The following is a 72,089-nucleotide window of genomic DNA, read 5'->3' as shown; positions in this document are numbered from 1 at the left end:
CTGAAAGGCCTGTTTCCACACTTTAAGGATTCTATGAAATTTCTATGATTCTAATAATCTGGGCAGCAAGGGAAACTGAACAATTTCTCTCACTGTTATATCATCTGTGACCTGGTTTGAAGTTTAGGCAAGTAAGATAAAGGACTAGATCTGAAGTGAGATTCTTCAGCTTCAAACCAGTTCTGAGCAGGTCTGAGCCCTCAGTGCAAAGCTGTGGATAATTGGTTGTCTCATATAACAGCTGCTGTGGGAACTGAATATGTCTTGCTGGGACAGTAGGTTGTTTTATGATGAGACTGGGAGCTAAGCAACATTGCTAGGGCAGAATAGAGTTGCATTATCCATGGATACATACAATGTGGATTTGAAATTGGAAATGCTTCCCAAAATGAACATCCACCCAAAACAATTGAGAGAGAGGGGTTGAAATTCTTTAACTCACAAAGATAATGATTAAATGTTTTATTAAAACTCTGCAACCTTAAAAATCATTGGAGTGAAATTTATATTGTGCAAAATGGACAATAACATAGTTAGCAGCCCATTAATTATGTTTACACTGAATTTCATGGAAAATGAAATCATCAGTGTGTAATAGTTGTGATAACACTCATTTGGTCTCTTCTAACCTCAGTACATGTTGCTACATTTTTGTTCTTATTTGTTCTTGGAATGTAGATTCATCAGCTGAGGGAGCGAGGTTTGTGGTAATTAGCAGAGGTTTTCCTGAACTATGATTGACTTTCTGTGTGGAGTTTGTACATTTTCCCCGTGTCTGCGTGGGTTTCCTCTCGGCTCCAGTTTCCTCCCACAATCCAAAAATGTGCCTTTTAGGTGAATTGGCTATGCTATATTGCCCATACAGGAATTGTAGGTTAGGTGCATTAGTCAGGGGCAAATGCTGAGTAGTAGGGGAATGGATCTCAGTGGGTCACTCTTTGGAGATTGGTGTGGACATATTGGGCTGAAGGGTCTGTTTCCATACTATACGATTTCTAATAGACTCTGAACCCAAGAGGTCAGCAGCGTTCAGGACTTCCAAAGTCACTCCTAGCCCACTGTACTGTCACCTCTGGTGGGCCTATTTCCTGTGGCATAGGAATAACCAAAGTGGGTGGTAGATGAGTATAGGGTATTGATTCTAAGGTGTGATTTACTGAGGATGACTATGACAAGCTGTTGCTTGATGAATCTGTGAGATAACCCACAACTCATTTCTATGTTTACAGATATTTGTTACAGATATTTGTTAAGATATTTGTAAGATTGGCTGAGCAGGCTGCATCTATGAGACTTCTAGTGCCCAGATCAATGTCAGGCAGTCTGTCTACTTTGATACTTCTTTTTTGAGCAGTCATATAAAAAACCACAAAAAAAGTTTTCGAGATGTGGGTTTAGACAGCACAGGAGCAACAATAAATGGTAAACGTTGATGATTAGGCTAAAACCAAGTACAGGTATTCAGTATGGTTAGGAGAAAGAACATTAAAATTATGAAAAGCATAGAGCATAGTATAACTGGGATGATAGCAAATGTAAAAAAGAAAAAAATGAAAAAGTTTTTTTTTAAATTGAAAAGATGATCATTATGATTTGCTAACTTTGACATGATGGAAGAATGTAAAAACAGTTGAAATGTACGTAAATTGTGACTTTAAAGTATCAACTTAAATTTTGAAGAAGGAAAAATGCTACATGGAGTAAAATTTGGTGCAATCTCTCTTTTCAGATGCCGTATTTTAAAACATTGTAAAAATGCAATTATTTACTCCCTATTCCTCTGGCTCTCCCATATCTGCTCCCAGGAGTAGCAATTTTACTCCAGGACTTCCCAGAAGTCCTCCTATTTCCAGGACCACAATTTCCTCTCCCATATGATCAACAATGCCCTCCATCACATCTCCTCCACTTCCTACACTTCTGTCTTCGAACCCCACCCCTCCCCTCCAATTGCAACAAGGATGACACCCCCTAGTCCTCACCTTCCACTCTATGGATCTCCAGATACAGTGCATTATTCTTCCCCATTTTCACCACTTACAGTCAGAACCCACCAACAGAGATATATTTCCCTCCCAACCACTATGTACATTTCACAGAGACCATTCCCTCTGCAACTCCCTCGTTATGTCCATGCTCCCCATCAATTACTCTTTATACCCGGCACCTTTCCTTACTGCTACTTACACTTCCGTCCAAGGCCCTAAAGGATAATTTCAAATCCAGCAGAAATTTTCCTGCACATCCGCCCACCTCATTTACTGTGTCCATTGCTCCTGATGTGGTGTCCCCTACTTTGGTGAGGCAAGACGCAAACTCACGGAGTGGTTCAGGGAACACTTCCAGTCCGCACACACCAAACAATGCCACTGCACTGTGAGCAGCCATTTCAACTCCCCTCACACTCCCACAAAGACATGCAAAGCCTGGGCCTTCTCCAACGCCAAACCAAGCCGCCTGCCAACTGCAGGAAGAACTTGTCATCTTCTGCCTTGAGACCCTGCACCCACACGGCATCAACACCGACTTCACCAGTTTCCAAATCTCCCCACTCCCCCACTTCATCCCAGATCCAACCCTCCAACTCAGCTCTGCCTTCTTGAACTATCCCACCTGTCCATCTTCTTTCCCTCTTATCTGCCCCTGTCCAACTTATCACAATTACCCCCCCACTTGCATCCAGCTATCACCATTCCCCCAGCCCCATCCTGAACTCCCTTATTTATTTTTCAGCACCCTTCCCCCCAACACCCATTCCTGATGAAGGGCTTATGCTGGAAATGTTGATTCTCCTGCTCCTCGGATGCTGCCTGACCTACTGTGCTTTTCCAGCACCACACCTTTTGACCCTGACTCTCCAATATCTGAATCCTCACTTTCTCCATACTTTTAAACATCAGCAAACATGGCACTCAAATTTTCACAACCATTTATAACAGTCAACATCACAATGTGGTTCTCAGATCTTGTGCCCGTTCTGCTTCTAACAGTGGTTAGCACTGCTGCCTCACAGCACCAGGGACCCAGGTTCAATTCCCGCCTCGGGCAATTGTCTGTGTGGAGTTTGCACATTCTCCCCGTGTCTGCATAGGTTTCCTCTGGATGCTCCGGTTTCCTCCCACAGTCCAAGGATGTGCAGGTCAGGTGAATTGGCCTTGCTAAATTGCCCATAGTGTGAGTGCATTAGTCAGGGGTGAATGTAGGGGAATGGGTCTGGGTAGGTTGCTCTTCGGAGGGTCGGTGTGGACTTGTTGGGCTGAAGGGCCTGTTTCCACACTGTAGGGAATCCAATCTAATCTAATCTATGTCTCCCTGTTGCTCTGCTACCTTCAATTTTACCAATAAATTTCTAGTTTCTCTTTCCAAGTATGTTCCTCAGGAATTGTAATCGTCTTTCACCCGATATCTTATTTTGATTTGAAGTACTGCTTTTCAAAATCAATTGCTCAGCATCTTTATTTTCAATGAAGAAAGCACTAGTAATAATATCAGTTTGCACATGCTGAAATCTCTGCTGGAACCAGTCCACACTGATTTCAGATACTGCAGCTAATGCAGAAATTTGAGTTGCTTTAAATCCGAATAACCCGACAACAGGGTCATTGCCTGAAGGAAAGATAGAAGTATTTTTAACTGAAAGATTTGAAAATTACTTGAACACATGCTAAACTTTAATTGACAGTCTTGATAAGAAGTGATTTATTTGACAAAGACTTGTGGTATCTTCTTTTTAATCATTCTTGGGTTGTGACACCTCAAGAGCAGCATATATTGCCCATCCCTAAGAGCACTTGAGAAGATAATTCTTGAATACAACTAATTGGCTTGCTAGCCCATTTCAAAGGCTACTAAAATTCAACCACATTGCTGTGTAGTCATAGAGACATAGTCATACAACACAGAAACACACCCATCAGTCCAACCATAACCATGCTGTCCATAACCCCAAACTAAATGAGTCCTACCTGCCTATGCTTGTCCCATATTCCTCCCAATATATTTTGTTCATGTACTTATCCAAATGTCCATTAAACATTCTAACTGAACCAGCAGCCACCACTTCCTCTCCAAGTTCATTCTACAATATATAGGACTGACCACAATCAGACAACCAATTTCTTTCTCCAAGTGAATTAGTCATTTAATCATTATATTTAAAAATTGGGAATTTTATGGTGACCATTACTAACTCTGGATTTTTAACCCAAACTTATTTATTTATTTGATTGCATCTGACCCTCTTGACACTGTGGTATGATTTTAATTCATGTCATCAGAATCATCAACCTAGTAACATAACCATCATAATACCTTGACAGGGAAGGTTACTGGAATTAAGAATGAACACAGAATTCAGCAAAACTGGCTATGGTTCTGGAGAAAGAAAAACAAAGATGGATAAGGTGAGAAGATAGGTATGTGGGGATTTCAGCTAAAACGGTAGGCATATTGAGCCTAAAGTCTTTTCCTGTTCTTAACACTTTTTTAAAAAAAGTACTTTTCTTCAGATTTATCAGCATATTACACAAATTAATTTGAATCTAACATTAATGTGTCTTAATACCTTACAATTTAGATGCAAGTTCAGGCCAACATCAGTGTGTTTGACACTTAACTGCTCTCTGCTCAATTCTGGATGATGGGTAAGAAATCCTGGTCATTCATGCCCACATCCTGTGATAGAATAATAAAAAGATAACTTGAAGGGTAATGGAAATGGATGAGGTCATTCAGATACAGAAACCATGGGCATGAAAACAAGAGTGAGAATAACAAAGTTAACATTTTGTTTAACCGTCTGCTGATGTAGGTTAGCAAACGCAGTGTTGATAGGGAAATGGGACATTCTGCAAATTCAGACCAATGTAATAGAGTTTTGGATGACCTCAAGTTTAGGTAAAGTAGAAATGTGGACAATCGATCAGTGCACTGGGATAGTCAAGTTAAGAATAATATGAGTGAGGGTTTCAATAGCAGATGAGCCGGAGTGAGCTTGAAATCAGGCCATGTTACTGAGATTGTGGTGCTGGAAAAGCACAGCAGTTCAAGCAGCATCCAAGGAGTAGGAGAATCGATGTTTTGGGCATAAGCCCTTCATTCCTGATGAAGGGCTTATGCCTGAAACGTCGATTCTTCTATTCCTCGGATGCTGCCTGACCTGCTGTGCTTTTCCAGCACCACACTCTCGACTCTGATCACCAGCACCTGCAGTCCTCACTTTCTCCATGTTATCGAGATGGAAATTGGCAGTCATAATGTTGGTAAATGTGTGCAATTGGAGGCTCATCTTAAAATAAGCCATACCTCAGTCATTGGTAGGATTTTGGAGTCCATTGTGAAGGATGAGATTTCTGAATACTTGGAAGTGCATGATAAAATAGGGTAAAGTCAGCATGGTTTCATCAAAGGGAAGTCATGTCTGATAAATCTGTTAGAATTCTTTGAGGAGGTGATGAACAGATTAGACAAAGGAGAGCCAATTGACGTTATCTACTTGCAATTTGAGAAGGCCTTTGACAAGGTGCCACACAGGAGGCTACTGAGTCAGATAAAATCCCATGGTGTTAGAGGTAAGGTACTAGTTTGGATAGAAGATTGGCTGTCTGACAGAAAGTAGAGAGTGGGGATAAAAAGATACTTCTCAGGATGGCAACCGGTGACTAGTGGCATTCCACAAGGGTCAGAATTGGGACCACAACGTTTCACTTTATACATTAACGATCTAGATGAAGGAACTGAAGGCAATCTGACTAAGTTTGCAGATGACACAAAGATATGTGGGAGGGACAGGTAGTATTGAGGAGGCAAGGAGGCTGCAGAAGAACTTAGACAGGTTAGGAGAGTGGGCAAAGAAGTAGCGAATGGAATACAACATGGGAAAATGTAAGGTCATGCAATTTGGTAGGAAGAACAGAGGCATAGAATATTTTCTAATTGAGGAGAAAATTCAGAAATCTGAAGTGCAAAGACACTTGGGAGTTCTAGTCCAGGATTCTCTTAATGTAAACTTGCAGGTTGAATCAGTAGTTAGGATGGCAAATGTAATGTTGGCATTTATTTCAAGAGGACTAGAATATAAATGCAGGGATGTACTTCTAGGACTTTATGAGACTCTGCTCAGACCACATTTATAGCATTGTGAGCAAATTTGGGCACCATGTCTCAGGAAGAATGGACTGGCCTTGGAGCAGGTCCAGAGGAGGTTCACAACAATGATCCCAGGAATGAAATGCTGGAAGTATGAGGAATGTTTGAGGACTCTTTACTCGCTGAGAGTTTAGAAAGATGAGGGGAGAATCTAATTGAAACTTATAGAATACTTAAAGGCCTGGTTAGAGTGGATGTCGAGAAGATGTTTCTCTTGTAAGGAGAGACTAGGATCGGAGGGCACAGCCTTAGAGTAAAGGGAAGACCCTTTAGAACAGAGATAAGGAGAAACTTCTCCAATTCTAAATTGCTCATGGTGTCCTGAGGTGTGCAGGCCAGGTGGATTAGCCATGGTAAATGCAGGATTAGGAGGACAGGGTAGGAGGGTGGGCCTGAGTGGCAGGCTCTTCGGAAGGTCAGTGAGGACTCGGTGGGCTAAATGACCTGCTTCCACACTGTAGAGATTCTAAATGTCCAAAAAAACAGTCAAACAACAACACACCAATGGAAGAGTCAACAGAAGTGATGATCAATTAAAGAAAGTGATGGCAATGTAGGAAATGTTTTACTTTAAAGTGCTCTGATTAAACAAAATAATTGTGCATAATTCTTTCATAGCTCCCATAAATCCAAGTCACTAAACATCCAGGGGTAGAGCATTTTGGATTCAGAAGCATCGGGTTTGATCTCAGCAATTGACTGGTCAGAATGAAATGAAAAATTACACTGGCATCTGTTTCATAGCAATCACCTGAAGAACTTTACTTAACATTTGGATCTGGGTCATGTCACTGTGTTGCTGTCTGACCAAGAAAACAAGCAGAATTCCTGCACTGCAGTGGGTTTTTGAAGGATCTCTTCACTGACAAATTACTGTTTTCAGAGCAGCATCTGCCAAATATTAAATGTATACCATGGGAAATCACCAGTTTGTGCTTCACTTGTGGGATATTTCTTTTTGTGACCTAGAATTATTTAATTCAATCAGGTTTTGAGAGTTTCATTTGAACAATGTGTCTGCAAGGAGGGAGCAATAAGATTTACACGGATTTGTTACTCCCCTGACATAGTCAGAAACAAAGACAAGAAAAGCAAAGTCTGTGAAAGGCTTTCAATGAGGCTCCATACTATTGCTGAAATTTTTCTACATGATATTTCAGACAAACGATTTCTGATTTTTATCTTGTAAAGAATTAATTTGTATTTGCTTTGGCATAGCCATACACACAAACTGGATATGGCAGTTGCTCATCAAAATGAGACATTACATCGACTCTACCCAACTGAATTGTTAACTGAAACTATTTCACGTCTTGGTCATACTGCAAAAGGACATAAAGACACCTCAAAAAAACATGTGGATAGCTTAAGTGAGCAGATGAAGATGTGGCAAGTGGAGAATAGTGTGGGAAAATCTGCAATGTTTCCATTTTGATTGGAACAACAAAAAGGAATATTATTTAATATTCTAAGAGAGTTCTGAGACATCGAGGGATCTAGGTGTTCTCATACTTGAATCACAAAAGGTTATCACGTAGGTAGGACAAGTAATAAAGAAAGGTAATAAAATGTTGTAATTTGTTACAAGGGGATTTAATAATAAGGACTTCTTCCATCACTCCAATCCCCGCAGTGCCCTCAAAGGGAGTATTAGATAATCACGTGGAGGTTTTATAGTATATGAAGTGAGTAGGTCCTGCATCCTTAGTAAAGGCTATAGAATCTTGGAAGGTGATTGCCACTTTGGCAACCAGGGCAAATCTTTCCAGGCTGCAAACTATTGCTGCGTGTCATATCCAATTAGTAGGATTGATTTGTAATGCTGGAACCTTCCCTGATGGATACAGGCTCAGAAACTGCAATCACTTCCGTGTCTACTGCACCAAACACTGCGACACAAATGGATGAGAAACAGATGCATTTGCAAAGGTCAGTAAGGAGCATGGTGATTACGGGGGAGACCTTGTCTGACTGAGACAAAGGTCTAGTGAGCAGATGAAGGATGGATCTTCAGTTGGAATCTGTGGTTAGAAAGACAGAGCTGGAGACAGTCACTTAAGAAAGAGCTATGACTGTGAAGATGAGCTTTGGCACATACTTTTAACAAACACCAGGAGGGAGATAGAAAGATTAAAATAGAAATCCTGTCAGAAGAGCAGAACTTTTTCAGGGAGGGCATACCTGGAAGAGAAGTCAAAGTAAATTAAACATAAAAATAAAAAGCAAAAAATACAGGAGGGAGATAGAAAGATTAAAATAGAAATCCTGTCAGAGAGAAGAGCAGAACTTTTTCAGGGAGGGCATACCTGGAAGAGAAGTCAAAGTAAATTAAACATAAAAATAAAAAGCAAAAAATAATGTGGAAACTATAAACTGAAATAAAAGCAGAAAATCTCGGCAAGTCTGAAAGCATCTGTGAAAGGAAAACAGAGTTCATGTCTTGAATCTAAAGTGACTCTTTTTCAGAACTTCTGTAAAATACATAAAATTCACTTAAAACATTGCATTGTAATATTTTCTAAGCCAAGCATGTGTATAATACATACTCTTTCCAGAGTTAAAAGCAGCAAAAATCAAAGGTGTGGCAATTTTGAAAGAAGGGATCAGACTAAGAAACAATTTAAATCTCTCAGAAGACAAAAGAATCCTGGAATTTTAATTGATCTTCAGAACAGCATCTCAACCCTTTGATTTTGCCTGAGGCAAGTTGGCAAGGAACAAAGAGAACTTTGCTGATCTTTATTACCTTATGGCATGCAAAGTAAGTAAAAAGCCATTTATTCAACTAAATTAATCAATCAATCAAAATAAATTGACAGAATATTTGTCCTTTATGATGCAGGGGACAATATGATGGTCTGTGGGGAAATTCAAGTAGCTCCTAAATATGGATAATGCACCTTTTCATATATGCATTAATCTCAGATCAGATGAGGTGAAATTTTCCAGACCCCCTTTCCCCAGCACACCATGAGCTTACCTCACCATTTTATAAACACATAACTCACAATAACGGAAGCAAAGGATATTTTGTCAGCCCAGGAGAGCAGGCATGCATTTCCAGGCTGTATGAAGATATGAACACAAAACAAGATTAACACTATGAATGCTGGAATTCTGAAATAATGGGCCAGATTTTTCCAGGAAGTGACAATCTCTCACAGTTTGCCACTCTGCTCCTTTTTTTAAATAGTATGAAAGAGCTTTCTACTTCTGACAGAAAATACCAATCAGTGCTCCTTCCGAAATGAGGAGAGGTACTTCTATTCTGACAGTCCTTTAGTGGCATAGAACTGTTGGGCGAAGGCAACACATCTGTGTATGTTTACAACAACTTACCAACCTCAGACCTGATGTGCTGCTGCCTGGACGCCAGTATTGATGTGACAGATGTGGAATTTGTGATTAGGGTGTTTTCTATGAACAGCCAATGCAGTTAACCCAAATCTGCTCTGTCTTTACAATCTACCATAGATAGACAAGGAGGAACTTTTTTTTATCTTCAGCAGGTATTCATATCTTTTGAAGCAAGGTTTATGTTAGCTCCAGTAACATAAGTATAAGTTATTGGTAATGTCATATTGAAGGTTTCAATACACTTTTATTCAAATTCCTGACATCTACATATATTGCAAACACAGGCACTTGTACGTCTGGGATAAAGCTAAGCTATACAACTGAACTCTGTAACACAATCCCTACAGTGTGCCATGCTGCAAGGGACCTTTATACCATCAGGTTGCATGCCATGATCAAATGATGATTTCTAAAATTGTCCCTTAAAGATACATCACAAATAGACAGTGCAGACATAACACATCTCCCTATTTCCAAAGAAAAAGAGATCTCAAACAGAGATACATAGTTGCATATAGGTGTCAGCTACCTTTTCAATAATGGTACAAACAAGAATAGCAATTCAAAGTTCAATATAATGTTTTTGAAGTTTGACAACTCAGCCCAACTTCTTAATCATATACTCACCTGGTGAGGGATGTATTGTTCTTGGTTTCTCTTAGCAGACAGCTTGGTTGGCTTGCTACTTGTTGCTGTCTCTCAGCACTGTCATACAATCATTGTCTTCAGAATGTTTTTTCACATTCTCTTCATGCATTATTGGTATGTCATGCATTGATCCAATCTCGCTTCTTTTCCCTCACAATGAAGCATATGGGGATCAATAATGACCTCAGATGGTTAGGGCTGGTTGCATTTTTTGGATTCATTTTTACTTATATCCAGGTATTTGTGACTGGATTTCTGGTCCACGCTCTTGGCCCAGTGCATGGTTGTGATAACTCTCTATTTGCTTATGTTACAATTCACTGGGGTAGCACACTGAAAATGAAGTGTCTCTGTTCCTGGAGACATCACAAAAGTTATAGATTTCAGAAAAGTGTGCAAAATTCTCCATGTGCTTGCTTTTTAGACCCAAGTTGACAGGAAGCGAGAAACAGGTTTCTGTACTTATTAAAAATTACTGCTTATTGCAAATAAATAGATTTTTGCTACAGATAAATAATTTTGAGTTGTCAACATATAATTCTACTGGTTAAAACTCGAGCCCCACCTCATCCCACAATAAAACTCTCCAAGACACACATATACTGACAGACAAAAAAAACCCATCATGGGCAGAGGGAAAGACTGGCAAGGTAGTTCAGTGGATCCTGTTTACAGGGTTCACTGAGATGATTCTTTTAGCTTGTCTGAACCCACTACTCCTTGATCTACCCTTTACAGGTCCTTCACTTACAAGACGTACAGGATGCACAGTTCACATTTATAAAGTCTCTGATGTATTGTTTAAGAGCTGCAGCTTGCATCAAGCAATGAGGAAAAGTAAGATGGCTTTGGTCCGGTTTGAGGTGCTTTTCTACTGCTGAGAAAGGGACTGCTCCTTCCTTCTTGAAGGTCCACATGGCTTCAGACTGAACTTTCACACCCACAAGCAGTTCAGGTACCTGGGAGCCAATCACATAGCTGTTGGGAAGCAGAATGATTTTGTCATCAATAACTAGTTACCCCTCCAAAGACAAGACAGCTCTCTGTTGTGTACGTATCCCCTGGCTGCAGCTCATACATAGCAACTTCCCCTAGTGCGAGGGCAGGCAGCAAAGAACAAAGAACATTACACTGTGTTACAATGAGTGTCTTGCATTTAAAAAGTGTAGCAATCCTTTCCATACTGTTTGATTTTAAACAACCCTTTTCAGATTTAAGTTGAGAACCAAAATACTTGCTGGTCTTGTGTCTCTTTTATTCTGTCATTGAAGAAGAAAGTCTCATGTTTCAGAATGGTTAGACCATTGGTTGCTAGGCAAGATTTTGTTGTCAGAGCCTGCTGGACAGAATCAAAGACATTTTAGTCTAAGGTATGTTACATAGGAGACACCCTTCTTCAGGAAACCTTTCAGTCGCAACATCTTTTCAACAAAGTTCGGAATAGTTAGCAATAGTTACCAGTAGGAATAGAAAGTTAGCAAGTGGAAGTTGAAAAGTCCAAACAATGCCACAGATTCTCCTAATCCTATGCAGAGGGCATTTTTGTTTAGCATCCTCAATGGGAGGATGCTAAACAACTATACATTGGGAGGAAGCCCATGGCTGGAGTACATGAACCAATAAGGTTTACTTGGCTGGTGTTGACCTGGCACCCTGTGCTGATAAATACCAGTCAGCGTTGTTGTTCAGCTACCATTGATGGGTGAAGATTGTGGTTATGCCCTGTCTTTGTCTGGTCCATGGCCATTTTAATGTCAACAACATAAACACAGCCAAGTACATTTCCACTAAAACAAAACAAACAACTATGGATGCAGGAAATCAGAAAGAAAACCAGAAATTGCTGGAGAAACCCCGCAGATGCAGTGAAAAAGCAGAGGTAATGTTTTGAGTCCAGCGACCCTTCTTCAGAGTATTTGAATAGTCCTATAACTGTTGTTGGAATAAGTTTTGACTTACTGATAGCCCAAATGGTAATTGTCAGAAACAATACTATCCAAATGGCTGCCTAAATATTGCGAGCTCCTGGGATTTTATGTCTGAACATCATGAATCAGAGTCTGTTCATTCTGAATTGGATTTTTACTTTGAACTGGTCTTCAAATATTTTTTGGATCTTCTCTGAATTTTTTTGTCATCCTCAGAAAAAAGGGATATGTTTATTCTGCAAAAACCTTACTAAACCTTTTGGAAACCTCCTCTCAGGATAATTTACTGTTTGATCTGCAAAAATAAAGCTGTATATGTTGCTTAAGTAGCCATAATTCAGGGAAGATGTCATCACTGGGCTATCCATAATTAAATGTTTGTTTTCCATTTCTTGTTGAAGGCTTGTGGCTATCTTTTATTGAAATAGAATATAGGGCTTGTTCGTTCCTCTCGACTATTTGTCTTCCTGTGCTCTGGCTTTTTAGTTTTTTCTTCTTTTAATTTGACTGTATGTTTCAATGTTGTAACCCGTTTAAAATCAGTGAAGCTGCATTTGAGGCTGTGTCTTTCGGAATGAAGTCTTGTTGTAGCAGGCTTCAATGTTAGAGGGATAACATCACAAAAGCTTTGGTGCCAAATTAAGGAAATAAAAAGATGGAACCAATGGATCTCTACACACAGATAAGTTTCTTTGTGTTAGAAAATCAATTCTTAGTGCTTAAAATGCTTTTATTTCAAACAGAAGGACTCCAGAGCTAAATTGACAGTGCACCTTTGAAATAACTGCACAGCGGCTGGAATTCCATCACCAAGTTACTCTTTGTTTACTTATGTACAGTATACTGACTGTGGCCAGCCAGCTCAGAGTCAGCCCATTGAACTGAGGAGATTCTAAATCTCTTGATTATATACAGATTGTCTGACTGAGATGGGCAGTTAAGTATTTTGTTCGGAAAACCGGTCTGATTCTAAACAACTAAGTCATGCTGAACATAATTATGTAAAAAAGCATGTCTACAGAGATGTTCGTTCATTCAATCGATAAAATGTGCATAAACTGGATATTGCTTAAAAATTCATGGTATTTTACAAATAAAATCACTTTTTGGCTAGAGTTTGACTGAAGTCTGTGAAATCTTTCACTGAGATTTTCCTCGGTTTTAACCCAGTGCTCGACACCAGCCAGCATCTTTCTGTTCAGTGTTGTCCCACCATCCACACTAACCAAGCGTTGTTCCTCCCTCCTCAGCAACCACCGAGCCCTTAGAGAGATCGGAGAGAGAGAGGGGCACAAAATGTAGGGGAACACAAGAGAGAGGGAAGATTTTTTCACTGACTTCAGTTTCTGTCCTCTCATCAATTCTTTTTAGGAGGGTAATGTTTTTCTCGTGTTTTCTCCTGTTAAGTTTTCCTCCTGTTTACTTTCACGTGTGCTAACTCACTACGATTGGCTCTCCACCATCAAAAAAACGTTACATTAAATTCGCTGGTCAGTTGAAAGATATTGAACTACTTTTTGTTTGGAAAAAAACAGTCGTCCTTGGATAACGGGAGGAAAAAGCAAAGGAAGCAAGCGCATTTTTTGACTTAACTCTCCAAAGAATGAGCTGAGGAAACAAATTGTTGGGTTTGCAACTCGGAGCGAGTCAATGTTGAGTGGGAATCTTGCTGTTAGAGCGCACAGCTCGGGTTTGCACAAATGTTATTCTTGTGTGTTCACAGTCACAAACCTTCGTCCTCAGGGGGAATAAGGATTGGAGAGCCTTTTTTATAAAAAGTGTAAGACTTAACTAAGAATAATAGGAAGGCAGAGTACTGGGTCAATGGAAAGATTCTTGGTAGTGTGGATCTGCAGAGGGATCTTGGAGTCCATGTACATAGATCCCTGAAAGTTGCCACCCAGGTAGATAGTGCTGTTAAGAAGGCATACGGTGTGTTAGATTTCATTCGTAGAGGGATTGAGTTCCGGAGCTGCAATATCATGCTGCAACTATACAAAACGTTGGTGCGGCCACACTTGGAATATTGTATACAGTTCTGGTCCCCATATTTCGGGAAGGATGTGGAAGCATTGGAAAAGGTGCAGAGGAGATTTACCAGGATGTTGCCTGGTCTGGACGGAAGGTCTTATGAGGAAAGGCTGAGGGACTTGAACCTGTTCTCATTGGCAAGAAGAAGGCTAAGAGGGGATTTGATAGAGATATACAAGATGATCAGAGGATTAGATAGGGTAGACAGTGAATGTCCCTTTCCTAGGATGATGATGTCAGCGTGTACAAGGGGGCATTTTGAGGGGTGATAGATTTAAGACAGATGTCAGAGGCAGGTATTTACACAGAGAGTGGTAAGGGTGTGGAATGCATTATCTGCTAATGTAGTCAACTCAGCCACATTTAAACAATCCTTAGATTAGCACATGGGTGATTTTGGGATAGTGAAGGGGGACGAGCTGAGAATAGTTCACAGGTCGGTGCAACATAGAGGGCCGAAGGGCCTGTTCTGCACTGTATTGTTCTATGTTCTATGTTCTATTAACTGTAACTCTAACGTCACATCTGGAGTATTTGCTGAGAATAGTTCACAGGTCGGTGCAACATAGAGGCCGAAGGGCCTGTTCTGCACTGTATTGTTCTATGTTCTATGTTCTATTAACTGTAACTCTAACGTCACATCTGGAGTATTTATTTGAAGTTAATTATTTATTAAAGCATACTTGCATCTATATTCCTGTTGATATTTCCAAAAGATGAATTAAATGAATGAGAAATAGCATTTTCCTACTTCAATTGAAATGCATGTACAGTACAGGGACCTTGAGATCTTGTTCAGATAATCCAAAATTCGGATAATTGATGTTTAGATAACCGAGGTTGTTCTGTATATTTTTTTCCTTATTTTCTTCGCACCCATGTCATGTGTATGTAGGTGTAGGACAAAGTGAAGAACCAACGAGTTCAGAAAACTTTATTCATATTCCACCACCAGGAAGAAAAGAAACACCCAAGTAGCCAGTGACAAGCAGTGCCCTTCTCATCAAAGGGCAATGCTTATATGATCTCCTGGCTATTTTTTTTCCTAAACCCACCCCCCATTCTACCGCCAAACAGTGCTAGCGCTTATTTTTGCCCAGCACACATGCCGTGTGCATGCAAGTGTAGGACACTGTGAAGAAACAACGAATGCAGAAAATTTTATTCATATTCCACCACCAGGAAGAAAAGAAACAGCTGAGTGTTGCCTGGTTATATTGGTCATCCAGGGCTTTCCTGTTTGGTGCAGGTTAACAATGCCAATCAAGGGCCTCATAGTCAACCTGGCTCCAATCACTACAACCTTGATGCCAATTTTAATGTTAAGCCAGTGAGAAGTGTTTAAGTTTCTGACTGTACTGTAAATAGTGTAGGAGATCTTTAAACTGCTGTATCTTAACCTTACTGTCAGGAAGAAGCTGTAAATTCACTTGGTGTTTTTTGTACCAGCAATAAAGCATTATTACAGCTTGATAGATATGGAAGTTGAGCAAGAAAAGTGGCACAGTGGCACTGCTGCCTCACACGGACCCGGGCTCAATTCCACCATTGGGTGACTGTCCGTGTGGAGTTTGCATGTCCTCCCCGTGTCTGCATCGTTTTCTTCCCACAGTCCAAAGATGTGCAGGTTAGGTGGACTATTCCAAAATAGCCCAAAGTGTCCAGGGATGTGCAGATGGGTTATCTATGGGAAATTGAGGGCTGTAGGGTAGGAGATGGATTTGAGTGGAATGCTCTTTGGAGGATAGGTGTGGACTTGATGGGCTAAATGGCCTGTTCCCACAATGTAGGGATTCTGTGAAAGTAAGATAACTACTTGGTTATTTAATTTACAGATCAGTACTCTCACAACCTGCTGCTTTCGCTCTTCAGAGTGCTTTGAGGTCTGGGTCCTGTAGTGTTCAGTCTGATTTACAAAGTACTTGAAATGATATCTCGGAAATCTTGTATAAACAGGTACTGCAGCACAGCAACACATGATGTGATAACTGTGATCTGCTGTCACTGTGATATGATGGATGTGATAAAAAGCCTTTTCTTTATGAACAGTCATCACTGTGAATTGAGGGTTGTTCTGCTCTCACAATCTGCTCGGGATACAGTGATCGGCTTTTTAGCCCCAGCAGGATATTCATACCTGATTGCCTGACATTTACGTTAGCTCCAGTAACAAAAGAATTTGACATGGCTAAAGTCATACTGAGAAATTCGATGCACCTTTATTATAGTTTCTGGTTTCTACAGATATAACCATCACAGGTATTTGCGTGTCTGGGATCAAGCTGAGTAATTTAGACGTAAAATGCAGCACGCGTCCCTCAGCATGTCACATAGCAAGAACACACAGCGAGCTGTAGATTGAGACATTTCTCCTGTCAGGTCATATACCATGATGCGGTGATGTAATAATGAGCATGTTCTTGAAAGATATATTGCATTCTAGCTGTGAGAGATAAGATAACAACATTGGGGCATGCTGGATATAGGTCCTGTTTATTTGAAGACATATTACCAGGATTGTTCAGCAGTCAGATTTCTTACAAAGCTTGAGCAAAGCTTGTTAATGCGAAGCATCCCCTCACTCTGCAGGCTGCAAGCTGGACTGTGCAATAGCTGCTAGTCACATGTTCTACAATTTGGTTTTTATTTTTGTTTACATATTTCCTCTTCAAGAGAGATTACACAAGAATCTTGTACACCTTCATCAAATCTTATCAACCTCCTTTGCTGCAGGGAGAGCAGGCCCAGTTTCTGCAACCTAACCAAAGACATAGAATATCGACATCTTGAAATACATTTCTTTGCATTCCATTAGAAATGGGCTATCTAAGGATAAGCATTAGATGCTGGTCCTGCCATCAATGTCCACATCCCATGACTGAATTTTAGAAGCCATTTTGAGGGGAAGGTAAGTGGGACTTTAGCTTTGTGACTTCTGAGTGCAGAGCAGGGCCAGTTACTAGGCCCCATCCACTGAAAGACATCCCACTGCAGAGCAGGAGACCCCTGCCAACAGATGTCATCAGCCCAGGAGGACCTTTCTGAACAGAAGAGGAAATCCTCAGCAGGCAGGGCTGGAGCTGGAGCTGGAGCTGGAGCTCAGGGCGCTGGTTGTAGGACAGCCAGGAGCAGCAATCGCAGAGAGAAAGAGATAGATAGATAGAGAGAAAGAGAGTGGGAGATAGCAAGACAGCAGTTGCGAGTTGGAGCAAGTGTGCCAGACTGGTGCGATACAGCATTAAGGAGCCAACGCCACAGATAGCAGACCCAGGATTCTGACGGTGACTGATAGCTGGCAAGTGGCAGGGAAGTGGATGACCAGCTTTGGCAGATGCTGTAGTTTGAGAAACCAAAAGAAGATGACCCTGATCATGGCAGGGTGACAACATAAGCTGGGTCCCTTGGACATGGAATATTTGCAATAACGTTAAATGTTAGAGATGATCTCTGGGTTGATCTGATGAATGCCATAGACTTAAAACAGTACAGGAACAGGCCCTTTGGCCCACCATGTCTATGTTGACCATGATGCAATTCTAAACTACTTACAACTGCCTGCACATGGTTCATATCCCTCTATTCCTTTTCTGTTCATGTTTCTGTCTAAATGCTTCTTAAACCTTGCTCTCGTATCTACTTCTACCACCTCCCTTGGCAACGTGTTTCGGGCACCTACCACCCTCTGTGTAAAACTTTCCCTCGTACATCTCCTTTAAATTTTCCCCCTCTCATCTTAAACTTATGCCCCTAGTATTCCACCCTGGGATAACAACTTGGATTATCCACTCTAATAACACCTCTCATAATTTTATATACTTATGACCAATGGTATTCCACAAGGATCAGTGCTGGGACTTCTGTTGTTTGTATTATAGATAAATGATTCGGATGAACGTGTAGGTGGTCTGAATTGTAATTTTGTAGACGACACAAAAGTTGGTGGTGTTGTGGACCTTCAGCATCCGATGTTCCAGGGAAAACATTCAGGCACCACCCTGGCAAACTCTTTTGCACCCTCTCCAAAACCTCTATATTGTTTCCATAACGTGCACACAATACTCCAAATTGGCCTCACTAAAGTCTTACACAGCTACATTCCAACATGACTTGCCAAATTTTGTCCTCAATGCCTTGACTGATGAAGGTAAGAGTACATTATAGCTTCTTTACCACTTTATCCACTTGTGTTGCCACTTTCAGAGAGCTACACACTTGATACCCAAGATTCCTCTGTACAAGAGTCCTATCATTTACTATTAAATTCCCTCTTGCATTTGACTTCCCAAAATGCCTTACTTCACATTTGTTTGGATTAAACTCCATCTGACTTTTCTCTGGCCAACTTTACAATTGATCTCTATCGTACTGTATCTTTTTATATCCACAACACCACCAACTTTTGTGTCGTCTACAAAATTGCAATTCAGACCACCTGCACTTTCATCCGAATCATTTACCTGTAATACAAACAACAGAGATCCCAGCACTGATCCTTGTGGAATATCATTGGTCATAGACCTCCAGTCAGAAAAACTCCCCAACTATCCTCTAATGTCCATCCTCATTGTAAATAGTTTGTTCTCCAAATTCAGTTTTTCCATTAAGGGTTATAAAGGTTTGATGTCAATAGAATTAAAGATCCTTGTTAAAACCTTCATACAGTCCATGTGCTTCAATCTCATGTTACAGAACCTTTGCTTGAAATGGTTTGATTTGGGACTGCTCCTGAGACTTTCAATTTTCCATTTTATTGCACAACTTTATAGTTTCAGTAAAATGTACCAATAAAATCAACACTCTGAAGACATCCAAACAATACAATCCAGAATCCACTTACACAACTGAGGAATTGACTGTAACTGTGCCCTCCTCATTGCCAGGCAAATTGATTCTGGAGACATTCAAAGCCCCAGACAACCCACTTTAATGAAACCAAGTGCTGCCTTTTGACTCCCTTCTTATACGTTAGCTGACAGCATCCAATTCTCACTAAAATCAATTTATTTTTAGCAGCTGAGTTCCTTAATAGAATCTACTTAATGTACTTATAGTACTTAAAACCATATGCTTAAAGTCGCTACTCATTTCTTCTTTCTGAAATAAATTCCATTTCATTTTGCCCATTTTTGTGAGATCAAAGTACCTGAAAGGTTTATTTTTCTGCCAGTTGCAAACTAAGCCAGTTTCTTTTTTCACGTTACAATTAGCTTTAATGAGGTCAACAATAAAGAAGAATATTTTAACTCTTCACTTTGTAGACTAATGGTTATGTTAATGAGCTAGTGAACCATATCTCAACCATAACAGCCCTACTCACCCTTCTAAGAAAAGTAATGATATGGTCAGTGCGGGACAGATGTATTAACCTCGAAGTGTCCTATGTGTGTTAGGGTAAATAAAGGAAGAAACACAGAGAATTGCATCTAATCAGGATCTTAATGATGTTGGACTATGGCCAGATGAGTGGTAGAATCGGATGAGATGTCTGGTAAGCACATCTCATTGTTGCAATCACCTCACTGTCGCACATCTCCATCTGGAATGTGCCTTTGCAGTGGAAGTCTGGAGAACGATGCTGTGGTTTGTGTTGAGGTTTGTCCCAAGCAGCTCCCCCTCTACACTCTTCAGTCTGTTCCCTGGGACACACACCAAGACAAATATCAATTACGCCTGGAGGACCAACAGCTTGGTGAAAAATGCCCAAAACCTGTTGGTCTTCCAGAACAAGGAGTTGACCCCAACCGAATGCTGCAGACTGGCAGATTCCAAGGTCCAGGACCACATGCTGAGGGATTCACTAAAGCTTAAGGCAGCTGCCACCATGGTGCAGTGGGGAAAGACCACTGCCTGAGGTCTTCCTGATAAAGGTAAATGGGGGTCCATTCAGTTATCGGACGCTCCCAGTGTCTCAAATATATGTAAATATTGGTTTTGTACATACAAGACAGTTGGATAGAGTCAAAGTCCAATGTTTTTGTTTTGTTTATTTGATATACAACTGTACAGGATGGATTTACATTTGTGACAATGTCTATGTATACAAAGAATTTTTATGAATAAAGTATATTTATGAAATAAAGAAAAGAATGCTTTTCTCGGGTGATGTGGTGAGATCCCAAATGATGTTCGTTGTTGCTTGTTAAACACCTTATTAACAGCCTACTTCACCACAGTTTACAATCTTACTAACCTCGCCATACAAACAAGACTTCAGGAAAATATGATCTGGAATCCAGAATGGATTAGGACTATAGAATCCCGATAGTGCCGAAAGAGGCTATTCAGCCCAATGACTCTGCACTGACCTTTAAAAGAGCATCCAACTCTGACCCAGCATCCTACTCTAGCCCAATAATCACACATTAACCATGGCTAATCCACTTTGCTTACTCATCCATGGACACTGTAGGCAATTTAGCATGGGCAATTCACCTAACCTGTACATCTTTGGGCTGTGGGTGGAAACCTGAGCACCCAGAGGAAACCCAAGCATTCACAGGGAGATTGTCTGTGGGAGTTTGCACAATCATCCAAGGCTGGAATTGAATCCGGGCCCCTGGTGCTGTGATGCAGCAGTACCACTGAGCCACCGTGCTATCCACAATGTTCTTGATGGGTTCACCTCAGCACTTGCTCGAAAGGATCTCCACATTGGATGCTAGGCACCAAACATCGCAGGCATCGGCCATATGCACGTCACATCTGTGAACATTGGCAACCAACATGTACCAGTCTCTATGAAACATCATGGCACAGGCCCAATCCACTTACAGTTTTGTAATGTAGACATGGAGAAACAGAGAGGGAGGATCATTGGAAGAAGAACAGAGGGGGAGAGATAGTAGGGGAGAGACAGAAAGGGAGAGACAGAAGGGAAGAAACGTACAGCATCTCAACTACATCAGCAACTTACTTTGTAATATTTGTTGCGACATGGGGTAAATCCCTCTGCTAGCCTAAACCCGACACGCAGAAAAGAGTCACCCCATACTGTAATCTGTGAAAACTCAAGAGGCAAAGAACTATCCCAAACATCATGATTTAAAGTAAAAATTAATAATGTCTTTTTTAAAATCTAACAGAGAATAATTAATTGATAATTATTTAAGACTCATTTATCTGAACCTATCTTTTACCTTCCCCTCTACAATACTGGTCCAATAAAACCCTCGATTAAATTTTACTAAAAAATTCAAATTTCAAAACCAGCCAGCTGTTGAATCTTCTCTTGGCATATTTCTCTTTCGATTTGCTCTCCAGATCACTGTCGATCTTTTTTCCTGTCCATCTCCTTCTCCAGACAGGTATCTCTCAGAGAGTTCTTACTAGCAGCCTACATCTGTTGGTCTTCTGGCAGTTCTCCTCCAACTGTTCAATTTTTCCCTGTCTTATACCCCCAAAGCATCAGATCATTTCATTAATTTTAATATTGTCAGAATACGAAATTCAAACTTGATTGAAGGTTAGTATCTTGGGGCATAATTTAAACTGATTGGCTGAATTTGAAGTTGTTTTTCTGTCTCATAGCAACCCACATATTGCTAGCAGCTGGACCAAATATTACATTGCAAATTCTCAAGTACTCTGTGTTCTTGCTAAGTCCTTCAACTCTCTTAAAGGTACAGTACCCCTCATACCTTCATAACACCTCCCTATTAAGAAAAAATGAACGATCATAATGAAAAGACGGCTTTTTTTTGCTATTCCTTAAACACATTACAAGGGAAACTTTGGAAATGTGGAGACTGTGGGAAAGGATTCCCTTCCCCCTCAGCGCTGGAAATTCACAGACGTGTTCACACTGGGGAGAAGCCGTTCACCTGCTCAGTGTGCAGGAAGGGGTTCACGAATTCTTCCAACCTGCGGACGCACCAGTGGGTCCACACGGGAGAGAAGCCGTTCACGTGCTTGGTGTGCAGGAAGGGGTTCGTGCATTCATCTACACTGCTGACCCACCAGCGGGTCCATATTGGGGAGAGGCCGTTCGCTTGCTCAGAGTGCCAGAAGGCTTTCCGTCGTATGAGCAGCTTGCAGAGGCACGAGCGGGTCCACACGGGGGAGAGGCCCTTCACCTGCCCTGAATGCGGAAAGGTTTTCAGTCATGTTGGTAACCTGCTGAGGCACCAGTGGCTCCACACTGGGGAGAGGCCGTTTGCCTGCTTCGAGTGTGGAAAGAGATTCCATCATGTACGCAACTTGCGGAATCATGAGCGGGTCCACATGGGGGAGAGGCCATTCACCTGCCTCGAGTGCGGGAAGGGACTCATTGACTCTTCCAGTCTGCTGAAGCACCAGCGAGTCCACACAGGGAAGAGGCCGTTCACCTGCTCTGTGTGCGGGAAAAGATTCAGTCATGTGAGCAATTTGCGGCAGCATGAGTGGGTCCACACAGGGGAGAGGCCATTCACCTGCCCTGAGTGTGGGAAGGGGTTTACCAATTCTTCCAGCCTGCTGACCCACCAGCGGATCCACATAGGGGAGAGGCCGTTCACCTATTCCAAGTGCAGGAAGGGCTTCACCTGCTCCTCCTACCTCCAGAGACATCAGCGAGTTCACGTGCCATCGCAGGGTAATTGAAGGAGCGACAGACAAAGTGCCATTTTCAACTAGACTATCAACCCAGTTCCAGGGACTCCCAGGTTTGAATCCCACCATGGTAGATGGTGCAATTGAAATCTGGAGTTCAGAAATAAACGATGAAACCATTTTCAGGGGAAGAAAAACCCCACCTTATTCATTCATGTCCTTTTTAGTGAATGACGCTACCATTTCAGGAAAGGATTCACTCAGTCATCCCAGCTGCACCCTTTACCCGGTCTGGCCTACACGTGACTCCAGACCCACAGCAGTGTGGTTGACTCTTGATTGCACCCCCCTCCTGCAAATGAGCTGCAGAAACTAACTTGTCTACAGTGTGTAGGCTGAAACTGCTGAGTGAGGCAATAAAGCTTAATTAAAGTGGGCAGCACGGTGGCACAGCAGTTAGCACTGCTGCCTCACAGCGCCAGGGACCTGGGTTCAATTCCTAACTCAGGCGACTGACTGTGTGGAGTTTGCACGTTCTCCCTGTGTCTGCGTGGGTTTCCTCCCACAGTCCAAAAATATGTGCAGGCTAGGTGAATTGGCCATGCTAAATTGCCCGTAGTGTTAGGTGAAGGGGTAAATGTAGGGGAATGGGTCTGGGTGGGTTGCGCTTTGGCTTGTTGGGCCGAAGGGCCTATTTCCACACTGTAAACAATCTAATCCAAACATACAGATAACTTTAATCTAAGTTCACCTTAACTTCATCACATATGTGTATAAATGGGATAAATACAAATTTCATCTAAACTTTATCAGTTAAATCCGTGATAATGGATCTTTGATTACATTCTTATGATCTGCAATATGCACGATTTTTAAATTAAATGTTTATACCATAAGACTCCAACGAAATAGTCTCATATCCTTGTTTTTAAAAAATTCTAAGAATGTAAGAGGTTTGTGATCCGTATACATTACTGTCTCCGACACATTGTTTGTGACACACACATTAAAATGTTGTAAGGCCAGTACCAAACTCAATAGTTCTTTTTCAATCGTGGAGTATTTCCTCTGCTGAACGCTGAGTTTCTTCAAACGGTAACCAACTGGCAGTTCAATCCCATCCTCGTCTTCCTGCAGTAGTACCGCTCCAACTGCTATGTCACGAGCATTGATGGCGATTTTAAAAGGCTTTGAAAAGTTTGATGTCACTAAAACTGGTTTGGTAGTTAATATTGATTTCAAATGGTTGAGTGCCTCCTGGCGTTGTTCTGTCCACCAAAACTTTGTGTCCTTTTTCAGCCAATTGGTTAACAGTGCCACTACACTGCTGAAGTTTAGAACAAACTTTGGATAGAATCCACTGAGTCCGAAGAATCAAAGCACTTCTTTCTTCGAGATTGTTCATGGAAATACTTCGATAGCTTGCGTCTTCGCGTTCCATGGGGTCAACCATCCATGACCAATGTTATGACCCAAGAACATCACCTCTGTTTTTGCAAATTCCGTTTTGTCTAAGTTTAGCACCAGTTTTGCTTCTCGCAGTCATTCAAAGAGCTTTGGCAATTGTACCATGTGATCTTTCCAGGACTTACTAAAGATCACTACATTGTCCTAATACACTGCACCGTTTGTTAACCCAGCCACAACTCTGTTCATGAGGCTTTGGAATGTGGCGAGTGCGTTCTTCATTCTAAAGGGCATCACTTTAAATTGATATAGTGCATTTGGGGTTACAAACGCAGAAATATTTTTTGCCATCTCTGATAAAAATACCTACCAGTAACCACGCACTAAGTACAACTTGGAGATTTAGCTGGCTTGTCTGACTTTCTCGATACAGTCCTCCAATGTAGGAATTGGATATGAGCCCAATTTTGTAACAGCGTTGACCTTCCGATAATCTATGAAGAATCGTTGAGTCCTGTCTGATTTGGGAACTAAGACGATCGGCGAACTCCATTCTCTCTGGCCTGAAGAAGGGCTTATGCCCGAAACGTCGATTCTCCTGTTCCTTGGATGCTGCCTGACCTGCTGCGCTTTTCCAGCAACACATTTTCAGCTCTGATCTCCAGCATCTGCAGACCTCACTTTCTCCTCAATGATATCCTCATCGAGCATGGCCTCCACCTTCTTCTGGACCTGTCTGGATTTGAAAGGGTTAAGCCGATATAGGTGTTGTTTTATCGGAGCTGTATTCCCTATGTCTATTTCATATACAACAGCATTAGTCCTCCCCATCTAATTCTTACGTATGTCCTTATACTGCAGGAACAAATCTTTCAACTATACCCATGAGACAGATAGTTTACTAACCTATTCTACTCCTCAAGGACTTCTTCATTTTGCGGGGCAGTAACTAACACCTGTTTCTCCAGTTCTTTCTCTCTCATATAATACGGTTTCAACATGTTCACATGACATACCCAACACCTTTTTTTCTATCTGGCATCTTTACTAGATTGTTCACTTGGCTTAACTTTTTCTCAATTTGATAAGGACTACTAAACCTGGCTTTGAAGGGATCTCCTATCACTGGTAACAGTACTAGCACGTCATCCCCTCGGGAAAATGTTCGAGTCTCAGAGTTTTTATCTGCCACCTGTTTCATTCTACACTATGTCCTCTTTAGGTGCTGTTTAGTTAGCTCACATCCTCAATTTAGTCTCTCCGATATCTCCAATACATAATCTAAGTATAAGATCTTTGACGTTGGTCCTGTCAGTTTTTGCTTAATTAATTTCAAGGGGCCTCTCACTTCATGCCCGAATATTAACTCGAAGGGGGTAAACTCAGTAGATTCATTTGGGGCATCTCTAATAGCAAACATTATGAATGGGATACCTTCATCCCAATCACTCGGCTAATCCTGACAGTATGCTTTCAACATGTTCTTCAAGGTCTAATGCCACCTTTATAAAGCTCCCTGGGATTCAGGATGATATGCACTGGATTTAAAGTGCTGTATATCTAAGCTATCCATAACTACCTTAAACAGCCCAGCAGTAAAATTTGACTCTTGGTCTGACTGGATCTCTCTGGGTAACTCATACCGTGTGAAGAAAGCTACTAACTCCTCTATTACCCTTTTTGCCTTGATACTCCGCGATGGAATTGTCTACGGAAGTCTAGTAGACACATCCATTATGGTTAACAAGTGCTGGTTCCCATTTTTAATTCTCAGGAGGGGACCTACACAATCAATTATAACGCGCATGAAAGGTTTTTCAAATGTGGGAATTGGCAACAAAGGGGCTGGTTTTATTACCGCCTGTGGCTTAACTACAATTTGACATGTATGACACGCATGGCAAAAGTTAACCACATTTTTATTTGCATTTCAGGCCAATAAGAATGTTTTTGTACCTTAGCCTGAGTCTTTCGTACCCCTAGCTGACCTCCTACAGGTAGTTCATGTGCTACCCGTAACAATTCCTGCCTGTGTGCTACTGGTACACTTCAGCCCATTTTTCCTCTGCACTAGCCTGCCATGGTCTCATTTCCATCTTAGGATTCTATCTTTCAGATACTTAGCCTCCGGAATATTCTCTGTCTCCTTTTGAGAGTACACATCCACATATATATCTTCTATAATTTTGAGTTGCTGTTGCAAGTCCATTAGCCTTTCAGGACTAAACACTTCTGTCTGACCCTCTGCCTGTTCAGATTTTTCCTGCACCATTACATCAAATAGGGTGTCCGCTAACCTCAACTCCTTCATCTTTCTCTTTATTTTTCGCTTCATGCTGGATTTATGATAGTGGGATCTGGTTACTACACAATCTGGAAAAATACCAGGATATTTCTGTTTTAACTCCTCTGTTTCTTGGTCTTCCTTGGGCTTCTCCACAACAAGGGATGTCACTCGCATCTTGGACCCTGCCAAATCATTCCCAAGAACAAATTGAATTCCTGGAACTGACACTCTGTCAATCGTTCCCACTGTTACTTCCCCAGTCTTCGGTTGGCACTCCAACCTAATCTTACATAGGGGAACGCTAAATTTCTGTCCATCTATCCCACAAATTGCCACACACTCAGGTAACAGATCAGAAAGAGTGCATACTCATCTCTTACTATCAGTGACTGGTTAGATCTGTATCTCTCAAAATTATAACTTCTTATCCTTCTCCCCCTGTTCTTTCTGAGTAAACTTTACCCACAGAGATGAATTTTTTTTAGAGATCAGGTACTAACTCCATACCCAGCCCCTGCCGAGGAGCTGCACTCTCCTGCAGCTCCTCGGCTCTGCTTGGGGTTTCCTCTACTACCTTCATTACTGTCACTTAAGCCACTGGCTTAGCTTCTTTTCCACATCTTTTTCACACAGGGCCCTTCCTTAATGACCAGCACTGTGACTTTATGTGTCCTACCTTCTGGCAGTGAAAACACCTTTTCCCAATGTCCTTCTGAAACCACCGGCATTGCAATTATCTGTGTCCCACTCCACTACAGTGAAAACACCAGAGGCCTATTGCCTCCTGTCCACCCTCTTGGGCTTCTTTAACATGTGATGAATTCTTACCAGTGCTCTCTACTCATTCTTTCATAGTGTAGGATCCCTCACTGGACAAAATTCTGGCCGGAATCGTGTTTGAGGCACCAACATGTATTCATCTGCTAAGTCTGCAGCCCTTCTCACTTCCTGAACTTTCTGTTCCTCCATATGAATTCTTAGCATCTCTGGAAGTGAATTTTTAAACTCTATTAGCAGAATAATTAATCATGGAGCTTCAAAGGTCTTATCTATCAGGCAAAAGCCCTTTCTGATGAAGGGTTTTTGCCTGAAATGTTGATTTTCCTGCTCCTCGGATGCTGCCTGACCTGCTGTGTTTTTCCAGCACCACTCTAATCTAGAGTTTGATGTGAGGTCAGGTCCAATTCTTATAAAGTTCGGGTGGGTATACAGTCCTGAACAAACATGTGGATCACCTGAAAGCTGTCAAGCAAACCTCGGAGTCCAAGATGGATGCAGCCTTGATACCATTACCACCGGGAGAAGAGGAGGAAACTCTCCTGACATACTCTGGATACAGAAGATGAGCTACAGTCTGGTACACATCGCCCGTGTCAAAGTCTGAATCAGAGGAACCAGTCTTGGGGTGAAAACGTCTCAGGAAAAGCTGTTGTCTGAGTGTGGCTGTCGGTTTATGGGCTGTCATGGATCCCAGTGGTCGGAAAAGTCTGACTGTCAATTCCGAGCTGTTCTTTATGTGAGGTAGCATGGCTAGTGAGTTAGGTCGTGGCATGTCCTCATCACATTGTTTGTCTGTTAGGAATCTGCGAATAAAGTTGTGGGGATAGCCATTTTTGGTGAAGACTCTGTAGAGGTGTTCTTCTTCCCTTCATAGGTCAGGAGTGCTGCAGTGAGTTGTAGCTCTTTTGAACAAGATCCTAATGCAGACAGGCAGATAACTAGCAATCTGCATCAAGAACACCAACTAGCCATTAAATTACACAACCAGCTGTCCCTACCAGCCATACACACAAATGACAAGGACCACAAATTTGACTGGGACAACACAACGATCATAGGACAAGCCAAATGTAGGACAGCCAGAGAATTTCTAGAAGTATGGCACTCAGCCACGGACTCCATCAACATCACATAGACCTGGACCCAATATACTGGCCACTATAACTGGAACCGGCAACCCCAGCAGGAATGGAACTAAATGAATTCCAGGAGACACAGTACAGCTGCACTTCACAGGATGCTCCAAATCCCTGAAGATGTCACCGAGACAGGGGACGAAAATCTGCAAAGCAACTTCTCAGCTCGGCAAACATACCCACTACCGTTTATTGGAATAGATATGAATAGAATAATACTTAAAAGAAGGTTTTGATTTCAGTAGAATGGTACATGTTTAACCTGTACTAGTATTCTATCTCATACCTTCTTTTAAGTAATCTTTAATTATCCGAATTAAACAACTTTCCATGTGTTATTGATTTTCTTCTATCTATCCATACATTCAAGTACTGTATTATTAATTTAGATACGCCATGGCCCATTCACCTTAACACTCCACAATCTGACTTCTCACCTTACACTGACATATAAGTGTCATTAATTACTTTTGCCTTGTTTTCTCTCTATTTGAAATCATCATTATCTGAGGTTTCTACTCATGGCTTACATCATGGTAATAACATGGGAGAAAGCCAAGAATGGTCGAGCTGATGTGAGGATTGAGCTGATGTCAGGGTTGTAATGTTGGAGGTATTCTGCATTACATTCCAGTCACTTTGCAATCTGAACAAACGGGTCCCTTTGGTTTGTTCTGAATTTATAGGAAGTTGCTTTTGGAATATTGCGTGCAAGGATGTTGTGAAACTTGAAAGGGTTCAGAAAATATGTAGAAGGATGTTGCCAGGGTCGGAGGATTTGAGCTACAGGGAGAGACTGAATAGGCTGGGGCTGTTTTCCCTGGAGCAGTAGAGGCTGAGAGGTGACCTTATAGAGGTTTATAAAATCATGAGGGGCATGGATAGGGTAAATAGACAAAGTCTTTTCCCTGGTGTGGGGGAGTCCAGAACTAGAGGGCATGGGTTTAGGGTGAGAGGGGAAAGATATAAAAGAGACCTAAGGGGCAACATTTTCACGCAGAGGGTAGTATGTGTATGAAATGAGCTGCCAGAGGAAGTGGTGGAGGTGAGTACAATTGAAACATTAAAAAGGCATCTGGATGGGTATTTGAATAGGGAGGGTTTGGAGTGGGCCGGCTGCTGGCAAGTGGGACTAGATTAGATTAGGATATCTGATCGGCTTAGACGAGTTGGACCGAAGGGTCCGTTTCTGTGCTGTACATCTCTATGACTCTGTGACTCAATGCTATGTGGTAAGCATGGCTGAGCTTTGTGTGTTAGCTTTTAACCAGAATGCACTCAATTCCATCTTTGCCTGATGTTTGCTTGACACTTTTGGTGTCAGTCATGGCTTGATGGTCAACTATGTAACCAATGACACAGTAGCCGCTCAATGCCAATTTCTCAAACCCACCTTCCCAACTGCAGTTTGGACTAGGCAATAAAAATTGGCCTTGTCATCAATCTCACATCCCCAAAATGAGTCAAAAAATAAAACCCCGTTTGAGACAAATGGTTGACAAGAATGTGCCATTCGTCTGTTTCAGTAGAGCAGCAACTTCACCAGGAGTGTTTGAGAAGTTGTTTTGATACAATATGACACCAAGAAACAACTAAAAGGACCATAAACCACCTAATGGCTATTTATTTTATATTGCTGTGATCCCAGTTGATGGTACTAATGGACAAGTCAGATCCCGGAATGAAATTTAACATGTTAGACCAAAGTTTTGCTTAGTTCACTAAGTTGGTAGTTAATTAAAGTAGTTAGTCACATATTTGTATGAAGCTGCAGACAATCTTTAATAACAGAATTGAAGATTATGATTCAAAGGAAGACATTTTTAAAATAGTTACCTCAATATATGAAACAATTGGGATGATCTTGAAATGCACGGCAAGACAAGCTCCAACCTGTTCCCAACTCTATCCATGACAGAGACTGAAGTCCAAACAAGTTACTTCCCACTGATCTACTTAACTGGTTCCTGACAATTTCCTTACTGTGGTCTAAGACGATAATTCAAATAGTCCTTTCCAAATCTACTGACATGAACCTCTCACAGATCTGAGAGCTTAAACATTTTTACAAACTGCTTGGAGGTTTCACAAATTAAACCCTTCTGCTAAGATGATTTATTCCCTGAATTCCTTCTAGAATAGGAACTAAAAATGCTTCTAAACTCAATACTTGGCATTTCTAAACTAAACTGAAAACAAACTTAATGCCTTGCATACTTACTCTATCCTGTTGTACACCCAACAGCCTTTCCATTAATGTCATCAGGGTCCACAGTCCACTGATCGCTGACAAAATATTTTGAAATCTAAATTTCAAAGATGATAATATATTAATCGTACACTTTTCAACATCATGTTAATTGTGTTAATTGCATGTAAGTATTAGTCATTAACTGATGGTTCATCTGTGCTCCTATAAAGTGAAATAGACTGAATGGTAGTGCCTTTTAGGGGGAGTATATTTGTAATATAAATCACTACAAATAAAAACTTGTAAAAGTGTGCAAAGATTGGGTCCATTTCTATCCTTCACCACTTAATTTTCTGAAGTATAATGACAGCAATGTCATTCACAGTGAAGAGAATGTGATTTCTCAAATGAGTAAATTTGTTGGTCATTTTATCTGAAGACAGTGCCCCTTTAAAGTGTTGGGAAGGTTATTTTCAACATAAATAATTCAGCACATCACAGGAGATGCCTTAAAAGCTGACTGCATCCAACAATTTAAATTTCAATGATTATTTGAAACGTTATTTGAAGTTCATATTATTTAAGTGTCATTAACTTTTCAAACAGTAATTATTCAAGCAACTATGTTAAATTAATAAACTGCTTCAAATTTAATAATTATGCTAAACCTGATGAGGACAGAGAGCAATTCCTTGCATTTTTAATCTGATAAATGAGACTTTCCAAAATAGTTCACTGTTGTTTCGTAGTTTACTGTACTACAAAGGCCCAGAAAATTCAATTTACTTTTTAATTATGTTTCCTTTTTTTCAAACTCTCAATATGGCAGTAATTGAAGCTATATTATTTACAACGATTTACATACTCAACTTGGGAAATAGAGATGAGGAAATAGAATCAGAGCCAGGAGCAATCAGTAACTAGGATTCTACTGATTTAACAAGTTGGCTTAGAAAATCACCATATTAGTCACTTACTGCTGCCAAATCTTCACTAAAACTTTTACTGAGTTATACATGGTCTAGAACCACCTTAGATTTTAATATTTCTGTAGCTACTGCCTATTTTGTCATATGAAATATCAAGTAATCATTCAGCTGTATTGTGCAGCAGTATGCCAAGGCAGAATATGGCAGCTTGCCAATCAGGCACCTTCAGAAAATAAGTATTTTCTGCAAAAGACATGATATATAATAAGTAAAGCTTTTTTATTCCAATTTACTCTTATTCTCAACCCTACACATAATGGGTAATTTGGAGATTAGAAACAATGTCAAAGCCAATGTTATCTGTTATTAATTTCAGAACAAAAAACTCATTTCAGCTCATTGTGTATCTTTTAAGTTTATCTACACTACATTGAGAACTCTGGAAACCAACATGCAGAGAACCAGAAGTGATAATATCTGATATACTTTAACTGTGATATGGAAGTGCTAGTGTTGGACTGAGGTGGACAAAATCAAAAGTCACGACACCAGGTTAAAGTTCAAGAGGCTAATTGGAAATCACAAGCTTTCAGAGTGCTGCTCCTTCATCACCATGCGCTCTGAAAGCTTGTGATTTCAAATAAACTTCTTGTACAATAACATGGTGTTGTGTGATTTTAAATACTATAACTAACTAGACTACTGTACTATAAAATTACGTAGACCTGGATGTAGAATAGATCTTGCAAATCAAAACTGTTTATTGAGCAATATACATTATATACAGAGCAGGGAGTGGTCCCAACTATCTGGATGCAAGTCTAAATTGAGTGTCATGTGACCTGACATTACTTTTCGTGTCACTAGCCACCCTATTGATAGCTTTTATACTACATATAATATTCCAAGGGAGATAAGGCATGCATTGTGGCTGAGATTTTTCCCAGTTCACTAAGAGTTAATGCAGAACCAAAACTACTAACATCACTTTGAAGGAAACACTAGCTCAAAATTGTCAAAAATCCGTACTATTAGCACCATTCCTACCAAAGTACTATTTTAAGGTATGCAAATCCAATTTATACCAATAATATCCATTTCCAAGTTTCCCTGCCCCCACGTACTGCATCTCACCCTCACCCAAATTACAATGAAGACAATTTAAGGAATAGAAAAATGAGAAATTTTGACAGAAGATTCTCATGAAAGGACACTGGTACTGATTTGAGTCTTACAGGTCTTTTTGGAGAGGCTTTATTATTAATAAATCTGAAATCTATTTCAACAGAACTCACTTGGCTTGGGAATCCTCCACATCTCGCAAGCAAACATAAATGTTCTCCTATTAGGAGTGTCAGTTGTACAATTTACAACAAAACAATCAAGATTCTAAATGGGCTGCTGCAAAAGTTCAGAAAATGTAAACTGGACAGCCAAGGTGTTCTTTTTTTTAAGAACCACGCAGTGGCTCGGATTTTAAAGTAACAAAAGAACTTCCATCAAGAGCAAAACAAATATCAAGACAGGAACAATGGGTCAATTGTCTGTAGCCCCAGAAAAAACTATATTGCCAAGTGTGACGATGGGAAGGGAGTCACTCTCCTACCAATACCAGGTAAAATCCACTGTTAAAATGTCCTCAGCTGGATTTGAGACATAGTGGATGGTGAACTAGAGAAACATGCGGGCTTCAGACCAAAATATTCTTGCATCTGGAAGGCACCAAATATTTTTCATTATTTATAAGCTGAAATGAAAGTTGGACTGCTACAACTGGAATATCAGGCAAGTTTCATAACTTGAAAATCAAGTCACAAACTCATAGAACCTTAGAGATATACAGCACAGAAGCACACCCTTCGGTCCAATTCATTCATGCCGACCGGTATCCTAAATTAATCTAGTCTCATTTGCAAGCACTTGGACCCTATCCCTCTAAACCTATTCATATACCCATTCAGATGCCTTTTAAATGTTGTAATTGTACTAGCCTCCACCACATCCTCTGGCAGCTCATTCCATACACACACCATCCTTTGTGTGAAAAGGTTGCCCCTTAGGTCTCTTTTATATCTTTCCCCACTCACCCTAAACCTATGCCCTCTAGATCTGGACTCACCCACCCCAGGTAAAAGACCTTGTCTATTTACCCAATCTATGCCCCTCATGATTTATAAACCTCCATAACGTCACCCTTCAGCCTCCAACATTCCAGAGAAAACAGCCCCAGTCTATTCAACCTCTGCCTATAGCGCAAACCCTCCAACTCTGGCAACATCCTTGCTAATCATTTCTGAACCCTTTCACAACATCTTTCCTATAGAAGGGAGACCAGGATTGCACACAGTATTCCAAAAGTGGCTTAACCGATGTCCTGTACAGCCGCAACATGACGTCCTGACTCCTATACTCAATACACTGACCAATAAAGGAAAGCATACCAAATGCCCTCTTCGCTCTCCTATCTATCTACGACTCCACTTTCAAGGAACTATGAACCTGCACTCCAAGGTTTCTTTGTTCATTTTGCATGTTGTTGAGCAGCTACTTTCTGGAAGCAATTGAGAGATTTCAATACTGAATGACACCATCTTTTCTCAGAACCACAGAACTATTAGACTGCAGTGGAGGCAATTTGATCCATCATGCCTGCACTGCTTCTCTTTCCTATTACCAATTTCCTGTCTTTTCCCTATATCCCTACACACCATTTCTATCCAAATAATCACCCAAAGCCCTCTTGAATGCCTCAAATGAACCTGCCTCCACCATATTTCCAGGAAGTGCATTCCATACTGAGAGAAATTGAGGAGTGCAGATGCTGGAGATTAGAATCGAAAAGTGTGGTGCTGGAAAAGCACAGCAGGTCAAGCAGCATCCAAGGAACAAGAGTGTCAATGTTTCAGGCATAAACCCTTCATCAGAAATGTTGCAGGGGTGGAGGATAGTGGGAGGGGTTTGAAAGGTAAATAGGAGAGCGGGGATGGAGGTGGGGTGGAGGAAGGTAACTGGGAAGGCCATAGGTAGATGCAAATGGGGGGGTGACAGTGATAGGTCAGAGGGGAGGATGGAGTGGATAGTTAGGGAGGGAGATGGACAGGAGTAGGACTGTTTAATAGGGCGGTGTCAAGTTGGAGGGTTGGATCTGGGATGAGGTAGGGTGAGGGGAGATAAGTACGTTCCATGCTGTAACTACTCACTATGTGACATTGCCCTTGTTTCATTTCTACATCACTTTAAATCTATGCCCTCACATTCCTTTTTTCTTTTATGAGTGGGAACTCACAGCATCTCACAGTCTACTCTGTCCAGCCCATTCATGATTTTGAAAACCTCTGTCAAATCTGCTCTCAGCCTTCTTCCCTAAGGAAAACAGTCCTAATGTGTTCAATCTACCATTATAACTGAGTTATAGAAATTCTGCCTGGCAGCAGGTCTCTGATTATCAGAGCTAAAAATTATTTTAAAAATTTCAATGCAGCATACAGCGAAAAATATAAAGAACCTGCAGACAGACATCTCTCTCGCTGTCTCCCCAGTGTGGTAAAAAAAACTTGAAAACCAAAGAAACCTTGAAGAAACTTCATACAAAAGAGTTCAGTTCACCTGACCAATTATTGAAGCAAAGAGCAATCATGCCCAATAGACAACAGAGTCTCATCATTGCAAAAACTAACCATTGCAATCATCTTTATTGATATCACCAAGACCTTTGATAGCGCATGTCTGTCTTCACCAAAAAAAATTTACTCTCCATAGAGCATGCTAACAAAGCTGGTTACAGCTTTGAAAAGTGCACAGAGAATTTAAGATGTTTTGTTAGGATAGAGGCCCTAGTGGCTTCACACACTGACAGGGGTCATCCTAGATTGCATCATTTCACATTTTCTTTTCATTGTCACCATTGACTGAATATCATCAAGTTGAGCAAGGATCAGCTGGATTGAAATGATGAATGATGGTCAGCTTTCAGATTTGGACTTGACTCATGACAGAACTGACCTTTTGGACAGGATGTGAAAGGTTTCCAATCTCATTAACTTTAATCAGACTGAGAGGGAGACACATATTTAACACAAAGGAAAGAAAAGGTATGATGGCTGGACATTATCATCACCAACAGTTAGTGTTTGTCAATCTAGACAAAGTTTGCATAGTTGAGAATCACCTATCTGGGCAGTTTCTTTCATGTCCAGGAAGTCTTTAGCTGAGAGCTCAATATGAGAATAAGTAAAATATCAACAGGTTTCAACTAACTGAAAAAAAGTTTGGGAAAACTTAATAGGTTTCTATCAAAGCAAGGCTTAGGTGCTACAATCGAGCCTGTGTTTTCTGAAATGAAAACTAAATAGAAGCATAATCCTTGAGATTACTGATCTTTTACCTAATACCCAATGTATTGATCATACATGAAGTAATTCATAGGTATTTGTCAAGAATACCAGCAATGATTTCAAATTTCCATGATTTTATGAAAGGTGGAACATTATAATTCTCCAATAACAATGACAGCACAAATGGACAAAAGCAAATACAGCAGTTCTGGAAAACATGGAGCAAGTTTTAATCCGAATGCAGGATGGAAACTGGGATGAGCAGATATGTAGTTTTGCTTCATTGGTTGACTGGTTTACCAACAGCATCCCAAACGTAAACCATCTTTTGAGACAGAAGTGAAATGGATACTTGTTTATAAGTGGCAGGTAGAGAGTTAAAATGATTAAAAGATCAATTAGAGTCATTGGTAAGAGGTCAACTGGAATTGTCCTGTTGCCTTGCAATGTCCCACAGTGTCAGCAACATGGAGGTCATCTCCTAGTGGCAGACAGAGGGGCCAATAATGCAGAACACCTCACCCTCCATGGTCATAGTTATATATGCAGGTCCTCACCACCGTCACCACTCCTCCCCTCCACACACATCCCACACTTGGGACGATTCAGTCTGTCCTACCTGTAGCTCTCTCTGCACTGGAATACTTCCTACTGGTCTTTCTACTTTGAGGGAGATCCATCATCCCCATTTGGACATTGATTATTCCTTCTGGGTGCTATCAAAACTGATGTCAGTTTGCTGATCCCAACACCTTGTGAGGTCAGAACCCACATTTGACCCTGATGTTGGGGTCATTACCTAAAGCATCAAATCCTACTCTTGAAATTGCAATGCTACTGAAATAATCAGATCAGGCAGAAAGTATAGATTTCGGAAAAGAGTTGAATTATTAAAGCAATTACATTTGAAAAATTATTGATGTAATATGTTAACTCCTCTCTCAACTGAGGTTTTCCCGCATTTTCTTATTCTACAGTCCAAAGGTGTGCAGGTGAGGTGGATTGGCCATGGGAAATAGAGTGTTGTGGGATGGGTCTGGGTGGATGCTCTTTGGAGGGTCAGTGTGGACCAGTTGGGTTGAATGGCCTGTTCCCACTCTGTTGGGATTCTATGATGATTCTATATATTATGCCCATTTGATAAAATGCTTCCTGAAGCACAAGTGAATAAAGTGCAAGGTGCAGCCATAAGAGTAGGAAATAATTGCCAAAATAAACTTCAACAAAACATGCAAAGTCACTCCAGTTGAAGTTATGAGCTGCAGAGAATGCTAACTAAGGGTTTGAGGATTGGCTGCTGATGATACTTGCGAAAGGTTGTTGAAGAAGAAGGAATGCAGGGTTGAAGTTACATGGAAAGGTTGGACAGGCTGGGACTTTTTCCACTGGAGTATCAGAAGTTGAGAGGTGATGAGGTGTATATAGAAAAGATGAAAGGCAGTGTCTTTCCCCTAACATGGGAGTTTTCAAGACTAGGGGGCATATTTTTAAGGTGAGAGGAGAAAGATTAAAAAAACATGAGAGGCAATTTTTTTTACACAGTGAGTGGTACATGTTTGGAATGAACTTCCAGAGGAAGAGATGGATGTGGCTACAGTTACAATGTTTAAAGAACATTTAGATAAGTAAATAAATATGAATTTTTTGGAAGGATATGGGCCAAGTGCAGGCAGGTGCTACTGGTTTAGTTTGGGATTATGGTCAGCATGCACTGCTTAGATTGAAGAGTCTTTTGCCATGGTGTGTCCCTATGACTCTAATGTCTCACATTAAAATGGCCAAGTTGTCAAATAACACCAGTTAGGCAGGAACTTTGCAGCTTCAGACAAAGTAGCAATAATCTTTATAACTTTAACAATAAGGCAAATTATTCACAAATTGCATTTGATTTTTAACAGACCAATGTCAATGCGTTGCATTAGGCAGCAAAAGATTTTCACAGATTTATGAAATTATATTCTAAATTGATTGTTTCACACAAAATCCAGTTTCCACCTTTCTACTCTGGACTCTTTCCATGTCCTGAAATCAACCCCCGCTGGGAAGAAACCCAGCTACTTTTTTTTCAATAACTAACTACCAAATTAACAAGGACACCTAATTATCAAAATAAAGGCACACAACAAAGAAATTCAAGGAAAGGGGGATGCAAGGGAAGATGCTAAATCAAAATAGAGTTGGAAAGAGAAATAATACCCCAGTGATGCCCACCGCTGTCTCAGAGATTACAGCATGCTGGTGGACACTGTGTGTTCCTTCTCCAAGGGCACCCAGACTAAAACATAGTCATAGATGAGAATCAGGCAGTAGGAATTGGTCTGCTGACTGGATCTGTTCATGTCGATCTTAGCCAGGCCCAGGAGCAGGCCCATCCCTTTAAACTGTTCAATCACCCTCCACACCAGATGTCAAACCAAATGGAGCATGGGACTGAAGTGCAACCAAAAGAACAATAATCTCCCACACCATCATATGCATTGTTCATTGACTCCACAGAATAAATAAATGCAAGAACTTGGGTAGTGCAGGGACCAAAGGTCTTTTTAAATTTTGTAAGATCACTCATCAAACCGTTCATATAATTACTTATCAAATAAGAAATAACAATCATTGCCCACTAGGGCACAAACCCAGTTCTTTTGCTTTGTAAACTTACCACCACATTACCCAATTCAACAACCAGACAAGGAACTATTAACAAGCACTGCCCATGCAATGTAACAAGAATCCAATTCCTTTTGATTTAAATAAAACTGGCCATGAAAATACACAACAATTAATTAGCACTGACCACCAGGGACAGTTCAACATTAACTAAAGTGAAGGAAGGGTTGGGAAAAAGTGAGGGGTTAATTCAAAATGGAATTGCAGGGGGCGATAATGCATTTCAGCCCCTGTAGTGTCTACCTCTAAGGGCCCAGTTCTTTGTTTTAAAACTATTAAATCACCCATGCTTCTAACAAAACTATGAATGAATTACAAGCACTGAGACTTAGTTTTGTTTTTACTTTAATTTACAAGCAACAGCAAAAATAGATGAAGATACAGAGAAAGAGGAAGGAAATGAAATTGAAATGGAGGTAGAGGGAGGTAATAACGCATTCCAACTCCGTCAGTGCCCATTTCTCCTTGAAGACTTTGAAGGCTCCCTCTTCGAGGACAACAGGACACTCGCCATGGAAAACAGGCAAGGCAATAGAAACTCTGACCCTCTCCACCACCTGCTTCCCCTGAAGAAGGGTTACACCCAAAATGTCGAATTCTCCACCTCCTGATACTGCCTGCCTTGCTCAAGTTCTTCCAGCCTCCTGCCTGTCCGGACTTTTTCATGGCTCCTTTGACCAGGCTGAGGAACAGTCTCAAGGGAAGGTCCTCTGCCTTGGCCAGGTCCCTCTACACTGGGCGCCAAAGATCAGGAGCATGGGGCTGAATTGCAACCAAATATGGAAAAAAAAAATTCTTCCAATAACTAAATTGGGGTGCAACTGCCAAGGATCTAGCTCTGTTTTTTTTTAAATAAACCTCTACCAACCCAGAACCCAGCTCTTTTTAAAAATATATTTTCTAATCAATCAACTCTGGAGATGTTCTGTTTATCCCTTAGAGATTTGAGCCATAGGGAGAGGCTGAATAGGCTGAGGCTATTTTTCCTGGGGGCTGAGGAGTGACCTTATAGAGGTTTATATAGTCATGAGGTGCATGGATAGGGTAAATAGGCAAAGTCTTTTCCCAGGTTGGGGGAGCTCCAGAACTAGAGGGCATAGGTTTAGGGTGAGAGTGGAAAGATAGAAAAGAGACCGAAGAGGCAACTTTTTCATGCAGAGGGTAGTGTGTGTAGGGAATGACTTTCCAGAGGAAGTGGTGGAGACTGGTACAATTACAACATTTAAAAGGCATCTGGATAGGTATATGAATAGGAAGGGTTTAAAGGGATATGGGCCAAGTGCTGGAAAATGAGACTAAATTTATATTGGATTTCTGTTTGGCTTGGACGAGTTGGATTGAAGGGTCTGTTTCCGTGCTGTATATCTCTATGACTATGATTCTATCTATACTTCTAACACTGACATTCAATACTGAGTTAAAAATCACACAACACCAGGTTATAGTCCAACAGGTTTATTTGGAAGCACTAGCTTTCGGAGTGCTGCTCCTTCATCAGGTGGTTGTGGAGAATAAAAGTGTAGGACACAGAATTTATAACAAAAGTTTACAGTGTGACGTAACTGAAATTACATATTGAAAAAGACCTGGATTGTTTGTTAAGTCTCTCAGCTTTTAGAATGATCATGTTGGTTTCAGTTCTTTCATATGTAAATCACAAAATTGTTTTTAAAAATTTCATTCTCAAGTGAATTTTAATAATTGGTGTCATGTTGGCCCAGATGATGTATTGAAGGTGTTAGCTTCCCTGTGTGAGGCTGTCTGTGCCACAATGGTCAGACTGATTCTAATCTAAAAAACAGTTTACAGAATCTTACATGGATTCTTGCAGTTTTTGAGCAAAGTAAAATGTAATTCTGCAGGTACAAATTCACTCCACAAACTTATATGTGTATATGTGCACATGGGTGTGGCGGTGGGGGGGAGGGGAGCCTTGAGGGTGTCTGTGAAAGAGTGTGTGTATGTGTGTGAATATGAGTGTAAAGGTGTATAAGTCTGTGAGAGGGTGTGTGTGGGAATGTATGTGTGAGCGTATGAGAGAGGGTCTGTGTGCGTGTGTCTGTCTGTGTGTCTGTGTCTGCATGTGTACATCTGTCTTTCTGTGTCCATCTATCGGTGTGTGTGTGTGTATAGTGCAACGGGGTCACCTGTAGTGTGATGTCAACCCAAGGTCCCAGTTGAAGCCATCCCCATGGATACTGAACTTGGCTATCAGCCTCTGCTCGGCCACTTTGCGTTGTTGTCTGTCCTGACGTCCACCCTGGTCGATGGTCACCCAAAGGTCCAAGGTTGAATATCCTGGACCACTGAAGTGTTCTCCGACTGGGAGGGAACACTCTTGTCTGTTGATTGTTGTGCGGTGTCCATTCATTCGTTGCCGTAGCCTCTGTTTGATCTTGCCAATGTACCATGCTTTAGGGCATCCTTGCCTGCAACATATGAGATAGACACCGTTGGCATTAGTACCTGTCACGTACATGGTGGGAGATGTCCCCACACGTAACGGTGGTATCTGTGTCAACACTCTGACACATCTTGCAGCTTCTACCTTGACAAAGTTGTATGGTATTGTCCTGAAAGCCAGGCAGTTTGCTACGAACAATGATCTGTTTAAGGTTTGGTGGTTGTTTAAAGGCGAGAAGTGGAGGTGTGGGGAAGGTCTGGCGAGGTGATCATCCTCATTGATGATGTGTTGCAGGCTGTGAAGAACATGGCATAGTTTTTCAGCTCGTGGGAAGCACTAGACAACGAAGGGTACCCTGTCAGTTGCAGCTCGTGTCTGTCGCCTGAGGAGGTCATTCTGGTTCCTTGTTGTGGCACGTCGGAACTGGCGGTCGATGAGTTGAGCATCATACCCTGTTTTATGAGTAACATACTGTAACAAGACGTGGGACTACAAAATGAAGAGCATGCCTATCTTTAAGCTAAGGAAAAAGATTTATATTCTATAGCTTGACAATTATTACATAACACTTCAGTGTCTGAAGAGACAGTATGATGCTTTGGTGTAGAAGTAAACCTTTTGAGCATAGATCATGCAAGCAAGATTTGACTCACCATATAAGACCAGTCAGTTCCAAAGTGTTGCAGAGTCCATCCCCACTTGAAGTGCAATGCCAATGGAACTCACTTGAAAAGGAAAGAACAAAGACGATGCTCAATTATAAGCCATTTATAACAGCTTGTATTATGAGGAAAACAGATCCAAGAAGCTTTCATTTATTCATGAGGCTGGGCCTGGATATTAATTGCAAATTGGTTCTCAACCAAAAGGTTCTGCAGATGCTTCATCACTGGGGAAGAGTGCCATATCTGGGCGGCATGGTGGCGCAGTGGTTAGCATTGCTGCCTCACAGTGCCAGAGACCCGGGTTCAATTCCCGCCTCAGACTACTCTCTGTATGGAGTTTGCACATTATTCCGGTGTCTGTGTGGGTTTCCTCCGGTTTCCTCCCACAATCCAAAAATATGCAGGTTAGGTTAATTGGCCATGGTAATTTGCCCGTAGTGTTAGGGGAATGGGTTTGGGTGGGTTGCCCTTCGGCGGGTTGGTGTGGACTTGTTGGGCCAAAGGGCCTGTTTCCATGCTGTAAGTCATCTAATATTTAAATGGACAGCAGAGGTTGGCTCTTAACAAGATCAAACCCTGAGAATTGGTTCCATCAAGTCTGGAAAAGGCCTCATGGAGTCTGGATCAGTCTGTCAATGGAATGGTCAGAGTTTGACTTGGGTTTTGGACTGTGTTTTCTGTGAAAAAAGGAATCTGGCTGTTGATGCCACAGTATGAAAGTTTGAAAGCTCCCTACCTAACCTCCCTTCTCAGCTCTTGGAAACCCTGAGAATAAAAAAACTAAATTATAAGTATTACTGTCTTGTTCTAAGTGAACTAAAATGTTTGACATTGTCAGAAAGTCAATCAAGAAACCATCACCTGTGCCTGTGGAACACTTAAGTAATCTGGCCAGTTTGGTTACTTTCTTTTATTTAACCCTTAACTGTGTTTGTCTATCTTTTCTGTGGTTAGGATTGGAAACAAAAGTTTTGGGTTTAAAACATGGAAAAATTAGATAACTTTGCCATTTTATATTACTGCTAAGTCTTTTATTTAAGATGCAAACTGGTGCCTGGAATTGTTCATTCATAATGTCTCGGATTGGTTATTCAGAAATCTGATTATGAACCCATTGGGTCAATTTTGAAGGTCTTTGAAGAATTTAATTTTACTGTGTTGTACATGCAGATGTAGAAAGGACTGATTTGAATCAGCTGTCTGTCCTTCTGTCAGAGCAAGACAAATAAATCTAAAATTATAAGCACACAACCAAAATTAGGGACTATCGAAGGCTCGACCTAACTTACTTAGGTGGGCATCGTTCAAACTTTGAACCAGTGTCTTCTGCAATTATTGTTGCCTTGCAAAAATTCTAAAATGAAGTATTACAAGGAACTGAGCCACCAACCAAGTAAACACTGGCCAATAAAACAAGTATCTGATGGGACAAATAATCAAATTGAATCATGTAGGACAGCTTGGATGACAAAGCTGAGTTGATCACTTTTCATTGTTACATTCATACGTTTCTCTCCTGTATTGTAGGAGGATTCTTTTATCCATGGAAAATTAAAAGCATTCCCACTCTTATGAGAGCTGGTTTGTTCCCTAACCAAATAGGCTCAAATATCCTCACATTTCATGGATTTTGAACAAGAATCTCATTTTGCTCCATGGACACCTTTTGATTTCCCCATTCTTGAATCTGTAAATACAATAATGAGTGCAAACAAGCTTGATAAAATACAAGGTGTTCAAATCAATTAGTGGTCTTGAAGTAGCCATTTACAGTTCTGATTTTAGTCTTCTAGAGAAATCACTCCAAAACTAGATTTTTGGCATTTGATAATGCTGGCACAATAGAGTCATAGAGTCATAGAGATGTACAGCATGGAAACAGACCCTTCGGTCCAACCCCTGTCAATGCCAACCAGATATCCCAACCCAATCTAGTCCCACCTGCCAGCACCCATCCCACATATCCCTCCAAACCCTTCCTAATCATATACCCATCCAAATACCTTTTAAATGTTGCAATTTTACCAGCCTCCACCACATCCTCTGGCAGCTCATTCCATACACGTACCACCCTCTGCATGAAAAAGTTGCCCCTTAGGTCTCTTTTATATCTTTCCCCTCTCACCCTAAACCTATGACCTCTAGTTCTGGACTCCCTGACCCCAAGGAAAAGACTTGGGGTCTTTTTACCCTATTTACCCTATCCATGCCCCTCATCATTTTGTAAACCTCTATAAGGTCACCCCTCAGCCTCCGACGTCCCAGGGAAAGCAGTTCCAGCCTGATCAGCCTCTCCCTATAGCTCAAATCCTCCAATCCTGGCAACATTCTTGTAAATCTTTTCTGAACCCTTTCAAGTTTCACAACATCTTTCTGATATTTTAGGCACAAACCAAGAGTTATGAAGAAATCCAAGTAGTGAAGGGCTAAAGAAGAGCATCCATAACTTTTACAGCCAGGTAAAAGATGTCTTCAAAGATTACCAACTGCTGGTCTGGATTATATTGTATAAAAATTACAGTTATGAAGCCATTTTATTTCTTTGAAAAGGACACAGGAAACATATAAACCTCAATTAAAGTATCACCAAGGGATGAACATCAAACATTTTCATTATATGAGCTTGAAGTGAAACTTTTCAAGGGCCATTTTACTGCCATTAGATTAGATTACTTACAGTGTGGAAACAGGCCCTTCGGTCCAACAAGTCCACACCGACCCGCCGAAGAGCAACCCACCCAGACCCTTCCCCTACATTTACCCCTTCACCTAACACTACTGAAAATTTAGCATGGCCAATTCACCTAACCTGCACATTTTTTGGACTGTGGGAGGAAACCAGAGCACCCAGAGGAAACCTACACAGACAAGGGGAGAATGTGCAGGAATTGAACGCAGGTCTCTGGCGCTGTGCGGCAGCAGTGCTAACCACTGTGCTACTGTGCCACCACCAACTCAAATAATATTTCCTTGTCCAAGTGTCCATATTTCTTCAGAATGGGAAACCGCTCATTCTTAAAGCTCCCTTCTCCCTAAAGTGTCTGCTTTAAGTGTGTGAAGCTACAACTCACACAACACCAGGTTATAGTCCAACAGGTTTATTGGGAAGCACTAGCTTTTTGAGCGCTGCTCCTTCATCAGGATAGCTATCAATGAACCTGTTCAACTGTGGGTAAGATATATCTCCACAACTGATGTTTTCCTAGTCTAAAGTGTGATTATTGGCACACCTCTTCATGTGCTGCAACTTCAGAATAAGATTTGCAAACACCATGTGTTAATGCTGTAATATGTTCTTGGGATTTTAGCACCCAATCCACTGAAGGTACAGTTGATGACAAGGCTTACCTCTGCACAAACTTATATATAATAGTTTCTATCTGAATTGTTAATATATTTTTCTCCTTCTTTCTAAGTGCTGTATTGACCTTCCTTGCAGAGGAAGGGCAAAATATGTTACCAATTTAGATAGAAAATATTATATATTGAGTCAAAGGTGTGATGAGGTTCACTTGATAGCCAGTAGGAGATTAAATTCAGCTTAGAATCAGAAACATGCCCTAATATCATAAAGGCAGATGTTTGCTCAATACTGTAGTTATGGGGAGATTGGGATTCTGCATGCAGCTCTTTTAGAGTCCTTTAATGGTCTATTTGAGTTCAGCTGATAGAACAATTAGCTTCCCCAAGAGTGTCTTGGTATTAACAGAGCGCAAGGCATGAATGCTGATAAATTGATTCATGGTCTTACTCATCCACTTTACTGTGGACAAAAGTTCACTGTAAAATTCTGTGCAGTTACTTGGAAAAGAAATGAGTCGACTTAGAGTGATGTGTTCTTGTATTCGACATGTATGGAGCAATCATATGGCAAGGATGGACAAAATAATAATGCAGGCTGAAGTGGGTACTGCAGATGCTGGAGATTAGAGTGCCGCTGGAAAAGCACAGCAGGTCAGGCAGCATCCGAGGAGCAGGAAAATTGACAGAAGGGCTTTTACGCCGATTTTCCTGCTCCTCAGATGCTGCCTGACCTGATGTGCCTTTCCAGCACCACTCTAATCTTGAAAATAATATTGCAGTTAAATGCAAAGTATTGCAGTTGCAAGAAATCTAAAATCAAGACAGAAAGTGGTGGAGAAGCTCAGCAAGTCTGGTAGGATGGAGAAATGAATTTAATGTTTTGTGTCCAATATGACTCTTTTTTAGAGTTCAATAATTAGGATTCTTTGTTTGAAACTAAGATAATTTTCAAGTAATGTTTCAAAGTGACTAAGTCCAACCACCTGCTACTGCAGTCAGAGTTCCAGTTTTGGGATTAATGATTCGTATTTTAATGATGGTAATGAGTGACAACATTTTAAAATACATTTAAAAGTACACGTAGATCAGCTTACAACACAAAGCAGCTGAGAAATTCTTCAGCAGAGTTTAGTTCTTTAACAAGAAGTTTTTAGTTTATGGTTGCATATGAAAATCACAATATTATCGTCAAAATGGAGTCAATGAACAAGAATAAACCATTATAATCCCACTGTCATCGCGTAACTGTGTCAGTAAATCTGATCAGATCAAACTGCTATCTCTCCAGTGGCACTAAATTGGTCACAAACAGAGGACAAGGACAAGTGATAATTGAAACATGCATAACAGTTATGTCAAGCATGGTCATCCAAGATAAAAGGTAAAGTTTGGACTACAGAAAGGTCCTTAACTGGATGTACAAGCAATCTATTTGCATTACTTCCACCATCCAATTTATTTTTAAAAGCTATTATGCCATATCAAGGTCCTCATGCATCCACACACAATTTGTGTCCCTCAGTTCAGATCTATTCATGGATTTGTGAAACCCCAGCAGATCATTCTTAATTTTCAAATAGGAAGTTTAGGAGCATTTTGTAAAGGTATCTCTGGTGAGCTTAATTATGACAGAATAGCAAGAATATCTGGAGTTTATCATTAATAATATAAATCTCCATATTTTTTCCAACACCACTGAAGACGTGTGAAGTGAAAACATTATAATGATATCAAATAATGATATTCTTTCTGAACATACGAAAACTGGTATGAATCTTCCACGATGGTTTTTTGAAAGATGTTATTATGGTTCTCACATATTTTCCACTTATTTCTCAGGATTTGCAATGAATATAGAAAGTAGCACTGCCAGTAAAAACATTTTGGAAACATATTATGATCTACATCAAGTGTCATATGTGGTAAAAAGGATTTTTTTTAATGAAAGGAAATACCCAGCACGTGCTGATTAAGTTGAATATGCACCAACTGAACAACCTCAAGATGTAGAGTTCCTCTGAGCATCAGTGGCTGCTGCTGATAATAACAAAGATGCTGATAAGTTAAGACAATATCTGATTTCCCAAAGTGTTCCCAGTGCTTGAGGTTGGAATGGCATTTACAGGTTAGTTCCTTAAAAGACAATACCTCTTTTGAAGTTTCAGATATTCAAATGCTATCAAAATTTCACCCCGCTATTTGTTCCATATATAGTTTCCTTCATAACCAGCTCGAATAACTATCCAGTCTCTTCAGTTTATGTTTCCTTTTTGCTTTTCTTTGGAGCTGAACTTCACCCATTTACTGCTTCAGTGGTTGTTTGGTTTCTGGCATGTTCTTCTTGAGTTCTTTCACCAGGACACCATTGCTGGCATTTATTTCTGAAAAGGTTGTCCTGTGAGTGATTTGTAGCTCCTTGTTATGTGCACTGCATACTTCAGCTGTTTTGTGGTCCTGTCCTTCTCTCTAGCTTTGCTTTGAACCCATGTCAATATTTCTGTAGCTGTTCCTGCTCAGCCTCACCTGTTTACCGACCTCATCGTTCAGCCTGCTTCCTGTTGTCCTTTTCCAAATCTTCATGTATCTTTGTGAGCTGCGTGGATGAAGAAGACCTTCATGTCATGATGAAGAGGAGATGATTTCATCATCTCAGAGATAGCGCTGTGAAATGTGAATTTTTCCTGAGTGAGTGGTTCAATCTTTTCCTCCTGCATTTTCAATTTTTCTCGAAAGCTGAGATTTTAGCTCCCCTACTTCAGAAGAAAGTGAAGTTCTGTGTTTTTCATATTCAATTCTACAAATGTTTCTTGAATGGACTGCTATCTCTGATGTCTGATTGATTCCATAAGTTCTGACTATTGTGAGGTCATGGCACCCCAGGTAGACCTGCAATGATTTATGGAGCAAATCATTCCAGAAAGCTTCCATGGAGGTGGATGCAAACAGCAACTCAACCATTCTGTTAAATTCTCTGCATGAGACCTTTCATTTGTACCTGCTCATAAAGCAGTCTTAAATTCTGTAAACTCCAGTTTAAATGACATGAATTCTAGTCAATGAATATGGAAGTTAAATTTGACTCTCAATTTAATCTTTTAATGCCAACCTTTTTTTGAGGGGTGCTCTTTTAGCTCTTTGGCTATTAATTCTGATGTGTTAAGTCTTTGTAAACCTCCATTTACAATCTCTAAACAAACTTTAATAGCTTGCTTTTATGTAACAGACATACAAATCTAGAACTGATAGTTCTGAGAATTGCTGAAACATTTTGGATTCTGTTGGGATGTCTGCTGTGTTCCAGTGTAAGCTAGGGCATTTTGTGACCCGTTGTGAAAATATGACTTTGCTTATTACAGACCTGGCACATTCCTGGGAAAGCAAATGGTCAGGTTAAGTTAAACTCAAAGTAAGGATTTATCTGTTTATCGACTCTCTCCAATACTGTAATGAACAAAGACATTTTCTTTGACATATAAATTATCGATTATGTATTTTGCCTGCAGAATAATTTGAATGTTGATTATTCAAGTACCATAGGCCTCGTCAGAACAATGTTTTCCACTACTGTTCATAGAGTCATAGAGATGTACAGCACAGAAACAGATCCTTTGGTCCACCTCGTCCATGCCGACCGGGTATCCTAAAAAAATCTTGTCCCATTTGCCAGCACTGGGCCCATATCCCTCTATACCCTTCCTATTCATATACCCATCCAGATGTCTTTTAAATGTTGTAATTGTACCAGCCTCCACCAGTTCCTCTGGCAGCTCATTCCATAGACACATTACCCTCTGTGTGAAAATATAGCCCCTTAGGTCCCTTTTAAATCTTTCCCCTCTCATCTTAAATCTATATCCTCTAGTTCTGGACTCCCCTACCCCAGAGAAAAGACCTTGCTTATTTACCCTGTCCATGCAAGTTATGTGAATGATAATGGTCAAATAATCAGTCAGCCATCAAGGACGGGTTAGATAATTTAACATTATAGAAAACATTATAAGTTATGAAGCAGACATTAAATCAAACCAATTGATTTATATGTTTGGAATTTGCAAACACAAAGCTGGACAATTGGCAGACAGAGTTGCATCATGGTATACACAAGCATTGAAATTCTTAAAGGTGAATTAGTTTAAAGGCAAGGTACACATACAATAATAATAACATCAAATAATCTAAGATGTTGAGGGATACCAACACTAACAAGAAGCAAAAATGTAATTGTTTGATGCTTAGGAGTTGTAGACAGAAGCATGAAATTCCTGACAGAAGACATAACCATTCAATGACCCACCCAATACCTGTAAACACAAACTTGTCACTTTGTAAAGCCAGTTCAACAATCCAATAATCTGAGGAGATGTAAAGTAAGGGGAAAAGGGAAACATTACTCTGGCTCACATTTCGCAGCTTCAATACTTTAATTGTTTGCTTTAGATGTGGTTTCATTAACACCAAAATGTTTAGAACATACAGTATTCCTAACATGGCATGAGGAGATAAATCAACAAGCAAGCTTGTCTTCAGGAGTTGATTTTTGGTTTATTGTGCCATGTTTGCCTATTCCACATATGTGATGAATGTCAATGGCAATGCCTAGACCAGCTATAGAACTTACTACAATTAAAGCTGCAAAACTATATGATTTTTGGACCCCCCTCGTGCAACCACAGGTAAAGCTCCAGCAGAGTTGCTAATGCGGAGAAGACACCATACCAGGTTAAATCGGATCTTGCCAGACCTGACTGGGGAAGGGTGAAACGGAATTAAGAACGCCAGTGCTGACACAAAACTCCTCTAAGCGAAAGAGATAATTTATTTTGGGGGACAAAGTTTGGTGCTGAAAGCATGGAAAAGGTTCTGCATGGTTAACAGGCATGGTCGACACAAGGTCTGGTCCCCCAATATGCAAATTTTGGGGATTTGAGGCAGTCTGAAAAAGCACATAGACCACATAAAAGCTGCAAACTCACAAACAGGGCAGGAGCAAAACATTCCTGACCCCTCAGAACAGACGGAAAGGCTGTTGGAACCGTGGGATCATCTGTCTGTCAAGCAGCAAAGAAACCTCAGAGTCGGAGATGGACAAACCAGATGTCATAGCCTCGACACCTTTATCGCCTGAAAAGGAGAATGAATTTCTTCTGAGATGGTCCGGGCACAAGAGGCAGGCTACAGTCCAGTGCATGCCGCCCTGTCACTGAGGCTGAGTCAGAAGAACTGGACTCATTGCAAAAACAACCTAGGTTACTCAAAAAAGGACAGGCCTACATCCCTGGATTTAAAGGAGGTCAGCCAGGTGGACCTCATACACGATGACTTCCCTAATTGGACCAGATTAACAGCCCTACTTACTGATATAAACAGGATTATCAGAATTTCTGTGCACTCTTACAATTGGCTCTGAGGAAGTCGGACCAGTGTCAAGTACTTATGCACATCAATATAAAGGATTACCTGGTGTGGGATACCGGCCTCATTGGAGTTACTTCAGAAATCTGTCTTACTTATTTGGTCTGGCCTATATGTGACTGAGCATATTGTTCTTTAAAAGTGGAGCTGCAGGTAGCTAGGATAGTGAAAAGGTGTTTGGTATGCTTTCCTTTATTGGTCAGAGCACTGAGTATAGGAGTTGAGAGGTCATGTTGCGGCTGTACAGGACATTAGTTAGGCCACTTTTGGAATATTGTGTGCAATTCTGGTCTTCCTCCTAAAGGAAGGATGTTGTGAAACAGGAAAGGGTTCAGAAATGATTTACAAGGATGGGGTTGTTTTCCCGAGAGTGTCGGAGGCTGAGGGATGACCTTGTAGAGGTTTATAAAATTATGAGGGGTCTTTTACCTGGGGTGGAGGGGTCCAGAACTAGAGGGCATAGATTTAGAGTGAGAGGGGAAATATTTAAAAGGGAGCTAAGGGGCTATATTTTCACGCAGAGAGCAGTGTATTTATGGAATGAGCTGCTAGAGGAAATGGTGAAGGCTGGTACAATTACAACATTTAAAAGGCATCTGGATGGGTATATAAAAAGGAACAGTTTAGAAAGATATGGGCCAAGTGTTGGCAAATAGGATTAGATTAATTTAAGACATCTGGTCAGCATGGACATGTTGGACCTAAGGGTCTGGTTCCATGGTGTACATCTCTATGACTCCATGACTCCAGGTGCACAGCACTGTGATTGACTCTTAACAGCTCTATGGAGCAATAAGTGCTGGTCTCACCATTGAGGTCCACAATAATGAACAAATACAATTCTAAAAAGGCATGTTAGTCCTATGAAAGTTACCTGTCACTATTGGAGAGCAGGTCAAATTTCATTCCACTTTTTAAACTAATGCAAACTTTTGTTCAACATATACCTGATATTCTCAATTTATAAACTTCATAATACCACCATGGGCACTAATGGTCGATTACATTTGTATTACTTAATCATTTGTTTGAAACTGATTACTCGAAGGTCTTTAAAAATAGGAGAAAAAAGCTCTCAACAAAACTAGCTGCAGATAACTCTTGACACTCAGTTGGCTCATTCACATTGCAATTAACTTTGCAACATTTTGACGTAAGTACAATTGCATTGAGATGTTCGTAAAAATAGTTTTGAACAGAAACAGCAGGACGATGGAAGCTCAGACATAAAAACATAAAGGAAAGTAGGCGAGCAAAAGAAGGGCATGAAAAATGATCAAGTACCCAAAAAAAGGTCAGTGATATTTTGTAACCAGATAAAGAACAAAAACATTAACTAACGAAAGGTAGGGCCAATTAGAACCTCAAAAGGTAAATTGTGTGGATGTGGAAGATATGGGCGTGAACTTTTCAGATGGTAAAATAGTTGTCTGTGTGATGAATGATGAGAAACGAGGGTGTAGATTGCGGAAAGAAATCAATAGATTTAGTCACTTGGGCAGAAAAGTGCTAAATAGAATATTCGGTGAATTCTGAGGTGATGCATTTGGGGAGGACAAACAAGATAAGGGAATACACAATAAAGAGTAAGATTCTGAGACATATAAAGCAACAGAGGAACCCTGCAGATTCCAGAATTTTGCAGGATGAGTGGAAAAGGAAGAATGTGAGCTACTTTATTTTATTGGTTGAAGCTTGGAGTTGGCATCGATTGAAGCAAGAAATTTATTCTCAAATTGTGTAAAACATCAGTTAGTTAACAAGTATAGTACTGTTAATGCCCGCATATTACAGGGCAAATGTAATCATCCCTAAGAGAGAACAGAAGAGATTTACGAAGATAGAGTCATAGAGTCATAGAGATGTACAGCATGGAAACAGACCCTTCGGTCCAACCAGTCTATGCCGACCAGATATCCCAACCCAATCTAGCCCCACCTGCCAGCACCCGGCCCATATCCCTTCAAACCCTTCCTATTCATATACCCATCCAAATGCCTGTTAAATGCTGCAATTGTACCAGCCTCCACCACTTCCTCTGGCAGCTCATTCCATATACGTACCAACCTCTGTATGAAAAAGTTGCCCCATGGGTCCCTTTTATATCTTTCCACTCTCACCCTAAAACTATGCCCTCTAGTTCTGGACCCCCCAACCACAGGGAAAAGACTTTGTCTATTTACCCTATCCATGCCCCTCATACTTTTGTAAACCTTTAGAAGGTCACCCCTCAACCTCCGACACTCCAGGGAAAGCAGCCCCAGCCTGTTCCCTATAGCTCAAATCCTCCAACCCTGGCAACATCCTTGTAAATCTTTTCTGAACCCTTTCAAGTTTCACAACATCTTTCCGATAGGAAGGAGTCCAGAATTGCACGCAGTATGCCAAAAGTGGCCTAACCAATGTCCTGTACAACCGCAACATGACCTCCAACTCCTGTACTCAATACTCTGACCAATAAAGGAAAGCATACCAAGCGCCTTCTTCACTATCCTATCTACCTGCGACTCCACTTTCAAGGAGTTATGAACCTGCACTCCAAGGTCTCTTTGTTCAGCAACACTCCTTAGGAACTTACCATTAAGTGTATAAGTCCTGCTAAGATTTGCTTTCCCGAAATGCAGCACCTCGCATTTACCCTTCTTAAACAGTGGCTCCGCATTCGCCAACCTCCAGTCTTCCGCCACCTTACCTGTGACTATCGATGACACAAATATCTTAGCAAGAGGCCCAGCAATCACAACTCTAGCTTCCCACAGAGTTCTAGGGTACATCTGATCAAGTCCTGAGGATTTATCCACCTTTATGCATTTCAAGACATCCAGCACTTCCTCCTCTGTAATATTAACATTTTGCTAGGTGTCACCATCTATTTCCCTACATTCTATATCTTCCATATTCTTTTCCACAGTAAATACCGATGCAAAATACTCGTTTAGTATCTCCCCCATTTTCTCCGACTCCACATAAAGGTTGCCTTGCTGATCTTCGAGGGGTCCTATTCTCTCCCTAGTTACCCTTTTGTCCTTAATGTATTTGTAAAATCCATTTGGATTCTCCTTAATTCTATTTGCCAAAGCTATTTCATGTCCCCTTTTTGCCCCACTGATTTTCCTCTTTTTCTTAACCAAACCCTCAATTTCTTCAGTCATCCAGCATTCCCTATACCTACCAGCCTTCCCTTTTACCCTGACAGGAATATACTTTCACTGGATTCTCGTTAACTCATTCCTGAAGGTTTCCTATTTTTCAGCCGTCCCTTTACCTGCGAACATTTGCCCCCAATCAGCTTTTGAAAGTTCTTGCCTAATACTGTCAAAATTAGCCTTTCTCCAAACTAGAACTTCAACTTTTAGATCTGGTCTATCCTTTTCCATCACTATTTTAAATCTAACAGAATTATGGTTGCTGGCCCCAAACTGCTTCCCCACTGACACCTCAGTCACCTGCCCTGCCTTATTTCCCAAGAGTAGGTCAAGTTTTGCACCTTCTCTCGTAGGTACATCCACATACTGAATCAGAAAATTTTCTTGTACACACTTAATAAATTCCTCTCCATCTTAACCCTTAACAGTACGGCAGTCCCAGTCTATGTTTGGAAAGTTAAAATCTCCTACCATAACTACCCTATTATTCTTACAGATAGCTGAGATCTCCTTACAAGTTTGTTTCTCAATTTCCCTCTGACTATTAGGGGGGTCTATAGCACAATCCCAATAACGTGATCATCCCTTTTTTATTTCTGAGTTCCACCCAAATAACTTCCCTGGATGTATTCTGGGAATATCCTCCCTCTGTACAGCTGTAATGCTATCGCTTATCAAAAATGCCAATCCTCCTCTTCTCTTGCCTCCCTTTCTATCCTTCCTGAGGCATTTGTATCCTGGAACATTAAGCTGCCAGTCCTGCCCATCCCTGAGCCATGTTTCCGTAATTGCTATGATATCCCAGTCCCATGCCCTGAGTTCATCTGCCTTCCCTGTTAGGCCCCTTGCATTGAAATAAAAGCTGTTTAATTTATTAGTCCTACCTTGTCCCTGCCTGCCCTGACTGTTTGACTCGCTTCTGTTCTCAACTGTACCAGTCTCAGATTGATCTCTTTCCTCACTATCTCCCTGGGTCCCACACCCCCACCTTACTAATTTAAATCCTCCCGAGCAGCTCTAGCAAATTTCCCTGCCAGTCTATCAGTCCCCTTCCAATTTAGGTGCAATCCGTCCTTGGACAGGTCAGTTCTACCCCAAATGAGATTCCAATGATCCAAAAATGTGACTACTTCTGCCATATGCCAGCTCCTCAGCCATGCATTCATCTGCTGTACCCTTCAATTCCTGCCCTCACTAGCTCGTAGCACTGGGAGTATTCCAGATATTACTACTCTTGAGGGCTTCCTTTTTAAATTCCTGCCTAACTCTGTAATCTCCCTTCAGAATCTCAACTTTTTCCTTCCTATGTCATTGGTTCCAATGTGGACAATGACCTCTTGTTGGCCCCTCTCCCCCTTGAGAACATTCTGCACCTTCTCTGAGACATCCTTGATCCTGGTACCAGGGAAGCAACATACCATTCAGATTTTTCGCTGCTGGCCACAGAAACGTCTGTCTGTACCTCAGACTAGAGAATCCCCTAACACAATTGATCTCTTGGAACCAGACGTACCCATTGTTGCATTAGAGCCAGTCTCAATACCAGAAACTTGGCTGTTCATGCTACATTCTCCTGAGAACCCATCACCCCTACATTTTCCAAAAAACATTCTTGTTTGAAATGGGTATAGCCACAGAACACACCTGTCCTAGGTGCCTACCTTTCTTATCTTTCTTGGAGTTAACCCATCTATGTGACTGTATTTGAGACTTTCCCCCCTTCCTATAACTGCCATCCATCACATACTGTTGCTGTTGCAAATTCCTCATTGCTTCTTACTGTCTCTCCAACTGATCCATTTGATCTGAAAAGATTCGCAATTAACAGCATTTATTGCAGATATAATCCGCAGTAACCCTTGAACTCTCTTTAAATTCCCACATCTGACAAGAAGTACAAATCACTCTACTAAAGGCCATTTTTGCTCCTTCAGAATCTACAGACCCACAAAATAACACCGTCTTATTCCTCTACAAAACACTGCCCCAGGATAGATTCATAATTAGGGCTTATATTTTAAGTTTAATCAAGAGACATATCTCAAAAAACATATAATCAAGAAAGAACCCACTCTATTCCCTAGTGCAGACTTTCTGTCGGCCACTTAAAATAATTAACTTATCTGATTCTGTGCTGTGATGTTGCCAAAAATTTAAAATGCTTGTGATAAAGGAGATTTGGCAAGGCTGGCTTTTTCTTCTAACACAAAGAAGAAAAACTTAATTGAGGTATCTAAAATTAAGGGGCACATTGATCGTGTGTCTAATAAGCTCTTACCTCTGTAAGTCAGAAAACTGATACCAGGATTAGAAGGGAGTTGAGAAGTAATTGAGTCACAGAGTGACGGGATCTGGAACTCACTGACCAAGGAAAATGGTAAAGGCAGAAACCCATTCTGCATTTTTAAAATCATTTGAATATATAGGAGAGGCATTGTAGCCAGTAGGGCATTGGAGTAAAAGCTGGAAGGTGATATTGCGTAGTCAGTTTGTTTTCAGACAGCAAGGACAGAAGGGATTAATAAGTCTCCTCCTGAGCCATTCTCATTTCTATGCTTCGAAGTAAGCAAGCAACACAGCAGAAAAGAAAGTCAAAGTTTGCATTCGATCTTATTATGTTACAGGCATTGCACCACCACAGCTATAGTATGAATGACATTATTGTCACCAAGATTATCCAGGAAGAATTCAAGCAATGTTACACTCTTAATTCGCTGTATTTCATCAATGCGTGAATGATACTACAGCTGAAAACCCTAAGAATGGAGTCATGTCCTTTACTCAGGTGAGTGAACACTAACATGCTTTATTGAATATAACCCTACACAAAGGATGGTAAGAGATGTTTTCACTGGAACTCTGGTAATGATACCATGATGACATTACTTCGTATGCATGTGCTAAGTGGTTACTATTAGAGAGTAAAAAGTATAGTTAACCCTTTACACCACTTTATGGATGAATAGACTAGCTCATTTAATGGCCTGTTTCCTCATCATAAGCAAATAAATAATTCATCATTATGTTATTCTCCATAAACAGAAATTAAAGCTGAAATTGCTGGTGAAACTCAGAAGGTCTGACAGCATCTAAGAGGAGAAAGCAGAGTTAACATTCCAAGTCCAGTGACTTCTCATTGATTCTCCCCAGAGATGCTGCCAGACCTGTTGTGTTTCATAAGCAATTTGTTTTTGCTTCAAATCTTCAGCATATGCATTGTTTTATGTAAATTGAATTTATATTGTTCTAAGCGTAAGTTCCTAACTGAGTTTAGTGAAAATTCAAGTCACCAGTACAGATGATTTTCACAATAAAATTTAACACAATTTCATCTAGTTTAATTTTTCCATCAGTCATTTCTGTTGATTGGTGCTTTAATAAAGTCATACAGTCATAGAGTCCTACAGCATGGAGACAGGCCCTTTGGCCCAAACGGGTCCATGCTGACCAAAATATCGATCTACTCTAACCCCATTTATCTGCACTTGGCCCCTATCATTCTAAACTTTCCAATCCATATATCTGTCCAAATGTCTTTTAAATGCTGTTAATGTACCCGCCTCAACCACTTCTGCTCGCAACTCATTCCGTATGTGTATCACTTTCTGTGTAAAAACATTGTCCCTCAGGTCCCCTTGTCACAAAGCTAGTCCTTTTTTTTCTAAAAGCTGTTCCTCGGCTCAAGGATATTCTGTCCTTGATTTTTTTCAGAGGGGTAATAAACCAGGCCGGGCTCTGATCAGTCTGGCTTGGTACAGAGATGAAAAGGATTTTGAGAGGCCTTTTGTCTATATGTAAACAGATGAGACTTCAGGCCAGAGTGGTCATGTTTTAGAAGTGACTTTTGTAATAAAAGGTGAGTGGTCAGCTCTCTAGCTGTTCAGTTTAGTCCTGAACTGGTGTGGAGTTCAACAGTGAGCTGTGTGGAAACACACACTCTCTCTCTCTCTCTCTCTTCCTTTCTGCCCTTCAACTTCAACCTGTAAGCATGTGCTCCATTTATGCTGGTTTTAAAAGGAAATTTGTTTATTGGGACTGTTGTGCATAATCAGAACAGCATACTTTAGTCCAGTTTGGATAGACTGAGTTCTGTAGGGTTCTTTATTCTGTTCTTTGTGTTTCATTGCGTAATTTTGCAAATAAATTTTTGTCTGTTTTAAAATCTAGTAGTCAACCCAGTTAACTTACTCCGGGTAATTTTCACTGTACATTCACTGAAACAAATTGCAAAGTTATGGTCTGGGCTACCTGCTTAAAAATGTTTTGAGTGTTCTGGCTTAGTCCATAACAGACTGGGGGCTCATCCAGAATTTTAAACAGTGATTAGTAGCTGCTAGTGTTTTTATTTTGGGCGTTGATTTGATTGGGTAGGCAAAGCTTGGGAGTGGAATGTGTCTTTCAGTTGCCAAAAGTTTTCTGGATAAGGTGACTTTGGAAGTTTTGCAAAAAGTGCATAAGACCAACTTCAGGAATTAGCAGAGAAGCCGGAATTGAAACTGCCTGTTCCTGTGAGGAAAGGAGAGATAATTACAGCAGCAGCTCAGCATTTAAACTTGCTGGAGAAACCATCAGAATCTATGGAGATGGCAAGAATTCAAATGCAAATAAAACAGCTTGAGTTAGAGGTGAGAGAAAAGGAAAGGGCAGCAGAAATGAAACTGTTAACGATTAAAAGCAGAAGAGAGGGGAAAAGACAGAGCAGCAGAACAGAGAGAAAAAGAGAGAGCAGCAAAAGAGAGGTAAAAAGAGAGAGCAGAGATAGAAAAAGAGAGAGCTTTCGAACTTCAAAAACCTACACTTAAAAAGGAAAATCAGCTTTAAAGGCTGAGATGAAGGCTGAGGTAAGGCTCAGTGAGGAAGTAATGTGAACTCATTTGGAAGAGCAGAGAGTTAAAACAGCAAGGTTAGCAGCTGAAGGGGCTGATGATTATGAGCTGGTCTATAAAAGTCAGTTTGGCTTCCAAAATCAATTTCTGTCTATGAGGGATAGAAATTGGGGACAAAGAGAAATCTTCACTTGGAAAGGGAAAGGTAGATCTCAGATGAAGATCATAAGGATAACTTACCATGGGGTAAAAAAGAAACCCTTAAGGGTGACAAATAAGTTAAAAAGCTGTGGTGTTTTCATTGTAATAAAGTGGGCTGCATGAAATCACAGTGTTGGTGAGCTAGGAGAAAGTCAGGTGTAGGAAAACCAGACAGGTCTGGGAGTTTTGTTGGACAAGTAACAAAAAGCACAAGGGAAGTTAGACAATTGCCTCAGAGTTTACAAGATGATTTAGGAGGATCTTCTTTAAAAATCTACATGCAAGGGTAAAGTTTATTCACATTGGCCAGGAGTAGCAGGTAAAGAGGTTACAATATTAAGGGACACAGGATCTTCTCAGTCAGTAAAACTGAAGATATGTGCTCCTGAGGGACCAATGCCAGAAAATGTACTGGTAACAAGAATTCATGGTGAGACAAAAAGTGCTCAGTTATATAAAGAGAGGCTAGAGCGTCCAGAGAAGAGTGGAGAATCTGTGGTAGGAGTACAGACAAACTCTCAGCTCCAGGAATACAATCTGTCCTTGTAAGTGATATCGCTGATTCACCGGTAGGCGTGCTGCCTACTCCAGTTGAAAAGCCAGTGGAGATGCAGGCACCTGAAGACATGGAGAATGCTTATCCAGGAATTTTCCCAGATTGTGTGATCACAAGATCACAGAGGCACAAGCTGAAGTGGGGAGATCAAAAGGCACAAATAAGAAAGCTGACATAGCTCTATCAGAAACTTTCTTTGATCAGATAAGTGGAACATAAAAGGAGCAAATAGGTCAACATGCAAGTACCTTTAGCTCTGCTACACATAGATTTACAGCAGAAAGATGAGAACTTAAAACAGTTATATCAAAAGACATTTACAGAGAAAGAAAATGAATGCATCCCTGTGTGTTATTACTTAACAAATGCTGCCTTATTGAGGAAATGGAGACTATCACACATTCAAGCAGATGCACGGTGGCACAGTGGTTAGCACTGCTGCCTCACAGCACTAGAGACCTGGGTTCAATTCCCACCTCGGGCAACTGTGTGGAGTTTGCACATTCTCACTGTGTCTGCATGGGTTTCTTCCAGGTGCTCCGGTTTTCTCCCACAGTCCAAAGATGTGCAGGTTAGGTGAATTGGCCATGCTAAATTGCCAGTGGTGAAAGGGTAAACGTAGGGGAATGGGTCTGGATGGGTTGCTCTTTGGAGGGTCGATGTGGACTTGTTAGGCCATAGGGCCTGTTTCCACACTGTAAGTAATCTAAAAGAAATGGGCAGCGATTCATCAAGTTGTTTTGCTAATAGGGGATAGAAAGGAGGTGCCGCAAGTGGGGCATGAGCTACCACTCGGAGGTCATTTAGGGGTGAGGAAAACACAGGCTAAAATACAAAGACATTTTTACTGGCCTGGACTACAGAAGGATGTAGTTGAATATTGCCAGATGTGTTTTTGGAAAACCACAGATAGTAATAAATCCTGCACCTTTAATACCTATTCCAGCATTTGAGGAACCTTTCCTGAGAGTCTTGATTGATTGCATAGGTCCCCTACCTCAAACAAAAAAATGGGAATAAATATTTATTAACAATAATGGATGTGTCGACTAGACTTCCAGAGGCAATCCCATTATGCAACATCACAGCAAAAAGATTTGTAGAAGAATTACTACTAGATATGGACTACCAATAGAAATCCAGTCAGATCAAGGATCAAACTTCACATCTAAACTATTTAAGGAGGTTATGGATAACTTGAGAATAAATCAATTCAAATCCATTGCGTACCATCTAGAATCACAGGGAGCACTAGAGAGATGGCATCAAACGCTAAAGACCATGTTGAGGGCTTATGGTCAGGATTATCCAGCTGATTGGGATAAGTTTGTACTTTTTGTGATCAGAGATGCACCAAATAAGTCGATCAAATTCAGTCCATTTGAATTATTCTTTGGGCATGAAGTAAGATGACCATTAAAATTGATTAAGGAGAAATTAATAAGTCAGAGTTCAAAGACCACCTATTTGGACTATGTGTCAAATTTTAGAGAAAGATTAAATCGAGCTGAAGAGTTGGCTAGACAGCATTTTAAAGTATTATAGTATACAATGAAACAAGAAACGAATAAGAAATCACAAATTCACAATTTTGCAAGGTATTGGTGTTATTTCCAGTAACAGGTGAGCCTTTAAAAGCAAGCTTTAGTGGACCATATCAAATTGAGAAGAAATTGAGGGAGGTGATCTACTTGATAAAGACTCCAACAGGAAGAAATCTCACAGAGTGTGTCACATGAATATGCTCAAAAGGTATTTTGACAGGGAAGGAAAGCAAGAGGAGAAGGTGTTAATGATAACAGCACAGAAGGAAGAATTCAGAGGATTCTGAATTGGACATTCCTCAAGTCAAATTGAACAATGAGGAAGTTGTCAAAAATTGGGATAAATTATTGCGTTACCTTCCAGAAGAAAATTGAAATGACCTGAAAGAGTTGTTACTATCACATGAGGAGATATGTGGAAATAAATTGGGAAGTACTAACCTAATTTTGCATGATGTAGATATAGGAGACGCTGTTCTGATTAAGCAACATCCTTATAGTCATAACCCTCTAAATTTAGCACAGGTTCAGAAGAGATGGAGTGCATGCTCCAAGATGGCATAATTGAAGTGAGTTACACTGACTGGAGCTCACCTATAGTCATGGTGCCAAAGCCAGATGGTACCCAATGATTATGTGTGGACTTTGCAAAGTCAACACTGTTACAAAGACTGATGCATATCCAATTCACAGTTGGAGAACTGTGTTGAAAAAGTGGGACAAATAACTTACATTCCTAAGTTGGACTTGCTCAGACACTACTGGCAAGTACCTCTGTCAGAAAGACCAAAGGCAATTTCGGCTTTCATAATGCCAAATGGACAATATCAGTTCAAAGTCATGCCATTTGATATTAAAAACACTCCAGCCACATTTCAGAGACTGACTAATAAGGTCATTGCTGGATTACCCAACTGTGTGGTGTATATTGATGACCTGGTGATTCATAGTCACTTATGGAAGGAACATTTGCTGCATTTATCGGACTTGTTCGATCGACTTTGGAAAGCAGGCTTGGTGGTAAAACTAGCTAAAAGTGAATTTGCCAAAGTATAAGTCACCTTTCTGGGCCATGTAATTGGACACAGACAAATGGCCCCGCAGGATGCGAAAACGAATGTAATTGGGGAATTTCCCACACTGTTGACGAACAAAGTAGTACTATAGTTCCTGGGGTTGAGTGGATTTTACCGAAAGCTTGTGCCAAACTTTGGCAGTGTGGCTGCTCCATTCACTGAATTGTTAAAAAAGGGCAAGAAGTTTCAGTGGACAGCGGACTGTCAAAAGGCATTTGATAGCCTAAAAACTGTGTTACCACTGCCCGAGTATTAGCCACACTGGATTACATGAAGCCTTTCAAGGTGGCTATCGATGCCAGTGATGAGGGTGTCAGTGCAGTGCTCCTCCAGGAGGATAACGAGGGAATAGAAAGACCCATTGGGTATTTTTCCAGGAAGTTGAACATGCGTCAACAGAAATATTCAATGGTGGAGAAAGAGGCGTTAAGCTTGGTGTTGGCATTGCAACATTTCAGTGTTTATATTATCAGCAAAGCATCTGAGACAAGCGTAAATGCTGATCACAACCCGTTGACATTTGTGGAAAAATTTAAGGACAAAAATGCCAGACTGTTTAGACGGAGCTTGTTGTTGCAGCCATTCAGTTTGACCATTGTGCATGTGGCAGGTCATGAAAACATGATAGCTGATGTGTTATCGAGACTCGAATGAGATACAGAGGTGTCTGGTAGTGGATGTACCGCAGCATGAATTTGCATGTGGCTGTGCATGTTTACATGTTTATAGTTAGTAGAGTATATAGTGTATATGTGTGTTTAGATTGCTAACCGGGTTTTTGAAGGTTTAAAAATGATGCCATTTTTGGTATTGATGATTCATTTTCTTTAACAGGGGAGGTGTCACAAAGCTGGTCCTTTTTTTTCTAAAAGCTGTTCCTTGGCTCAAGGAGACTCTGTCCTTGATTTTTATCAGAGGGGTAATAAACCCTGCCAGGCTCTGATCAGTCTGGTTTGGTACAGAGATGAAAAGGATTTTGAGAGGCCTTTTGTTTATATGTAAACAGATGAGACTTCAGGCCGGAGTGGTCATGTTTTAGAAGTGACTTGTGTAATGAAAGGGGATTGGTCAGCTCTCTAGCTGAGGGAGCAATTTAGTTCAGTCTTGAACTGGTGAGGAGTTCAACAGTGAGCTGTGTGGAAACTCTCTCTCTCTCTTTTTCTGCCCTTCAACTTCAACCTGAAAGCATGTGTTCCACTTATACTTGGTTTTAAAGGGAGTTTGCTTATTGGGACTGTTGTGTGTATTCGGAACATGATACTTAAATCTAGTTTGGATAGACTGAGTACTGTATGGGTTCTTTATTCTGTTCTTTGTGTTTCATTGTGTAATTTTGTGAATAAATTTTTGTCAGTCTTAAAATCTAGTAGTCAACCTAGCTAACTTACTCGAGGTCATTTTCACTGTACACTTACCAAAACAAATTGCAAAGTTATAGTCTGGGCTGCCTGCTTAAGAATGTTTTAAGTGGTCTGGCCTTTAGCATAACACCCTTTTATTCTTTCCCCTCTAACCTTAAACTGATGACCTCTAATCCTCAATTTCCAAACCCTGAGAAAAAGACGAGTTCATTCACCCTATCCATGCCTCTCCTGATCTTATACACTTCTATAAGATCCCCCTTTAGCCTCCTCGAAAGAAAACAGTCCTAGCTTGTCCAATCTGTCCTGGTAACAATCATATAAATTTCTTCTGTACTCCTTCCAGTTTAATAACATCCTTGCTTTCGCAAGGTGACCAAAACTGAACACAATACTCCAAGTGTACAACTGCAACATAACTTCTCAACTTCTATACTCAGTGCCCTGACTGGTGAAAGCCAGTATACCAAAAGCCTTCTTCATTGTCCTGTTTACCTATGACTTTCAGAGAACCGTGCACCTGAACTTTAATGTCCCTCTGTCCCACTACAATCCTTAAGGCCCTACCATTCACCATGAAACTCCTACCTTGATTTGACTCCCCAAAATGCAAGATCTCACACTTGTCTACATTAAACTCCTTTTGCCATTTCTTAGCCCACTTTCCCAGCTGGTCAATGTCCTGCTCCAATTTCTGATAATCTTCGTCACTGTCCATGATATTGCCTATTTTAGTGTCATCTTTAAATGTACTAATCCGGCCTTGTACATTCTTATCCAAATCATTGACATAGATAACAAACAGTGATGGGCCCAGCACTGACCCCTGAGGCACTCCACTAGTGAGAGACCTCCAGTATGACCAGCATCCTTCCACTATTACCCTCTGATTCCTACCATCAAGCCAATTGTGTATCTAACTTGCCAGATCACCCTGGATTCCATGCAATCTAACCTTCCAGAGCAGTGGAGCCTTATCAAGGATCTTACTAAAATTCATATCAGACTACATCTACCACCCTGCCCTTGTCAATCTTCCTGGTTACTTCATCAAAAAGCTCCAACAAATTTGTGAGATATGATCTCCCACACTCAAAGCCATGTTGACTATTCCTAATCAAACCCTATTTTTCCAAATGCCTGGATATCTTATCTCTCAGAATCTTCTTAAGTAACTTATCTACCTCAGATGTTAAACTTACTGATCTATAGTTCCCAATGTTTTTCTTTGCAGCCCTTCTTGAATAATGGCAGATGATCAACTTTCCCTGCAGCTATTCTTCAAGCAGAAAGCACATCCTCAGCACTGAGCTGAAGTCTCATGCTCAGATAATTAATTCTCCTGTGTTAAATCTTGATGACTCACATTGCTCCTATGTTGTCTGTATTCCAGGTTCACACTCTCATTATTTTGTTGCTATAATATACCATCCCTCGAGGTTCATTTCTATTCTGTAGTGGTAATTGAAAACTTCAACATTCATTAACTCTCCTATTTCCATATCTAACCATCCTCTGTAACTTTACAAGGTGTTTGAAATAAATAGCTTTTGAAAAAGCTTTGAATGGATTTTTTGCTTCAATCACCTTTCTGATTCTCACTGTTTATAAACATGTTTTCAGGTGGGATGATTCCATTGTGGTCTTGGAACCATCAAGCACTTTTCTGAAACATCAATTTGAATAAATTTTTATTTCAGAAAACAATAATCTTGATACTGGACTTGGAGGTGCCGGTGTAGGACTGGGGTATACAAAGTTAAAAATCACACAGCACCAGGTTATAGTCCAACAGGTTTATTTGGAAGCACTGGCTTTTGGAGTGCTGCTCCACAACCACCTGATGAAGGAGCAATGCTCCAAAAGCTAGTGCTTCCAAACAAACCTGTTGGACTATAACCTGGTGTCGTGTGATGTTTAACTTAATACTAGAGTAATTAAAATTTTTGTGACATGTAAGTTTGTGATCTATTTGCTAGGTTATCATGTTGACATTTTTCTTTCTTGTTATGCAGGTTGCTATGAGTTCTAACCTCGTATCTCTGAGATTTTCTATGGCAGACATCTAAACAACTTATTTGGCAGAGTATAATAGATATGGATAATTAACTTACCAGTACAATCATAAAATCCTTATTAATAACTCATATAATTTCAATGTTAGCAAGCGACAATAAATATTTTGTCTAGTAACTCAGTTTACATTTTCTATTCTATGAGACACATGCATACATACATTAGACGACATTATGCCATGAATACAATAGACTGTCAGTCTTAGGAATAAAAGAAAGATATAAAAGTACAACATGAATTGTACCAATTCTATCATTGAAGAATCAACATCTCTTATCAGAAACTAAAGCTCAATAGACATTTGTTGAGTCTGATTGCTTTGTGGAAATGGAAGTCTCCATAGATTCCTGGATATTGCTTGATATATAATTAAGGAAGGGATAATGTCTACTTAAACTGATTAATTGTTTACCTGAGCTGTCAGAAGCATCTGTTCAAATCCAACTGTGGCAGGATTAGTGTCCTTAGTGCTCTCAGTTAACGTTCTTCCAACGTCATAAGAAAACTTCTTCCATTCAGATGCAGCATTCTGAAAGCTACCTGCACTAAATATGAACTACAATGCATCCTCCAAAAAAAAATTATTAGTTAACACATAAAAAATTCACACAAATTTTTAATTTTAGAGATTGTAGGACGACAATCTATCCAAATCTGAAACAAACTGAACTTTAGTGAACTGTTTTTTCTCCACTCACATAGTATTAAACAGTAAATTAGAATCTTCTGTCAGATGCAGAAGTGAATGTCGATTATTTGAGGTGCAAATTTTATAAGTGACAAATTACCTAAAGTTGCCATTTGGTAAGTACTTTATAGCAAAACAAAATTTAATAGCCTAATCCCATTCCTCAAAATGTATGTGAAAGAACATGACTTTGAACTGCACTGCAGTTTAGAAGAAATCTGGTTACAGTTTTTATGCAAAGAGTTATGCAACTCAGTAATCATACTGGAACATTTGTAATCCTACCACTTGAACAGAAAAGGATTCAGGATAATGGATTAAAGGATTACACATTCAAGATTAAAAAGTTGTTTTGGAGACAATAGTTCAGAGAAAATCAAGCATTCAGATCCAGTTGAACAGAATGTCCATCCACCTTATGGCCCAAGATCTAGAGATCAGGTCAATCGTTGGTTTACTCTTTCCAGTTCTTAATTGATGAATGCACCCTGTTTTGTAGATCTGATACATTCTAAATGCTGTTTCTTCATTGGTGATTAACAGGAATCCTCATGTGGCAAAGATTAGAGTCACACAACTGTTATAGATATCTAATTTTGCGAACAAACACAAAGCCATTGCTCACATGTAAGCACACGTTTTGTATTTTGAAATCAATTATTCTGTTTTATTCAACAGAATACTATCAATCCACCATCAGTGGATGAACATTCATTGAGGAAAATTGGTGTAAGGATATTTGATTCATGTTGTAGGGACTTCCATTCAAGCAAGCTGACATTAATAAGCCTATTGCAATCTGAGTACCAATTGTGCATAGACCAAAATTAACCTGGGATCTGGTTATCAAATACAGTGTACATCAGCAATTCAAAAGTCTCAACACAGTGCCATGTGAGAAACTGGGTGCCGAATGCATATCAGTGTTATAGACAATAGAGATTCCACTGTCAGCTGTTTGAAGAATTTTCCCTGTTGACTTGTGGAAAGATTCCTGCACTAAATTAGTCTGATTCATATAATTTAAAACTTATAGACCAATAAAATGGCTACAGCACAGCCCATCATGTCCATCCTGGCTTGCTGCAACTCATCTGAACCCATTCCACTGACCTTTTTGTTGTGGTTCTGCTGACCTTTTCCCCTTAGGTAACCAAATTCTTCTTTGAAAGCCTTGATTCAATCTGTTTCCAACACACTGAGAGACAGTGTCTTCCAGATGCTAACCACCCAATTCAGAGAAAACATTCCCTTCTATCGGTACCCTCTGGATCGCAATTCTTCCATCCGTGGGAAGATTCTTCATATGTAATTTCTCCAAATATGACTTTGAACAGCTCTATCAAATCCCCTCATTTCCAAGAACAGACATAATACCTCCAATCTGTTCATACAACTGAAGCTCTTCATCCCTGAAACCATCCTTAAGACTTTTTTCTGGACTATCTCGAGATCCTTTCTAAAGTGTAATCCCAGAATTGGTTATGATACTCCAGTTAAGGCCAAACCAGAGCTTCAGACAGAATAATCATTACTGCCTTATTTTGGCTATCTGCATTTATAAAGCTGACAATTCCTTATGTATTGTTGACCATTATCAACCTGCTCTGACATCATCAATACACCTTCAGGTACCCCGCTTCTTCAAAATGGAACCTTTATTTGACATGCCCTCTGTTAATTAATTATTCAAACCAAATCTATTCATATTATACTTCTCTCAATTCCATAAGACCATAAGACAATAGGAGCAGAAATTAGGCCATTTACCTCATTGAGTCTGCTCTGCCATTCAATCATGGCTGATGTGTTTCTCAACTCCATTTTCCTGCTTTCTCCCCATAACCTTTGATCCCCTTGGCAATCACAAACTTATCTGTCTATGTTTTAAATATACTCAATGAATTGATCTCCACAGTCCACTGTGGAAATGAATTCGACAGATTCGTCACTCTCTGGCAAAAACGTTTCTCCTTATCTCCGCTCTAAAGGTTCATTCCTTTATTCTACGGCTGTGCCCTCGGGTCCTCATTTCTCCTACCAATGGAAACATCTTCCCAACCTCCACTCTATCCAGGCCTTTTAGTATTCTGTAAGTTTCAATGAGATCTCCCCTCATCCTTCTAAACTCCATCAAGTACAGTCCCAGAGTTCTCAAATGTTCCTCACATGTTAAGCCTTTCATTCTTGTGAACCTCCTCTGGAAGTGCTCCATTGCCCTATACCTTCGTGAGTATAGGGCCCAAAGTTGCTCGCAATACTCTAAATGTGGTCTGACCAAAGCCTTATAAAGCCTCAGAAGTACATCTCTACTTTTATATTCTAGTCCTTTTGAGATGAATGGCAACATTGTAACCTGTCTAAATCTTTCACAGCCTCCCTGCCTCTTCAGTACAACCTATCTTTGTATCATCTGCAAACATAGCCAGAATGCCTTCAGTTCTTTCATCCAGATCATTAATGTATAAAGTGAAAAATTGTGGTCCCATAACTGACCCTTGTGGAACACTACTAATTATTGGCTTCCATCCTGAGAAGGACAGTTTTATTCCCACTCTCTGCCTTCTGCCAGGCAGCCAAGTTTCTATCTACACTAGTATCTTCCCTCTGACGCCATAAGCCCTTATCTTACTCACCAGCCTCCTGTGCGGCACCATTTCAAACGCTTTCTGGAAGTCCAGATAGATTACATCCATTGGCTCTTCTTGGTCTAACCTCTTCATTACCTCCTCAAAGAATTCTAATAGAATTATGAGGCATGACCTTCCTTGATGAAACCATGCTGACTTTACCCTATTTTACCATGCACTTTCAAGTATTCAGAAATCTCATCCTTCACAATGGACTCCAAAATTTCACCAACAACTGAGGTCAGGCTAATCAACCTATAATTTCCCATCTTTTGCCTTACTCCCTTCTTAAACAAAAGGGTTACCTTAATGATTTTCCAGTCCTCTGGGACCCTCCCTAACTCCAGTGATGTCTGAAAGATTACTACTAAAGGCTGCACTATCTGTGCCTTATCTGCTCATTCCATCATCCTTATATCTTGGAGAATAATATGATTTGTTTTAGACATCTAAATGTCAACTTGAACTAAGGTTTCAAAACAAAAACCACAATAGTTCCAATGTGACGAGAACTGGGGTTTGGCAGGAGTGACTCAGATATTAGCCTTGACCTTTCTATCCTTAATAGATGTCAGAAATGAGATTAAACAATGCAGATGACATTTTTTAAAAATGTGAAACCTAATGATATGCAAAGGTGTGTAATAAATTATATGGTGAACCACAAAGTTTGGAAAATATTAGGAAATATCTGGGAAGCACCATGATTCAGAGGAACTTTGATGTGCATGTACACCAATCCCTTCAAGTATCAGGATAGGTGGATAAAGTGGTTAAGAAGGCATAAGGAATACTTTATTAGCCAAAGCATCGAGTTTAGGAGCAGGGATATTATACTGAAACTGTATAAAGCATTGACTGGGCCACAGCTAGAATATTGCATGCAGCTCTAGAATTCACATTTTTGGAGGGAGAGTGCAGAAGAGATTTACCAGGATGTTGCCTGGGCTAGAGAGTTTGAATTGCAAAGAGGGATTGGACAGCTGGGGTTGTTTCGTTAGAGCAGAGGAAAGGGAACATAATTGAGATAAGTAAAATTATGAGGGGCATAGACAGGGTAGTTAGGAAAAACCTTTCTTCCCTGGTTGGAGGGATCATTGACCAGGGGAATGGATTTAAGGGAAGGAGCAGAAGGTTTACAGGAGATGTGAGGAAAAGTTTTTTTTTACCTAGAGGGTGATGGGAGTCTGGAACTCACAGTTTAAAGAATGGTAGAGGCAGAAATACTCAGCATTTAAAAAGTATACATGTGCACTTGTGATGCCAAGACATACAAGACTCTGGGCCAGGTGCTGGAAAATGGGATTAGAATAGTTCGGTGGTTGTTTTTAGAACAGTGCAGATACAATGGGCCTTTCTCTGTGGTGTAGACTTTATAAATCTACAAGTAAAAGTGATTATCCAATTTTCAGTAATTTCACTCAATTGATTGAGGATTAGGGGTAAAAGAATTTTCCCTTGATATCATAATTTGGTGTGGTGATGTCTGTGATAAAGGTGCATAATTTACTGAGGAAGGAACATGTTTTTTGGGCTAGATGATTTTCTTCATTCACTGGTTAACACTGTTCAATCAGTCTCCCCCTACCTGATGCTAAGAATTTTGGGAAAAGTTTTGTTTGCATAAGACAACTTAAACTGGACCCTCTTCTACCTTCAGTCAACTATGAACCCTACCGACAGTCAAGTCCATGATCAACCTGGTGCACTCCAGTAAACTTGCAGGTTCTTGTTATACACGAACAATAAAATATTCTCCCTGTATTTTGGAAGAAAACATATTTTAATGGAACTCTTTAACCTCTTTATTAATACAACCATGGTTGAAGATGTATGGAAAAAAATGTTAAGAACTGGAATTGAAAGCATTATCTGGAATAACATCAGCAATTGAGATAACGTCATAACAGCTATAGTAAAGGAATATTCCTACCCTTTTAATTTATATCCATTCAGCACTCAACTCAAAATTAACATAAATTGTGCTAAAGAGGAAACACAATTTACCCATTTTTCATGACCTGTGTATGCAGTGGCATTATTGTCTCAAAGCATGGATAACTACATTGAGTAACAGTATTTAAAATTGATCTTACATCATTAAAGCAGAACTTCTTTCAGAAATGGTTGATGATTACATTTTTTTAATAATGGTTGAGACTTCTGTAAATCATAGAAGGCTGCAATTGTGAATCTTATTCTCTCCAGCTGTCTACTTTTGCACAGTGCTAATAAGAGATCATGTAACATGGTGAAAGAGTTCCATAATATTCCAACCCAGTTACAATCCACAATTGACGTTAACCCCATTTCGTACTTTTGTGATTTCCCAAAAGATCTCAACAGTCAAAGAGCACAAAGCAATTCATCAGATAATTCCCTCAAAGATAAGAAATAGGCTTTCACACTCATATAATGGATTTGAGAATAATTGGGGGCAGCATTTGAGGTTCTGCTAATGATTAGAATAGCTAACTGAGCTATTATTTGTCATGGCAATGCAATATCTAAAGAAAATGACTTAAGGGCCAGTGAAAAAAAACAGATAAACATCTCATCTATCCGAGCTACACAACAATAGGAAAAATAATCCTGTGGGAATCCCCTTTCACGTGATCTATTGAAGATATTGGCAGCTGTAAAATTAGATTGCCATATTTCATGAAAGGTTTAAGTTGGCTATTGCTTTGTTTTACAGTGCTGCAACAAGTAGTTAAGTTTTGCAATGACTAGATGAATGAAAGGGCATATTGAAATTAATTCCATCAACAATGCATTTATGCATCCAATTTTAATTTTCAGACTAATAGCATAATGTTTAATAATTGCTTAAATATATTAATGTCCTATTTTGAGTTATGTGTACAGTATTCATTTACAATACTGCAAACAATATGATTGCTTAATGAAATATGAGCAAATGTCCTTAAAACCGTTACTTTCATAATACTTTCTAAAAGGTTCCTCTTTGTATTAAGAGAACACTCTGTGTACTCTGCTTAGACTCCCAATGCTTCCTCCCACCCAAAGTGAAACATTAACAAAACATCAGGATTTTGACAATCCATACAATGTATACATGTGAGGTTTTCCTCATAAAAGAACAATTAATCTTGGTCTGGCATAATGGTCTACTGTGTTGTAGTAAGTATTTGCATCCTACTGCCAGGACTTCAAAATTGCAGACATGAGAAAAGACTAGATAAGTGAGGATTATTGCCCTTAGAAAAGAAGACTGATGGGTGACTTAATTGAGATGTAAAAAATAATGAGGGACTTGGACAGAATAGTTAGACAAAACTTCTTTTCACTAGCGGAGAGGTCAGTTAACAGGGATACAGATGTAACATCATTAGGAGAAGGATTGGATGGGACGTGAGGAAAAACCTTTGCACCCAGTGGCAGATGAGTGCCTGGAATTCACTACCCAATTTAGTGGTTGAGGTGGAAACCCTCAACTCATTTAAAAGGAACCTGGATCAGCACTTCAAGTGCTGTGGCTGGAACATAACGCATATTTTCATTTTCTGCAGCAATAATTGAAATGAACGATGGACTATTAATAAACTTAAATGCCATGAAGTTTACAACATGAAAATCAAGTGCTGCAGATTTGGGAGCTATATAATATAATGTTGCTTTTTGAAGCATCTAAGACAGAATTTGAGGATTTGTGACAAAAATTCTCACAATGCATATTAGTTTCTGTCTGTTCCAGGTTATTTATAAGGGCAATATTTATATTTTCATTTTTAAAAAAGTGGTGCTCACCAGTTTTGCATTATCATTGAATAAAAACTGAAAGAACTGCGGATGGTGGGAATAAGAAACAAAAA

General features: G+C 40.3%; 1 protein-coding gene across 1 annotated transcript; it reads left to right on the top strand.

Annotated features, from left to right (window-relative positions):
- The first annotated feature begins 21,776 nt into the window (after window positions 1-21,776).
- LOC122539635 (oocyte zinc finger protein XlCOF15-like) lies at window positions 21,777-43,864 on the top strand. The gene is made up of 2 exons (XM_043674634.1): window positions 21,777-22,466; window positions 43,820-43,864. The coding sequence occupies exons 1-2, from the start codon at window positions 21,777-21,779 to the stop codon at window positions 43,862-43,864; spliced, it is 735 nt and encodes a 244-aa protein (XP_043530569.1).
- The last annotated feature ends 28,225 nt before the right edge of the window (window positions 43,865-72,089 follow it).

This window comes from Chiloscyllium plagiosum, chromosome 33, assembly GCF_004010195.1.
Source record: "Chiloscyllium plagiosum isolate BGI_BamShark_2017 chromosome 33, ASM401019v2, whole genome shotgun sequence".
In the NCBI taxonomy this organism is placed as follows: domain Eukaryota; kingdom Metazoa; phylum Chordata; class Chondrichthyes; order Orectolobiformes; family Hemiscylliidae; genus Chiloscyllium; species Chiloscyllium plagiosum.
The sequence above is the reverse complement of the archived record's forward strand: the minus strand, read 5'-3'. Positions and strand labels throughout refer to the sequence as shown.

What these genes read in the sequence shown, in the direction of transcription:
- LOC122539635 (XM_043674634.1), top strand. Translation starts at nt 21,777, where the DNA reads ATGAACGATCATAATGAAAAGACGGCTTTTTTTTGCTATTCCTTAAAC. An exon ending in GCGGGAAAAGATTCAGTCAT is followed by an intron (nt 22,467 to 43,819) that starts GTGAGCAATTTG and finishes CTGATATTTTAG; the next exon opens with GCACAAACCAAGAGTTATGA.